General features: G+C 33.8%; 1 protein-coding gene, 2 long non-coding RNA genes and 1 other non-coding gene across 7 annotated transcripts; 3 read left to right on the top strand and 1 right to left on the bottom strand.

Annotated features, from left to right (window-relative positions):
- The first annotated feature begins 23,716 nt into the window (after nucleotides 1-23,716).
- On the top strand, nucleotides 23,717-23,799 carry TRNAL-UAA. The gene has a single exon. It is a non-coding gene; the product is annotated as a tRNA-Leu (tRNA).
- Nucleotides 23,800-30,312: 6,513 nt separating this feature from the next.
- Nucleotides 30,313-31,799, top strand: LOC109184549. Its single transcript, XR_002054811.1, has 4 exons — nucleotides 30,313-30,398; nucleotides 31,230-31,247; nucleotides 31,332-31,403; nucleotides 31,605-31,799. It is a non-coding gene; the product is annotated as an uncharacterized LOC109184549 (long non-coding RNA).
- Nucleotides 31,800-32,358: 559 nt separating this feature from the next.
- LOC109184548 lies at nucleotides 32,359-35,154 on the top strand. 2 transcript variants are annotated; one of them, XR_002054809.1, is made up of 9 exons: nucleotides 32,359-32,431; nucleotides 32,586-32,703; nucleotides 32,790-32,934; nucleotides 33,268-33,318; nucleotides 33,650-33,679; nucleotides 34,004-34,111; nucleotides 34,576-34,636; nucleotides 34,739-34,795; nucleotides 34,867-35,154. It is a non-coding gene; the product is annotated as an uncharacterized LOC109184548 (long non-coding RNA). The 2 variants fall into 2 exon arrangements; XR_002054810.1 differs by having other exon boundaries at nucleotides 32,851-32,934; nucleotides 34,867-35,148.
- Nucleotides 35,155-42,209: 7,055 nt separating this feature from the next.
- LOC109184547 (outer envelope pore protein 21B, chloroplastic-like) lies at nucleotides 42,210-71,067 on the bottom strand. Of its 3 annotated transcripts, XM_019334563.1 has the most exons (6): nucleotides 70,805-71,067; nucleotides 70,078-70,152; nucleotides 69,753-69,905; nucleotides 69,428-69,526; nucleotides 68,972-69,026; nucleotides 42,210-42,373 (listed from the first exon to the last, which is right to left on the bottom strand). In XM_019334563.1, exons 1-6 carry the CDS (start codon nucleotides 70,895-70,897, stop codon nucleotides 42,345-42,347), a joined length of 504 nt encoding a protein of 167 aa, XP_019190108.1. In that variant the 5' UTR covers nucleotides 70,898-71,067; the 3' UTR covers nucleotides 42,210-42,344. The 3 variants fall into 3 exon arrangements, with proteins under 3 accessions (XP_019190108.1, XP_019190109.1, XP_019190107.1); XM_019334564.1 differs by lacking the exons at nucleotides 42,210-42,373; nucleotides 68,972-69,026 and adding an exon at nucleotides 68,777-68,971; XM_019334562.1 differs by lacking the exon at nucleotides 42,210-42,373 and having other exon boundaries at nucleotides 68,777-69,026; nucleotides 70,805-71,066.
- Between the last annotated feature and the right edge of the window lie 1,022 nt (nucleotides 71,068-72,089).

The raw sequence follows: 72,089 nt of genomic DNA, 5'->3' as shown, positions 1-72,089 counted from the left end.
ATCATGTGACCTTGCTAGAGCTACTCGTCTTTCGGTAATTAATTCTCACTTTTTGACTAAGCTTGCCAAGAAGAAGAAAACCGAGAAAGGTGTTATGGTTGAAGCCACATCCGAAGTGCCCATAGGTGAATTTGATCCAAATGATATTCGCCGGGCAACCATTAATTCTTTAGAGGATAGCCGAAGAGGACCCGGAGAGGGATCTTTGGCACGGATTGATGATGGAAGCTTGCCGGAGATTGATCCGTATCTTGCTACTGTTGGGGATGAGAATTTGAGTTATGAGTCTTGTTTTCCACATCCCGCAACGGAGGTTACGGAGTCTATTCGTGAAGATGAAAATGCACCAAGTCAAGGGATTTCTTTAAACTTGGATGAGACAAGGAACTTGCCTACTTTGCCTCCTTCTTATGAGTTCTATGATCGAGATCATCCAAGAAACCGTTCTACATTGTTACTTTGCTACAACACTGAGGAAGCTGAACATAATCTTGTTGACACAATGATCACCACACCGCAAGATCATTTTGCACATCCATTGCCGATTCCAACACCACCCGTACAAAGTGAACCAATGTTCAATGCTCAAGCCTTAAGAGAAGAAATTGTTGGGGATGTTAAGGCTATTCTACAAGAATCTACGGGTGAATTGAACACTAAAATGGATGCAATGGATACCAAGCTTGATGGTTATCACAAGGAGATGGTGGACCGTGCTCAACAATTGTTTAATAGGCAAGGCCTATTGAAGAACGAAATTGACACGGCAAAGAATGAGATGAAGAATGATGTAATGAAGTTGTTCAATGAAATGGGAAAACATGGGGCCGAGACTACTTCAAGGCTCAAACTTTTGGAACAACAAGTGCAAGGATTACTTCAACAATCACGTATCAACATGGATCTTCTTGAAGGAGTTCGTGACAAGCAAGATTCTTCCACCAAAAGCTTTCAAAGATTCGTGGATGCTGCCAAAAAGGGGGAAGGATTAGCACGTCATTTTGTGCCACAAGCTTATGCCTTTACACAGCCGAGAGCTCCAAGAGGACCACTAGTTGAACTTGTTCGACCGACGTCAACACCAAGAGGTCAAAGCCGAGGAAGCATGATGGACTATCTTAGAGGTACTTGTCCTAGCTCGAGTTCAACTTCTCATGGTGTGTTGCCACCTACGCCGATTGCACCAATGCCACCAATGCCGAAGCCAATTGCTACAAGGATACAAAAATTGCAAGAGCTTCAAACGGAGTTCGGACACCGAAGTGAGCAAATGAGAGATGGCCGAACACTTGATGAGTGCATCTTTTGGCATGAAGCTGGAGTGTTGAAAGGAGACAACATAAGAGAAGCTTATGGTAACTACATCACCGGACAAGTGACCGCCCCTTATCAACACAAAGGACTATAGAAGGACTTCAAGAAATTGAGAGAATTCATCAATGCCAAGTTGAAAGGGAGGTAACAAATTTGATTGAAAAACTCAATTTTTGGTGTATAATATATTTTAGCTAGCACATTACTCTTTGATATCATACCTATGCTAAGCTAAAATGGGTTGAAAATGCTTGACAATATTTCGTACCATACTAATGTGTCTTAGTTAATTTATTTTGTGTTTTTATGTCACAAGATTTTAATTTGGACTTAGAATTAATGTAACACGTATAAAATGAGAATATAAAATTTAGGGGGAAGAAAAATTCAAGCTAAAAAGAAATATGGACACCCCACGATAAAAGTCTCATATATACGTCTAGGTTGTCCAAATTTTAAAATCTCTAAGTCACAATTTTTGTTAAACCCGTCAATTGGCTAGTCGAAATAAAAGCAATTAAAAAGAAATTATTTTTCAAAATTGACAAAGCCAAAATGACTTGGGTATAAGTTTCGGCATCATCAAAAAGGGGGAAATTGTTAGGAATATATTGTAAATTTTGATGAGCCGAATGTATTTTTGAAAAATCAAGTAGTCCCCATTTTTGTTCTATTTAAGTCAGTTTAAGTCTACGGAGTATGGTGCACCCATATCATGCAACCCATGTACAAGTCTGGAAGATCATAATTTATTTGAAGAAGTTAAGCGGGATTATAGCTTAACACAATTAGGATGCGGATAAGTCACCAAGAACCATGCTAGAGGAGTTGGATGAAACGCGTGTAAGCTATGCCAAGTGATCCTAAGTTTGAACCTCAAGTGAAGCATTTATACCTTGCTTAGGAGACTAGCTCCACCGTATTGGAGACTAGCTAGCTTGGGAAACTAAGTAAATAAATTGGAGACTAACCAAAGTGAATGTACAAGTCTCACAAGAACCATGCACTAGATGGAGAAACACACCAAGTATGGTGGACCAAGCTTAAAATCGAAACAGTTCATCTCACCATGAACAAACTGTGAAGTTTTTACAGAGGTTCCAGTATATATTTACATCTGAACATCAAGTTTTTACGGACGCTCGAAGAAGGCTGATTCGCGGAGAAATTATTTTATACTCAAGCAAGAATCAGCAGATAAATTATTTGATCAACTTGACATGTCAGAGCATTTATGAAGGACAAGAAATATCAAGCTTGCCGCGCCGAACTTTTTCAAATTTTGGAGGCTACAAAATTCAAGACACGGCAACGGGCAAAATTATTCAAATCATCTGACAAAAGGAGAAATGACATCTAGCTAATGTTTCAGATCAAGTTGACAATATCTTTTGATCAACTACAATTCAAAATGGACGATCGAGATTGAAAGTTGATCAACGGGCGAATAGCTTTCATTGGCTATAAATTGTCTAAGTAGACTTGAAGACAAGTAGAGAAGAAAAGAGCGACTAGAACCCCGATTTAAGCAGTTCAACGACTTGAACAACGGCTAAGACATACAAGCAAAAGATACAAAGCTATTTTTTTTAGCCGAAAAGGGGGAAACAGAGCTTCATAGAATTACATTCAAGTCTGAGTGAGAGAGAAATTTTATCTCTTTGTAGATTTCTCTACTGAGTGTACAAAGAGGGCGGAGTAACTAGAGAGAGTGAAAAACCCTGGTTGAGTGTAGCTTTGTGCGTAGCACTCGTTGTAAAGGGCAGAGTAACAAGAGGAGCTTGTGAAAACCCTGTGTGGACGTAGCTTTGTGCGTAGTTCTCGTGGTGTAGGAGTACAGCTTGGTGCGAAGTACTCGGGGATGCGGAGTAACAAGAGGAGCTTGCGAAAAACCTTGGAGGAGTGTAGCTTTGTGCGAAGCACTCGGAGAAGTGTCGGTGGACACTTATTCACTATTGTATCTGGGTGATCGAAGAATAGTGAATTTCCTCCTTGAAGTGAAAGGAGAAGAGTGGACTAGGAGGATTACACCACCTCTGAACCACTATAAATCTCTCTCTCTCTATTTACATACTGCCCATATATTTTGTGCATGCTTATTCTAACTGCGAACTAACCCGATTACGATTTATCGCATATCTTTATCTGTCTGGGTTTGATAGTTCTCACGTTTGCATGCAAGCCAATTTTTGTGTACATCATCCTTGAACCATATCAAGTGTTTCTAACGTGTTGCATGTTTAGAATCTCTCTTTGAGCACCGCACTAATTAAGCATAACACTTTACCGCTACCTATTTCGCTGCACACTCTAAGTTGTTTATCTTGTTAATGCTTGTTACTTAGAGTTGAAATTACGTATGTGTTATCTGCCTTGTGTGTTTTCGAAGAAAGTTAAAAAGTTAGAGAAATCTATTCACCCCCCCCCCCCCCCCTCCCCCCTCTAGACTTCTCGCCACCCTTTCGGGACCAACAGTAAGTATGATGAAATTAATTTATATGCATTGTATTTATAAATCAATGAAAATTTATGTACTCTTTTAATATATTATTTTATTAAAAATTTTATTACATATAAATCTCTCCCCTTTAAAAAATGGTCTAACTTTTTCATCATCTAATTTGCAAATCAATTACTATTCACATTACATCCTTGCAAATTCAATCAACTTATTATATCACTTTGAAAAATTAATATCTTTCTCTCAATAAATATTATTTTCTCTGCAACATTATTAATTTATATTAATATATAAAATACATTTAAATATTAAAAATTTTAAAAATGAAAATTCAAAAACATAATTTTGTTATAAATTACTTTTTTTTTTTTGGAAAACTAGGAGGAACTTAATTGTTGCTAACTATTTTATTTTTTTCTTTAATTTGACGATAATACCCTTAAATTTAACACTCGTCACTTAACATAAAAATTAACGGATGATTATTTGTGGTAAAAAAACGAAAGTTGAGGTATGTGTTTTGGTCAAACTGAAAGTCGATGACTAAAAGGAGTACTACCCCAATAGTCAGATGACCATTTATGGTATTAACTCTTTTTTTTGAGTACGACAAAAATGAATTTGAATTTGAAAAAAAAAAAAACAATAATTTTCAAGATCTGTATATTAATAACTTTGGTAAAAATTTTAAAGAAATGTTTACATTTGAAACTTTTGTACATATATGAGTATCTAATTTTACTATTCCACCTATAAGAAAAATGATCTAGCCTATTTTATAGAAATTAAATGAGTATCTAATTTTGCGGTACGGCTCGAAGAAATTAAGTGCTAATAAAATATGATTATAGACCCTGTTTGACAGAGCTTATTTAAGAGTTTATAACTTATTTTAAGTTACTAATAAGTTATAAGCTACTTCTCCAATATGTGGTTGTTATCAACGACTTTGTTGTCACTTAGATCATCAAGAACAAATAAGGAACTATGGTTCATGTTTACCTTGTTTAATATGGTTTGGCTAACTATCTTCTTTATTTTAGTTTTTGATTCTTGTGCCTTCCACGGGTGAGCTCCAGCGAACAAAGGCTTGAATAAACCGTGTTTGGAGTCGCTGTCGGAGCTCAGTTTCACCGCCGAACATACCCATAAATTTTTAGAGTGCTCCATTATATTTGTCCGACGGAATATGTGGTCAAAGACAAAATTCGAGTGCTACTACCGTGTGGTCATGGCTTCCATGTAGGGTGCGTTGATACGTGGCTAGTTTCTCACTCCTCTTGTCCATCTCGTCGCCGGCAAGTTCTCATTCCGGTTGAGAGCCAAGACTACAATGAACTGCTGATATAGTAGAGTTGATTGTATCCATTTTTGTTAGTACTTTTTATTTAACAAAATCAAAAAGTATTCTTGTTAAATAGTTAAATATTATTTCTATTACTAGTTATATATATACGGAATGGTTGTGGTGTGAAGAATGTGACTGGTGAAACATGTGGATAAATCTCAACCTTAGATCAAGTTCTCTTTAAAAACAAAATTTGCCATCTTTAACAATATACACCGGAAGGGCTTTGTAGACATAATAATATACACCGGAAAACAAAAAATGTGCACGGGGAGGCACACATATTTGAATGGAAGCAATCTATATATATATATATATATATATATATATATATATATATATATATATATATAGATTGCTTCCATTACAATGAGTTGATGCCTAAAATGAATTATAAGTCTTCATTTTACATTGGATCCCTCTTTTCCCTTGCAAATGACTATCTCATCACCGATTTATCAATTTAATCATTGTGGTTCAATAGCCGCTCAAACTAATATACATATTTCAAAGCATTAAAGGTAAAATTTCTCTTCTAACTATTTCTATCTCTGTGAAAAAATTAAAGTTACGGAGTATTATTTTTTCATTTACATTCTTTATTATGGATTTGTCCGGGTTGATGCCACTCCAGACCAGCTGTAGTTTCTCTGACTAAACCGATGCAAAAAGGTTTAATTTTTTTTAGAAAAGTATTTTTTTCGTAATATTTTTGTCTGTAATTGATATTCCATAGTTTTTAATTATTGTTTTGTTTTTGAAATTTTGTATTATATGTATTTTTTTCGTATTATTGCTTTGTTTAAAACAATAATTTTGTAATATTATTTATATATTTTATTTCCAGACATGGTTTTTGTTATTTGTGCGATGCAATAGTTACGGAGTCAGTAGGGGATACTACCCGAGTTCATTATTTTTTTGTCTATTTGTAGTTAAGAGAGAAACGAAAGCTGCGATCGAGACGGCCATCGCAAAAAAGCAGAAAAAGGATTCGATTCATCTTTAAAACAAGTTATAGAGAAGGAAAAAAAGAATTCGTTGGCAAGATTCAGTGGAAAGCGGTTCTTCTTCTTCTGATTCTAAGAAAGAATTGAAGGCCAATAGATTAAAATATCTTTGTATGTGCATGCTTGAAAGTACCATTTAGTGTTTTTTTGCTTTTATTATCCAAAACTTGATTTCCTGTAATTAAATTCTTATAAAAACCAATGTTCTTATATTTTTTTGTTTTTAGAGTATGGATTATATGTTTCATTCAATGTTCTTTTAAAATATAAAGTGGGTTGTGTTTTAAGTACTGAGTATCTGATGGTGTTTTTATTGTTCTCTTTGTGTTATGTAGGGAGAATTTTATTTTTTATTAATAGAATAGATTATCATATGATTAATATTATTAAAGTACAAAATTTATATATGACAAATTACTACATATAATTATGGTAACATTTATTTAAAATCTAATGAAATTAAAATTTTCTATATTCTTAACAAAATTAAAATTCTCCTAGGTAGTTTCCAGCCCAAACTTTTTATTAATAATATGGTTATTTTCCTTAAAAATGTGAAATGAAAAACAATCGGTAGTATCAAGAATTTATAAGGAATATTTTGTGAAAATAATAGAACCAAATTGAATATTAATATTTAATCGCTCAAATTTAATAATAATAAGTTTATTAAAATAATCAATAATTTATCCTATATATTAATCTAATATAGTGATGGTTAATACGGGTAAACCATATATAAGCATAATCTAATATAGAAAAATATTCATTAGTAACCGTATATAATTTAGGAAATAACTAAACTTATTGAAATTTAATTATTTATAATTTCACCTTTAATATAAATATATAGTTTTAATATCCGAAATTAATAATATTTTTCTTAATGTGGATCTTTATATTTTAAATAATACCTAATATATATATATATATATATATATATATATATATATATATATATATATATATATATATATATATATATAAACAAAATAATCCTATTTCATTTTTCCCCTCAAATTTTAGTAGTCAATTAATTAGACATTCTATTGGTAATATATACCGTGTAGAAAAGATATTAATTAGGTAATAACATAATAGCATAATTGGTAATAATATGTATGATATTTTATAATATAATTGGTAATAAGCATATTCAGTAAACTGCACGAATAAGCATATATATTTTATATTTTAAATTTTAAATTTCTGTCTTTTGTTTAAATGGAAAGATTTAATGGTTTTACATTACTTTGAATATTCATTTGTTTTTTTTCGTTTATCCATACCATCTTCATAGGTGAAATTATAGTATTTAAACGAATATTACAAAAATAATTATTAACTGAGAATAAAAATGGCACAGAATTTAAGCCAATTAAAATAGTAAATGACTATTACTAATTGACTAAAATTAAAAATGCTTCGAAACAGACTCAAATGCAAAATAAAAATAAAAAAAATGAAATGAATATTAATACTTGATTAAAAAATAAAAATGAAATGAATATTAATACTTGAATAATAATAAATTATTGGAAATATAAAAAATTTCATGGAAATTAGGCCAATTGAAAAAGGGAATGAATATTAATACTTTTTTTTGGATGCTACTAGCTCTATTACATTGTAGTATCTGTTCATATACTTTCTCGACCTACTGAATATTAATACTTGAATATTAAAAAGTTACTAAAAATATAAAAATTACTGGTATTAATGTATTAATGAAAATGTAAAATGAAGTTTGCATCTCAACTTTAAGCCGAGATGGAAAAAAATATTAATCTCAGTTATATATTTTATAAAATGTAAAGTTAGTGGAAATATTAAAAAAAAAAAAAAAACTTTTAGAAATTACTCCATAAATATAGAAATGCATTAAAAATAAACTAACTAAATATTAAAATTGTGGCATCGAGAAGAATCTACTAATCTATTTGTAGGACCGCTAGGTCCCTCCCTCTCACCAAAAAATAAAAAAAAAATTAAAATTAAAATTTTAAAGAAGAAATTTAATTTGAATTTGAAACGATTAAGTATTTTTCAAATTTTGATGATATAAATGAGTTTATTCCAAATTTGTTCACTCTATTATAGTGATATTTTAATTTTTTGACATTAGAGTATGATATTTTATATTTAATCGTCGACTTTTGAAAATGTTTCACTCAATTTTAGATTAAAATGTCATTTAATACATTACAGTGAGACTCGAAGAAATTAAATGCCATTATAGACTATTTATGAGCACTTATACTTTATTTTAAGCTACTGCTATAAGTTACTTCTTCAATATGTCGTGGTTGTCAAGTTTGTTGTCACTTGGATCATTAGGAACAAATATTGAAATATGGTTCATGTTTGCATTGTTTAATATGGTTTGGGTAATTATCTTCGTTGTTTTACTTTTTTCTTTTTGTGCCTTCCACCGGTGGATGTCCCGTCGAACTATAGATCCTCCAGTGAACAAAGGCTTGAATAAACAAGTTTTGGAGTCACTACCGAAGCTCAGTTTCACTGCCGAACATGCTCAGAAATTCTTAGAGTGCCCCATTTGTCTAATGGAATATATGGCCGGAGACAAAATTCGAGTGCTACTGCCGTGTGGTCATGGCTTCCATGTAGGGTGCGTTGATATGTGGCTAGTTTCTCACTCCTCTTGTCTCTTTTGCCGCCGGAAAGTCATTGTTCCAACCGGGAGTCAAGGCTACAAAGAGTTGCCAATATAGTAGAATTGATTATATCCTGTTTTGTGGTCAAGCGGGATGGCGATAGTCCTTGGTCAAGATGGATAGTTGTACGTGCTTTAATAGGTTGAAAAAGTATGCACGAAGAGATATTACATTGTAACACAGTCACTACTCAAAAAACAAAAAGATTATATCCTACTAAATTGTTAAACAAATTTGGTTATTTTTTATTTTTTTTTGTACATTGTCGATGCTGGTGCGCACAAGGGATTTGTCCATTTTAGGCATAATTCCCACATTGTCGCCGTTGAGGTTTAAACCTAAATTTGATGCTAGTGCGCACAAGGGATTTACTCATTTTGAGTATAATTCTTACACTGCCGCCGCTGAGGTTCAAACCTTGATCTCTCCTCCCAAATACTGTATATTGAACTATTGAGCTAAGCCCGTACGGGTTATTTTTAGGTATTTCTATTACTCTATTTGGAGTCATCAAACTGTATAAGAGTGATTTATTTAAAAAGTTTTTAATACAAATTACTTTATTTATAAATTTTAAATATAAGACCGTATGGAAAAATGAATTTGTTTCACTCAAATTGATTTATTTTTTCTTTTTGAAAGCGTAAATAAATTATTAAATTAAATTAAAGAGAGAATCGCCATATCCAAGCACTCAATATACCTCAAATTTTTTTAAAATTTTTACTATACAAACTGAACTTCCTATACTATATGATATATTTATGCATAAAACGTTTCATCTTATGTGAAAAGTAACTTGTTTAATGAAAAGGTTCATATATACTCAATTATGTATCGAAAAGGTCTTTATAGTATATGATTTTGTATAATTTAATCAAGGGGAACGGCGCTTTTGACCCCTCAATTGTTTTACTTTTGAAAATTTAGTCCCTCTCAATTGATTTGAATAAATCTAGTCCCTTAATTGTTAATAATGTACCACATTTAGTCCCTCATATTATATAATTAGAAATTCCTTTTTTTAATAATTTTTTTCATGAGGTTATAATTGTCCATTCCTTTCAACTATTTAACTTTCTTCTCTTTCCTTTTAATGTATGCCTTACCATTTGTAGATGAGATTGCATTGGAGATTTCATAGATCAAAAACAATAAAATAAAATAAAATAAAAAGCATAAATAAGTTGCAAAAATAACAAATAAGCTACATATTATACTGTCGACCTCCCTAATATAAAACTAATCTCCCTAAACTAAGTATAGCATAAATAACGAACAACAAAATAATGAATAGTAATATCATTTGCTTCCTTGTCATTTCAAGTTCAATACTAGTATTTTTACAAAAAATAACTTAGCAAATAACAACCATCTACTATATTAAGCAAAAATAGCCGTCATTTAATTTGACATACCAGAATTCAATCTTATATGACCCCCTAAAGCAAAAAATATATCCTGACAGAATAGACAAAAAGTTACAAAATAACAACCATAGTGACTAGTGAGCCTTTTTTCAAACCAAAAGTTAATAGGTTAAAGAAATTTACAGTTATAACCTTTTGAAAAAATTATTTAAAAAAAGAATTTCTAATTATATAATATGAGGGACTAAATGTGGTACATTATTAACAATTAAGGGACTAGATTTATTCAAATCAATTGAGAGGGACTAAATTTCCAAAAGTAAAACAATTGAGGGGCCAAAAGTGTTGTTTCCCCTTTAATCAATTTAATTGGAATTATAAAATTAAGAGTAAATTTTAAAGGTTAACTATGTTGATGTGTATATTTTTTTAATACTCATTACTCTATTTGTTCATAATATCACCACCACTGTGGCTTGAACCCACAAGACACACAATTTTTTTTCTCATAGGGAAGATGCTGGCTATGGGGTTCGAACCCATGCGCACTTTTGTGCAGAAGATCTTAAGTCTTCCCCCTTAACCTCCCGGGCAAACCAGCAATTGTTGAAAAGTTGTGTTTGTTAAATTCTAAACTTTAAAAAGTTGTTTCCGCTAATGAGATATGCACTAGAGTTCAATGCGTTCCGAAACAGTTCTTTTTAGATCCGTTAAAATGAACTTCGCCTGCTGAACTAGTCCGTCCCATCCTACAAAAAGGATGAGGTGTGCTTTGATTTTTATGGCACGCATAATCGGCGAGCCAACGATGACTCACCTAGTATGTGTATGTTGTTACTAATATTAGTGTGTGTGTATATATATGCTTTTTCAAACTAAAGGTCTAGTATGCTTAAAAGAAGAGTTAATTACTAAAATGGTCCCTTGACTATAGCGAAATTACCAATTTGGTCCTTGACTGTTTTTTTTTAACCAATTAAGTCCCTCAACTTTAAAAATTTTAACCAATTTGGTCCTCTGTTTGATTGACCGTTAGTCAACCGTTAACTTGGGACCAAATTGGTAATTTCGCTATAGTCAAGGGATCATTTTGGTAATTAATTTTAAGGTTGGGCAATTCGGTTTAGTTTTCTCGAATCGAACCGAACCGAACTAGTTTGGTTCGGTAATATACCGAACAACCGAACGGTATTGGATTCTTGTATATCGAACGGTTCGATAAAAAGCCGATCTGAATTGTTCGGTAAAAAATTGAACTGAACCGAATACCGTTTGATTTTTAAAAAATATATTCAATAATAATAATAAATAAATAAATAAATAAAAAGTAAATCCAAGTCTCTTGCTCCGTTCAACTCATATTCTCACGGGTATCTCTCGTAAATGTTTTATTTGATTCCTTTATGGTTTGTTATCAAAAGTTCTATATTATGTGTTATGGTGTTTACATAGTCCATATCCAAAGTCTAATATATAACAAAATAGCAATCCAAAGTTCAAACGGTATTCTGTTCGATTCAGTTTTTACCGAACAATTCAATTTGGTTCGAGATTTTACCGAACCGTTCGGTATACAAGAATCTATTACCGTTCGGTTGTTCGGTATACTACCGAATCTAACTAGTTTGGTACGGTTTGGTTCGAGAAAATTAAACCGAATTGCCCACCCCTAAAGTTAATTATCAAAATGGTCCCTTGACTATAGCAAAATTACCAATTTAGTCCCAAGTTAACAGTTGACTAACGGTCAAACAAACGGAAGACCAAATTGGTTAAGATTTTTAAAGTTGAGGGACTTAATTGGTTAAAAAAATAGTCAAGGACCAAATTAGTAATTTCACTATAGTCAAGGGACTATTTCGGTAATTAACTCTTAAAAGAATTATGGTTATGGAGTAGGTGGAAAATGATCAGTAAACATCAGTCTAATCTAGATGGAAAAAGTGGGAAATTCTTGAATAGAGTGGAAAGTTTAGACCAAAATGTGATAGAAATTCCAAATGCAGATTGATTTTACTAAGGAAAAACTTGATGTAGTAGGCAAAGTGAATGGAAATGCAATTTTCTACCTATTAAGTCAACTTAGATACCAATTATACCATGGAAAAGAAAAGGTGCTAAAAGAGTGCTAAATAAAACCATCTCAAAGATTAAATATACCTTCTCAAAGGCTTCTTAACCAATTTTGATTCTTAGGTCTTGGTCATTAATAAAGTTCAAGATGTCCCAAACAAACTCAGCTACCCCGGCTCACTTGAGATTCAAAAATAGAGGAAATAGCAAAAAGAACCACTTGAGTGAATAACAACACGTTTACTGAGTACTAGACCTCTTTAATTCCAAAGTAATCCATTCACACTATGCAAGCATTGACAAGATTACTACTCTATACATGCAATAATATCAACATGAATTGATCACATGAAATACATTCAAGCAAAATTAATCATCACCAAACCGTTGCATTCATTCATCTATACTCAACGACAAGAATTGCATACATAAAAACATGTTAATCTCACTAAAAAGGACGCCAATATATAAATAAGTACACCAAAAATAAGTAAATATGAAATTTATATCCAAAATTGAATGAATAAAAATTATTCTGAATTTGAAATAATAGTAAATAATTTTTCTAAATCTTTATATTAATAAGTTTACTCATTGAAATTTAAAATGGCAATTTTATGAAAGTCAATTAAGTAGGTAGTTCGACAAAATATCCACATTTGAAACTTCCCAAAAAAAATTTCAATTTTACTATTTTATGGACTAAATTTTTAATATATCATATATTGTACATTTTTATATTTTAATTTGGTATGAAATTTCAAAATTTAAAAGGTATGTAGACAAAAATTTAAAAATTTTATATAAATTAGAAAGGCATTAATCATGTTCTCAAAAAAAAAAAAAGAAAGGCATTAATCATAAAGTAACTAAATACTAAAATTTTAAAGGAATATCCAAAAACGAATGATTAAAAATAATAATTTTTGTGTTTCCAAAATCCCTCTAAAATTAATAATATAAATTAAATCTGAAGAAGTTTGAGTTGGCATCATCCTCTTGCTGGTATTTTGCAGCCTTTCCGACATGCTGTCATCAATATTAGATTCATCGAAATTTAATGGTATCAAACTAGCGATCTTGTTCGCTTTGGTTGTTGTATGGGCAATTATCATCTCCGTTTTATACGTTGCTTTTTATGCTTTTTATGAGTGGTTGTTTCGCCGGATCAAAGGTTTGAATAGAAAGACTTTGAAATCATTGCCAGAGCTTACTTTCGCAGGTGAATAAAACAAGACATTTTCGTTATGCGCTATTTGTCTGACGGAATATGTGGTCGGAGACAAAATTCGAGTGCTACTGCCGTGTGGTCATGGGTTCAATGTAGGGTGCGTTGATATGTGACTTGTTTCTCACTCCACTTGTCCGTATTGCCGGCAAGTCATTGTTCCAACTTCCAACCCGGAGCCAAGGCTACAAAGAGTTGCGGATATAGTATAAATGTTTTGTGGTCAAACAACACAATTGTGGCCCTTGATTCTTTATGCTTCAATAGTTTGAAAAAAGTATGTATGGAGAAATATATACTATATTGTAAAAGAATCGATAGTACTCTAATTTGTAAATTAAACAAATCTGTTTATTTTTAATTTTATGGATAGATATTTGATACATTGTCGTTATATAATTGTTTACTACATTCTTTATTTTTAGGTATTTTTTCTTTTCCTAAAAGGTTGAATCTCTAACACCAAGGGATCCCACACCTCAAAGAACATTTTTGTTTATTTTTTATTTTATGCATAGATGGATAGATATTTGATACATTGTTGTTATATAATTGTTTACTACATTATTTCTTTTTAGGTATTTTTTCTTTTCCAAAAAGGTTGAATCCCTATCCCCAATGGGTGCCACACCTCAAAGAGCATTTTTGTTTTTTTTTGTTTTTTTGTTTTTTTTTTTTTTAATTTTATGGATAAATATTTGATACATTGTTTACTACATTCTTTTTTTTAGGTATTTATTTTTCTCTCAAAAGATTGAATCTCCAACCAATCATTATCCCGTGCACCAGGGCGCACATAGCAATGTGCGCCCCGCGCCTCCCAAAACTACGTCGTTGTGTTAATTTCAGGTATAAAATTTTGTGCATTCTATTATATAATTGTGTACATTCGAAACATGAAAATTTTCAGTTATAAAATTCTATGTTTCCAGATATAAAATTCTGTGTTTTCAGGTATAAAATTCTGTGCATTCTATTATATAATTCTGGACATTTGAAACATTGATTTTTTTTAAAGAGTTAAGAGTTATGTGTATTATGTTAAGAGTTTATGTATATTATGTATTATATTAGATTATGTGTATTATCTTTTCAAAAAAGATTATGTGTATTCAGTTATAAAATTCTGTGTATTCAGGTATAAAATTCTGTGTATTCTATTATACAATTCTGTACATTTGAAACATGAATTTTTTTTTTTTAATGAGTTAACAGCAAACACATGAAAAGGTACAAAACTACGCCGTTTTGGGCCAGGGCGTACAATGCATTGTGCGCCCTGGTGCACGGTATAATTTGCCATCTCCAACCCCAAGGGTCCCCGACCCACACCCTGACCTGACAGAGCATTTGGGAGGATGTAAATCACGGTGACTAAATGACTTAACAGACAAGGCCAAATGCCGGTGCGCACAAGGGATTTGTCTATTTTAGACATAATCCCCACACTGCCACCCCTGAGGTTCAAATCTTGGTATCTTTTTTCAAATATTGATATTGATTATTGAACCATTGAACTAAGCTTGTGCAAATTATTTTTAGGTATTTCTATTACTCTACTTGGAGTCAAATTGTATGAGTGATTTATTTAAAAACTTTTTAATACAAATTACTTTATTTATAAGTTTTTAAGTATAAGACCGTATGGAAAAATGAATTTGTTTCACACAAAATTATTTATTTATTATTTATTACCCATATCCAAGCACCCAATAGACCTCAAACTTCTTTTTTAATTTTTACTACACAAACTGAACTTCATATACTATATGATATATTTATCCATAAAACATTTCATCTTAGGTAAAAAGTAACTTGTTTAATGAAAAGGTCCATACTCAATTATGTATCGGAAAGGTCTTTATACTATATGATTTTGTTTAATTTAATCAATTTAATTTGAATTATAATATTAAGAGTAAATACTAATGTTGTTTTTTTGGTAAGACCACGAGGTGTTCTGACTTCTAAGCAAGTCATAAGTGTAGGAGACACCTTTAAGCTCGTATCGTACTAAGACAAATCCTCATTCTCGCCGAGCCAGCCCAATTGAGGGGCAAAGTGCTGTCCAGGTTGGTTTTTCCATACGAGATGGGGTTCAAACTCCCGATCTCTCTTAAGGGACAAAAGTAAATACTAAGGCTATCCTTATCCGAGTATATTCCTCTCACTTTCTAAAATGGATCTCACTTCCACATCATCAAATTTGTAAATTCTCTACTATTTTTTCTACATCTCTGCAATATTCTCTCACTTTCTAAAGTGGTCCCACTTTTATATTATATTATAAATATAATAACAAAATAATATAATAAATAACTAATAAGAAATTTAAAAAAAAAAAGTACACAAAGACTGCCACTCAATTTTAGAAAGCTTGCTGCAGTTGCAAGCTTTCTATACAACATGGTAAAAAAAAAAAATTTACTTATGAAAATTCACATTATTTAGAAAGGCGATTAGCCTAATATTATTAATTTTAAAGATTAACTATGGTGATGTGTATATTAATATTAATATAACACCATCATATATAAATGATTATATTGTGTTTGCATTTTTAAAAAACCAAACCTTATACTTATTTTCTCACAGGAAAAAGCTAGCTATGGGGTTCAAACACATGCGCACTTCTGTGCAAAAGATCTTAAGTCTTCTCACAACTTCTCAAGCAAACAAACAATTATTTCTAAGTTGTGTTTGTTAAATTCTAAAATTTAAAAAGTTCTTTCAGCTAATGAGAAGCGCACTGGAGTTCAATGTGTTCCGTAACAGTTCTTTTTAGAGCCGTTAAAATAAACTTAGCCTGTAAAATTAGTCCGTCCCATCCTACAAAAAAGACGAGGTGGGCTTTGATTTTTATGGCACGCAAAATAGCGGGCCAACGATGACCCACCCAGTATGTGTATGTTACTAATATTAATTAGTGTGTGTGTAATATATATATATATATGGGCGATCAAGTGCAGCCATGTTGTTAGGTGTGGTCATATGATTACAGGCCATTAGATTAGATAGATCCAATGAATCACATTAATCAAGATTCTTCCAGTATTTTCGCGCACGTTCTCTTACCCAGCGAACTGTAAGGGTATACTCGTCATACGGCACCGGAATAAGGGAAATCACATTGTTGTGTGTTTTGTTTGTGTAATTCGTACATAATTAGCCTTACTCTGGTGTATTTGTAGATTCCCATTGGTCCCAAGTTCAGGTGCTATTTTTATTATTATTATTATTATTATTATTATTATTATTATTATTATTATTATTATTATTATTATTATTATCAAATTCGTCAAAATTTTAACGAATTCGTCATTTTAACAATTTATCTTTAATCAAAATATCAAAAATATTATTTAATAACTCAATAATTTGCTCAAAACTGCTAAAAACTAAAACAACACATACATTTTAGGTTAATCTTTCCCAACCCCCACTAATAATAAATAAATAATAAATAATAAATTAAAAAAAAAAAAAACTAAAATAAGAAGACAACGATAAGGTTTCTTAAATAAGAATCTTTTGACTTCTCAATACTTGCCACATGGACAAATAATTATGTTTGTACCTCTTATATAGATTGAGCTCCCACAACAACAGTAATAGTAATCTTAACAAAACTATATACAAAATAAAATTAAAATTAACAAAAAAAATAAAGAAGAAGAAGACAAAGGGAGTCACGGGCTCCCTTTTGTCTTCTTCTTATTTTTAATTTTAATTTTATTTTATATATCGTTTTGTTTGGATTATTATTATTGTTATTATCATTGTAATTTTTTTTTTTGAAAGCCACCAATGAAGGTGATTATATTATAGATATGCTGAAATAAAGTCAGGTGGGATAATAATAATAACTAAAATAAGAAGACAAAGTTAAGGCTTCTTAAATAAGAACCTTTTGACTTCTCAATACTTTTTTTCAACTTTCACCTCAATACTTGCCCACATTGATATGCAAAAAATTATGTTTGTAAGAGGGTCATTACTTCTCTTATATAGAGGAGCTCTCTATTTTTAAACATTTTGAATGTGGGATCAAAATGATCCAACATCATTTACAAAGGGAGCCCGTAACTCCCATTTGTCTTTTTTTTTTTTTTTTTTTTAAAAATTAATTTTATTTTGTATATAGTTTTGTTTGGATTATTATTATTATTATTATTATTATTATTATTATTATTATTATTATTATTATTATTATTGTTGTTGTTGTTGTTGTTGTTGTTGTTGGTGTTGTTGTTATTGTAATTTGATTATTTGGCAAATTCGCCAAAATTTTAAGAAATTCGTCTGTTTAACATTTTATATTTAATCAAAACACCAAAAATATTATTTAATAACTTAACAATTTGCTCCAAACTCCTAAAAACTAAAACAACTCATATACATTTTTGGGTTAATCTTTCTCAAACCCCCTAATACATTTAAAAAAAAAAAAACTAAAATAATAAGTCATTAAGATAAGGTTTCTTAAATAAAAGCCTTTTGACGGCTTCAATAGGTTGAGAAAGTTTACATGTAACAGGGTCAATCGAATAGTTATGTTGTTGAACCGTGTCCATCTTGCAAGGTGTACTCCCTTCTATATTCATAATTACTGAACTATATGTTCATTATTATAAAGTTATATATTCATAATCTTTGAACTTAATATTCATAATTATTGAACTCTATATTCATAATTACAGAACTTTATGTTCATAGTTACCGAACTATATGTTCATAATTATAAAGATATATATTCATAATTTTTGAACTTCATATTCACAATTATTGAATCTCTATATTCATAATTACATAACTATATGTTCATAATTATGTTCACAACACTATGTTCATAATTATAGAACTATATGTTCATAATTTTTTTAACTATATATTCATAATTATGAACACTTTTTGAACCATATCTACCTTGCAAGGTGGACACATTTCCACAGCATAATTTGTCGGGTCAATAGTACTAAAAAAAAAAAAAAAAAAAAAAAAAAAAAAAGCCTTTGGACTTCTCAATACTTGCCCACATTGATGGGCAGGCAATACTTGAGCTCCTCTTTCGAAACATTTTCAATGTGGGATCAAAATGATCCCATATCATTTATAAAGGAGAGCCACCTTTGTCTTCTTCTTATCTTTTTAATTTTAATTTTATTTTGTATATAGTTTTGTTTGGATTATTATTATTGTTGTTGTTGTTGTTGTTATTTTAATTTTATGTTCATTTTATTATTATTACATTATTACATAGGGTTTTTATTATACTTGAAGAATAATAGTATCAATTATATTATAGAATATATTACCATACATAATATTACCAATTATGTAATATTACGAATTAGTAGATTTTATTTAATTTCCATTTGAGATTCACTTACCAAATAAGCTTTACTACAAAAGTTTGGCCGGGAAATGAAATAGGATGATTTTGTTTTTATATATAATAATAATAATAATAAATAATAATAATAATAATAATAATAATAATAATAATAATAATAATAAATATAATATATAATATATATACATTAATTATTAGCCTAATATCTAATTTATAATTCTGACTTTAAAATTCTTCTTATTATTATTAACATTAACATTTGATTAGTTTTATAAATTAGGTGTAATTTATATATGCACTATGCATAAATTCCAAATTTCCTAGTATATTAATATTATTAGTTGTATATATATCTATATATATATAAATGATGGATGATATTACAGAAATGCCTCAAATTTTGGGGAGAAAATTTGGCTAGGATGATTTTACTTTTAATTATATATAGATAGATTGATTCTATTTCATTTTTTAAGCAAAATTTTTCTTAAAGATTAATAGTAAAATAAAGCTAACTTATTAATAACCGATTCTATTACATTTTTTTACGCAGAATTTTTCTTAAAAATTAATAGTAAAATAATGCTAAATTATTAATAAACAATTCTATTCTATTTTTTTATCCAAAATCTTTAATTAATAGTAAATGTCTTAATGATTCTTTTCCTTATACTGCTTATTGATTCTTTTCCATTTTGTAGAGTGTAGAAAAAATTCACATGGCTAACATTTCCTTCCATTCATTTCCATTTTTCCATATTATTATTAATTTCCTTCTCAATATTATTCTATATTGTTTTGGCGTACGGCTTCCTTCCATTCATTTCCATTTTTTCATATTATTACTAATTGTTTAGGCGGGAACTTGTAGAGGGGGATATTATTTTTATTAATTAATATAGAATATAGATTACCAATTAAAATTAAAAATTTTATTATACTTAAACAATAATATTACCAATTATTATTTGAAAATTTTGTAAAATAATAAGTAATATTGTATACGGATAGGAAAATATATGTACTTTAATTTTAATTTATATTATTAATAATTAATTTTATTTTTTTTTTTTAACAAAATCTTCCTTAAAGATTAATTGTAAAACAAAGCTAAATTATTAATAACCGATTCTATTACATTTTTTTACGCAGAATTTTTCTTAAAGATTAATAGTAAAATAAAGCTAAATTATTAATAACCGATTCTATTACATTTTTTAACGCAGAATTTTTCTTACAGATTAATAGTAAAATAAGACTAAATTATTAATAACTAATTCTATTCTATTTTTTATGCAAAATCTTCCATAAAAGATTAATAGTAAAATATTCTAATGATTCTTTTCCTTATACTGCTTATTGATTCTTTTCCATTTTTCAGAGTGTAGAAAACATTCACATGGCTAACATTTCCTTCCATTATTTTCCATATTTCCATATTATTATTAATTTTCTTCCCAATATTATTATTAATTGTTTGGGCGTACGGCTTCCTTCCATTCTTTTTCATTTTTTCATATTATTATTAATTGTTTAGGTGAGAACTTGTAAAGGAGGATTTGTTTTTATTAATTAATATAGAATATAAATATAGATTAATATAGAATATAGATTACCAATTAAAATTTGTTTTTTTTATATTATATTTGAACAATAATATTACCAATTATTGAGCACGGATTTCATAACTGCCAAAACCGGCACCATGAGAATAAAATAACTTAACAAATCAGAACTTCAGAAGTCCGATTACTTCAATAATCAACGCCAAAAACTAAGAAGAATATAATAATAGTCAATTGGTGTATTAAAGACGATTCTTGCTATATCTTGTCGTGTATATTACAACAGAAACTTAACCACTCCCATTCTCCAATCACCCGTGAGTCACACATTTTATCGTGTGGCACTTTAAATTCTTGACCAATGAAAATATAGCAAAAAAATGAAGAGAGAGATTAGAGGAGTCAGCACTCAGCATCCCTTTAAACGGGCAAGATAGGCACCACTCAAAGCGAGATTCACATGAGGCTGCCTTTCATCAATGATAATGAAATTTCAATAGAAGCAAAAAATCAATATATGAAATGGACTTGGAGTAACCGTAGAAATATTCAGAATAAATCATAATCTAGGTATATGATATGAATAGCTTTTCGCTGAAAAAAAGCATTAAATTTGGACAATACAACCATGAAAAACGTATTGTATCTAATCCAATCAAACTACTTGGATGCTAAACCTATCGTTAATTCCGAAACGCGGCTAAACTGAATGATCAAGGTTGAAGACCTAGTGGGAAAAAAGGGATGCAATATAAAATGAAGACTTATAATTTTTGTAGTCATCAACTCATTGTATTTATAGGTGAAAAATATGATAATTATAAATTTGTAAAATTTTTCAAAAAGAAAATGTATTTATTTATTTAAGGTATTGCCCTAATCAATTCATTATATTGATATTCCTAATCAATTAATTATATTAATATTCCTAATTAATCTTATTCCTAATTAATTCATAATATTGAATTACTAAATTTCCATTTTTTATTTACTTACCAAATAAGCATTATTAAGTATTTGACCAATAAAATATAAAATATTAAATTAATTTGACTACAAAAGTTTGGGCGGGAAAATGAAATAGGAGGATTTTACTTTTATATATATATAGATATAGATATAGATATAGATATATAGATATATAGTTGTTTAGGTGGGAACTTGTAAAGGAGGATTTGTTTTTATTAATTAATATAGAATATAAATATAGATTAATATAGAATATAGATTACCAATTAAAATTAGTTTTTTTTTAATATTATATTTGAACAATAATATTACCAATTATTGAGCATGGATTTCATAACTGCCAAAACCGGCACCATGAGAATAAAATAACTTAACAAATCAGAACTTCAGAAGTCCGATTACTTCAATAATCAACGCCAAAAACTAAGAAGAATATAATAATAGTCAATTGGTGTATTAAAGACGATTCTTGCTATATCTTGTCGTGTATATTACAACAGAAACTTAACCACTCCCATTCTCCAATCACCCGTGAGTCACACATTTTATCGTGTGGCACTTTAAATTCTTGACCAATGACAATATAGCAAAAAAATGAAGAGAGAGATTAGAGGAGTCAGCACTCAGCATCCCTTTAAACGGGCAAGAGTAGGCACCACTCAAAGCGAGATTCACATGAGGCTGCCTTTCATCAATGATAATGAAATTTCAATAGAAGCAAAAAATCAATATATGAAATGGACTTGGAGTAACCGTAGAAATATTCAGAATAAATCATAATCTAGGTATATGATATGAATAGCTTTTCGCTGAAAAAAAGCATTAAATTTGGACAATACAACCATGAAAAACGTATTGTATCTAATCCAATCTAACTACTTGGATGCTAAACCTACCGTTAATTCCGAAACGCGGCTAAACTGAATGATCAAGGTTGAAGACCTAGTGGGAAAAAAGGGATGCAATATAAAATGAAGACTTATAATTTTTGTAGTCATCAACTCATTGTATTTATAGGTGAAAAATATGATAATTATAAATTTGTAAAATTTTTCAAAAAGAAAATATATTTATTTATTTAAGGTATTGCCCTAATCAATTCATTATATTGATATTCCTAATCAATTAATTATATTAATATTCCTAATTAATCTTATTCCTAATTAATTCATAATATTGATATTACTAAATTTCCATTTTTTATTTGCTTACCAAATAAGCATTATTAAGTATTTGACCAATAAAATATGTAAAATATTTAATTAATTTGACTACAAAAGTTTGGGCGGGAAAATGAAATAGGAGGATTTTACTTTTATATATATATAGATATAGATATAGATTTTGGATATAAATTTCATATTTACTTATTTCTATATTGGCGTCCTTTTTAGTGAGATTAACATGTTTTTATGTATGCAATTCTTGTCGTTGAGTATAGATGAATGAATGCATCGGTTTGGTGATGATTAATTTTGCTTGAATGAATATCATGTGATCAATTCATGTTGGTATTATTGTATGTATAGAGTAGTAATCTTGTCAATGCTTGCATAGTGTGAATGGATTACTTCGAAATTAAAGAGGTCTAGTACTCTAGTAAACGTGTTGTTATTCACTCAACTGGTTCTTTTTGCCTATTTCCTCTATTTTTGAATCTCAAGTGGGCCGGGGCAGCTGAGTTTGTTTGTGACATCTTGAACTTTATTAATGACAAAGACCTAAGAATCAAAATTGGTTACGAAGCCTTTGAGAAGGTACATTTAATCTTTGAGATGGTCTTATTTAGCACTCTTTTAGCACCTTTTCTTTTCCATGGTATGATTGGTATCTCTGCTGAAAGTTGACTTAATAGGTATAAAATTGCATTTCCATTCACTTCGCCTACTACATCAAGTTTTTCCTTAGTAAAATCAATCTGCATTTGGAATTTCTATCACATTATAACTTTTGGTCTAAACTTTCCACTCTATTCAAGAATTTCCCACTTTTCCCATCTAGATTACACTGATGTTTACTGATCATTTTCCACCTACTCCATAACCATAATTCTTTTAAGCATACTAGAGCATTAGTTTGAAAAAGCATATATATACACACACACTAATATTAGTAACAACATACACATACTAGGTGGGTCATCGTTGGCTCGCCGATTTTGCGTGCCATAAAAATCAAAGCACACCTCATCTTTTTTGTAGGATGGGACGAACTAGTTCGGCAGGCTAAGTTCATTTTAACGGATCTAAAAAGAACTGTTATGGAACGCATTGAACTCTAGTGCCTATCTCATTAGCGGAAACAACTTTTTTAAAGTTTAGAATTTAACAAACACAAATTATGAACAATTGCTGGTTTGCCCGAGAGGTTAAGGGGGAAGACTTAAGATCTTCTGCACAAAAGTGCGCATGGGTTCGAACCCCATAGCTAGCATCTTCTGTATGAGAAAAAAATTGTGTGTGTGTTGTGGGTTTAAGCCACAGTGGATGCGATATTATGAACATATATTACATTGTAATATAGACATGAGTATTAAAAAAAATATACACATCAACATAGTTAACCTTTAAAATTAACAACATTAGAATTTACTCTTAATTTTATAATTCAAATTAAACAAAATCATATATTATAAAGACCTTTTCGATACATAATTGAGTATGAACCTTTTCATTAAACAAGTTACTTTCACATAAGATGAAATGTTTTATGCATAAACATATCAAGTGGCAAATGAGCTTTCTTTGTGGGGGAGAATTTCGAGATAACCCGGGTTCGATTCCCAGAAGTGATGATCCCCTTTGGGCCAGCTTCTGTGCCTCTCGGAGCGAACCGGATGGATCTGGATCGGACCGTTAAACGGACAGAGAAAGACCCGAACCACAATGTGTGGTTGTCACCAAAAAAAAAAAATCATATAGTATAGGAAGTTCAGTTTGTGTAGTAAAAATTTAAAAAAAGTTTGAGGTATATTCAGTGCTTGATATGGATTCTCTCTTTAATTTAATTTAATAATTTATTTACCCTTTCAAAAAGAATAAATAAATCAATTTCAGTAAAACAAATTCATTTTTCCATACGGTCTTATATTTAAAATTTATAAATAAAGTAATTTGTATAAAAAAACTTTTTAAATAAATCACTCTTATACAATTTGACTCCAAATAGAGTAACAAAAATACCTAAATATTACTCGTACGAGCTTAACTCAATAGTTCAGTAGACAGTATTTGGGAGGTGAGATCAAGGTTTGAACCTCAGCGGCGGCAGTGTGAGAATTATACTCAAAATGAGTAAATCCCTTGTGCGCACCAGCATCAAATTTAGGTTTGAACCTCAACGGCGACAGTGTGGGAATTATGCCTAAAATGGCCAAATCCCTTGTGCGCACCAGCATCGACAATGTATCAAAAAATACAAACTAACCAAATTTGTTTAACAATTTAGTAGGATATAATCTTTTTTTTTTTTTTTGAGCAATGACTGTGTTACAATGTAATATCTCTTCGTACATACTTTTTCAACCTATTAAAGCACGTACAATTATCCAGCTTGACCAAGGACTATCGCCATCCCGCTTGACCACAAAACAGGATATAATCAATTGTACTATATCGGCAACTCTTTGTAGCCTTGACTCCCGGTTGGAACAATGACTTGCCGGCGGAAAAAGGGACAAGAGGAGTGAGAAACTAGCCACATATCAACGCACCCTACATGGAAGTCATGACCACACGGCAGTAGCACTCGGATTTTGTCTCCGACCACATATTCCGTCAGACAAATAACACATAATGAGAATGTTTTGTTTTGTTCACCTGCAAAACTAAGCTCCGGTAATGATTTTAAAGTCTTTCTACTCAAACCTTTGATTGCCGGAGTAGCTATCCGGCAAAACAACCACGCATAAAAAGCAGCGAATAAAACGTAGATAATAATTGCCCATACAGCAATCAAAGCAAACAAGATCGGTAGTTTGATACTATTAATTTTTGATGAATCTAATGTTGATGACAACATGTCGGAAAGGTTGCTAAAATTAAAAAATTTACCATATATGATTAGATTAAAAATTTACTTTCAAAAAAAAAAAAAAAGATTAAAAATTTACTCCATACAATAGTAAAATTGAATTAAAATTTTATGAAAGTTTCAAATGTGGAGATTTTGTCGAACTGCCTACTTGACTTTTAGAAAGTTGCCATTTTAAATTTAAATGAGTAAACTTATTAATATAAAGATTTTGAACAATTATTTACTATTTGAAATTCAGCATATAATTTTTACTCATTCAATTTTGGATATTTCGTTATAAATTTCATATTTGCTTATTTTATGTTTCCCGAAATTCTAATTAAGTTTCTAAATATGTAACTTAATATGGTCATTCATTAACATAAAATTAAGGGCAAATACCAATTTTGGTCCCACGAGTATTAACAAAATGACGGTTTTGGTCCACATGTTTAATTCCTACCAATTTTCATCTGCAATTATTGTTTTAGTACCAATTTTAATCCACAACTATTATTTTAGTACCAAAATTCATCACGTCAATCACCCATCTATTTAAGACATCCCGAAATCTAAAAATTTTAAGGGCACTTTCATCCTTTTCAACTTACGATTTCAATTTGAACATAAATAAATAAATTTATGCCCTAAGATTGATCCCAATTCGCAGTTCTCATCTTCATCCTACCTTAATTTGATGAGGAAAACTGCGAATTTGGATAGATCTTAGGGCTTAAATCCCTTTATTCATGCTCAAATAGGGATCCTAATTTGAAAGCACGAAACTATCTTTAATAATTTCATATTTCGGCATGTCTTAAACGAAGGGGTGACCAGCGTGATGAATTTTGGCACTAAAATAATTGTTGTGGATAAAAATTGATACTAAAACAATAGTCGTGGATGAAAATTGGTAGGAATTAAACATGTGGACCAAAACGTTCATTTTATTAACACTCGTGGGTCCAAAATTGGTATTTGCTCTAAAATTAATTAATGTAAAATGCTAACTTTTAAATATATATTTTAACCTCGGCCTCGCCCCGGTGACGCGGTCAAACTATAACCGCTACCGTCTTTGCATGGGGCGGTTACTGGAGAGTTTTTGGTATAAAAACTGTCGTTTGTCATGTTATTACATAATCTTCTTAACTTGAAATTACATATCTTGTACTCTCACGAATCATTAATACAAAACTTTTTCTCTTTAAGCCATGGTTGAAAAAATCTTTAGGCGCTCCTCGGACGCTTGGGGGCGCCTAAGCGTCCATGTATTTTTTATTTTTTAAAAATTTGTTTAAATTATTTTAATTTTTTAAGACTTGATAATTATAAACTACTCTCTATGTCCCATATTGTCTGTCATGTTTACTATTCATTGGTCAAATAAATTCTTTCTTTATTGTTTATTTTTTTTTAGTAATTTTTAATTATTTTTAAATTTGATTTGTTGTGTTTTATAGTAATTTTAATGTATTTTCTAAATATATAAAGTTTATATACTAATACTAAATGTATTTTCTGAACGGAGAAGCCATTGCTTATTTGTCAACCATGGCAGCTTGTTGTTGTTTGCCTCTTTTTTTTTCTTTTTTTTTCTTTTTTAAGATTTGAACCGAGAAGTCATCGAGTTTCTCCGTCCAAACTGAACGGAGAAGCCCACCGGCTTCTCCGTCAACCATGGCAGCTTGGCAAAGCTGCCATGGCGTTACTGATTGCTTTTTTCTTTTTAAAAAAAAAAAATTGAAGGGAGAAGTCAGCGGGTTTCTCGGTCCAAACTGAACGGAGAAGCCCACCGGCTTCTCTGTCAACCATGGCAGCTTGCCTTTTTTTTTTTTTTTTTTTTTTTTAAAGATTTGATCGGAGAAGTCAGCTTGCATCAATCTTAGACTTCATTTGCAGCTCTATAGGCACCTCCTTCGCCGGACACCCGTTTCCTGTGACGGCGACATCGCTCGCTAGCGTCAGAGCAACAGGACATTCACTTGTTGCCGCTCGTCAGAGCAACAGGACCCTTATCCCTTTACTTATTTATGGTGTACTTATTTCTATATTGGCGTCTTTTTTAGTGAGATTAACATGTTTTTATGTATGCAATTCTTGTCGTTGAGTATAGATGAATGAATGCATCGGTTTGGTGATGATTAATTTTGCTTGAATGAATATCATGTGATCAATTCATGTTGGTATTATTGTATGTATAGAGTAGTAATCTTGTCAATGCTTGCATAGTGTGAATGGATTACTTCGAAATTAAAGAGGTCTAGTACTCTAGTAAACGTGTTGTTATTCACTCAACTGGTTCTTTTTGCCTATTTCCTCTATTTTTGAAGCTCAAGTGGGCCAGGGGCAGCTGAGTTTGTTTGTGACATCTTGAACTTTATTAATGACCAAGACCTAAGAATCAAAATGGTTACGAAGCCTTTGAGAAGGTACATTTAATCTTTGAGATGGTCTTATTTAGCACCTTTTCTTTTCCATGGTATGATTGGTATCTCTGCTGAAAGTTGACTTAATAAGTAGAAAATTGCATTGTCATTCACTTTCCACTATTATAACTTTTGGTCTAAACTTTACACTCTATTCAAGAATTTCCCACTTTTCCCATCCATGTTATGAAATGCACAGAAAAAAACATACACAAATTAGGTGCGCATCACAAAAAACGCGCCATTAGATATGAATAAATATACCATACAATGTTCGGGAATACACTATTGGTGTGTTTCACTATGGTGTGTTTTATTACACTATTGGTGCATGTTGTCAACACTGTTGGTATATTCTAGAACCCGGCCGCTATAAATGGCCACTGTAATTACCATAACACCCCCACTTACCAAAACGCGCGAAAATCCTAAAATCCTCAGAATTAGCCACTGCCGTTAGATTAAACTGATTCAACGACACAGATACGACCACACCGCCACACCTAATGACATGACCACATATGAGCGCTCTTAAGCTTATATATATATATATATATATATATATATATATATATATATATATATATATATGTGTGTGTGTGTGTGTGTGTGTGTGTGTGTGTGTGTGTGTGTGTGTGTGTGTGTGTGTGTGTGTGTGTGTGTGTGTGTGTGTGTGTGTGTGTGTGTGTGTGTGTGTGTGTGAGGACAAATCATATCCATACAATCATAGAGATTTAATTGATGAGATCGTTCTACATAGTAGTATAATTCACGCCTAAAATAATTAACAAAGGGCAAATAAGAGATTTCAGAGCATGTTTAATTACAAAAGGAATGCAATCCCGTAAAATATAAGTGGAGGAGTTGTAATACAGAAGGGAATCAAACACTAATTACGATCGTGGGATGTTCATCAGCGAATGAGGAATACAGACGAGGTGGGAGAAGTTCTTCTATCCGCAGCCATGGACGCAAGCGAAACCAGTGGTAATGGAACATCCATGAACGACAAGCAACGACTACATATTTTCGGAGACAACAATTGATGAGGAAGACGATGAAGGGCAGGCGGACGAGAGTATGAAACCGGAATAACAACCCGGATGAGAATTTTACGTTTCGGTATAATGAATTGAAAACTGTGTGCACTTAAGCATAAAAATGAAAGCCAATATTTACTATGTTGTGTGCCCCTATTGTGCACGGCATATTGCAGTAAATATAGCCTAGAATGAACGTTGAACGACTTGGAAATCAGAAGAGTGGGCTAACAATCTGAAATGTGTGCAGGTACGAACTGGTATTTGTGCCATTCACCAGGATAGACAACCACAAAAAGTGCTAACTTTTGGAGCGGGTCTTATAGTAAAGGAAGATATATCATCTTATGTGTCGCTCCTAGATGCTTTTAAACGATGTATGGGACACACACCAACTTGTATCATGACAGACCAAGACGATTTGTGGCTCTTATATTGCATTTCTCTGTTCGTCACTTGTGTTTTTTTGGAAACGGTGTGTGCATAAGCCAATAACAACGTGTGCAATATATTACTCATTCTTGCACTATATTTTTTTCTTAGTTTTGGTAGTGTGTGTATTTTAGCATCACAATGTTGTTTTTTTAGTGTCTGCATAGTTTTTTTTTTTTTTTTTGCTCACACATGCGCATTTGTGGCTGCACACATGCCCATCTTTATATATTTGTGTGCACGATTATGTGTAGTTGTGTGCTTTATATTCTTCGAAGTTTTGCGGTATACTTAGTGGTGTGTGCTACGTGTATATGTTGTCTAGTTTCCTAGTATTTTTGTGATTCCATATATTCATGTGCTTTGATGAGTTCATGATTTTTTTAGTTCTTTTCGTTGATCATAAATGTTTGTTTTCTTCTTGTTCTTTTTTTTTTTTGGTGGATTTGTCCTCGTACTGATTTTTTTCCCCATTCTTTGTCGTGATCACAATTACTATTAGCTAAGATTTCAGTTCAAAACTGCAATTGTATCTGACAGCATATTATGCATTATCCCAGAATAATTACACACTTCGTTAAAAAAAAAAAAAAAAAAAAAACTGCCCGAGCCCCTATACTCCATTCCAATGATTTTAAACTGTATGTACTCTCAAAATATTACGAATTCAAGGCCGCATCTGCGAAAGAATAGTGATCACGCCTATATACACTAGTACAAAATTGAACATAGAAAATTGAACATAGAAGATTGACCATAGGCCACCATTGTTAAAAGAATAGTTGCCTAATCTTAATCCAAATATTCACTTTTTTATTTATTTAAAGAAAAATTAATTTATAATAAGCAACCGTTTCTAATAAAAATGGTTGCCTTAAAAGCAATTGTTTTATAATAGACAACCATTTCTATTAAAAATGGTTACCTAATATTAACCCTAGTTCTCAAAAATGGAACGCATCTCAGATCTAAAACAATCTTCATCCACAGGTCGATCGCTGCTCCCTGCTCTATACCACCACAACCATCGTCCCAACCCCGCCGCGCCGACCACCGATCGATGTCTCCCCGAGTCGCCGACACAATGACACAACGACCGCCACCACCGCCGAATCAGGTTCGCCTTCTTGCTCCCTTAATCCCTTTTTAGTTTTGGAAGCTATGCCCCTTCAGGTCTTGCACAATATTAGTGTGTCTCTCTTTTAGGGCTTTTCCATTTTCCACGGTAAATCCTTGATTAAAATGCTTTAGAGGAATCTCCCCTTGCTTAGTCGTAGGATGCTGTTAGCGAGTTTCTTTATGCCCTTACATTTTTCTTATAAGTGAATGTTTCACTTTAAAGTGACTTTTCACTTGATCGAAGCTGCCAAATGGCTTCAGGTATACTGTAAGAGATTTTGTTCACCCACTTTTGCATTGCAATTTAAGACAGGATTTTTGAACTATGGGAGCTACTAGTTTAGACTAGAAGATGAACTGGTCAGGCTAAGTTGAGCAACTCTTTAGCTTTTGCATCCGTGTTTAGGATTGTTCAAGACCGCCCCTAAACTCACCCTATTTGGCTTCTACTTCTTGCTTGCTTTTGTCGGCGCCACTAGTAAATTCCTTATCTCTTTCCCTCTTCCTCGAATTGAATTGCATTGAATTTAATTTAATTGAATTTCTTCTAGCTATATATCCTTTTTTTTTCCTGAAATTTTATAAAATTAAGGTGATATTCATTTTGGTAGTAAGATTTACGGAGTAATAGATTGCTAGCGACTTTAATTTCTGCAGCTAGTTTCATCTATGCTGTATTTCGACTTGAAATAGTTGAAAATATTAATTGTATTTATCATGCTGTAATTTTTATTATTATTTTTTCATTTTATTCTGCCTTTAGCATTATGTTAACTGTAAAACTGATCTTTACTTGTGGTTCTTTCAATGCTTCAACTGTGCCATACAGTTCCAGCAGGCATTTATGGTAATTTCCTCCCACTTTATAGAAAACTTGCTATATTATGTCTTCATTTTGAAAATTCTAATAGTCTGTCATTTGACAATGCAGGTCTTTTGCCTTGTTGCTTTGGAGAAGCCTATTTCTCTTAAACCTGAGCACATACGAGATGAGAAAGTGAAGGTGCGTATCTAAGAATTTTCTAGATGTATTGTCAATGCACTAACAGGGACCTAACATTTTGCTGGATGATACCCTTTCAAGTGAAGTTGACAAGAGCTTATTAAATGATGTTAAGGATTCTGTTGTAGCCTAAACTATTTCCTCTTCATATTTCATGATTTGGGCCCTTACCTCGAAATGGGACTAAATTCTTTTTAACAGGTTTCAGTGGGGTGCTCGAGAAGGACCCCTTTGTGATGAGCCCATCAGAGGTGTCAAATTCAAAATAGTTGATGCAAAGATTGCACCTTGGAACAGGCCAGATCATCCCAACCGCAAGACAGGTGGCTTACTCATCCTTCCTTATGGCTACCCCAAGGCTTATGGAACCTATATATTATGTGGAGTAGACCAAAACTACAAGTTTGATGTTGCATAGGAACAAGCTGAATATTTAATGACTTTATTTCCTAGATTTGTTTGCTTAGCCATTGTATTTGCCAATGGAATAGCTTGTTATTTGCATGCCAGTCCATGTAAACCTTCTCATTATCTACTTCTAGATTATGAGCCTATGTTGTGCTCTTAGTATAATCTACCATCTACCATAGCTTTGTGGTAGAAGTGCCTAACAGTCACAATATAATACACTTGTCATTTGTTTGTTTTACTTACTAGCTTATGTGATAACTTTGCTTACTTTACCAAAATCGGTAAAATCTCTCCATGATATATAAACCATCTTATTGTATAGAGACTGAAGTTTTGAAATCATGGACTTGAATGTTGAAACTAAGATCTAATATTTTCTTTTGTAGCTTTCAATTAATTTTAATTTAGAATTGTAAATATGTAATTGTACATGGTGCTTTTCTGTCTTTCTCTTATTGGTTAGTTAGCGGATTTCTGCATCTGTTTCTTAACATTTGAATCATTAGAAATAGAATATTTTATGAACACATTTCTGACTTTGGTGCAGGTATGCTAGTGCACTAGAGCGAAATCCAGAAGATTACGATGCACTCTACAACTGGGCACTAGTTCTTCAGGTATAGTTATTTTCATTTAGGGTTTTTTCCTTAAGCTTCTCTTCCTGACATTTTTCTTTTTTACCTCCCTGCTTTAAACTTTCACTAACAAAGCAGTGATTCTGTAAATTTGAATTAATTTGTCTCTAAACCATATATTTTTTCCCTCCTGCAGGAAAGTACGTGCTGACAATGTTGGTCCAGATTCTGGTACACCTTCAAAAGATGCTTTGCTTGAAGAGGCATGTAAAAGGTATGAGGAGGCAACTCGGCTTTGCCCTAGACTAAATGATGTAAGCATATAGACCTTCATTTGGAGTGCCATTTTTGACAACTACTACATTAACTCACTCCAGAAAGTTCACAATTCAATATGTAGATGACTGCTGTTAGAGTTTGAGGTGTAATCATTACCTGAAATGTGTTCATTGAGAGTGGAGGCTTATTATAATTGGGCTATAGCCATCTCAGATAGAGCAAAAATGTGGGGTCGTACAAAAGAAGCAGAAGAACTTTGGAAATAGGTAAATTTTTAGCTGTATTATGGAACCATACTGTATGCTTAGTCATTTGTCAAATATCTTCCTCCTTTTATCCACATTTGAGTCAAATGTATTCCTTAAAAAAATTATATACACTATGATAATGAAAATTTTCACTTTGACTCAGTTCTTTACTAGTGAATTTTATATGCAAATTTATTCAACAGTAATGAGTGAACAATTTGTGGTGCAAACCTTGTTACTCTTCTTTCTGCCTTTGTTTTGTTCTCGGTTAACATTATGATTAATTTTAATCAACAGAAAATCTTTAAATGTTTTCCAGCTATTTTTAACCCTTGCCCTTGCAATTTTCAGGCAACTAAAAACTATGAAAAAGTCGTTCAGCTCAATAGGAACAGTCCTCAGGTAACCTCTAACTCAGCCCAACTTACCCATGTTAAAACACTTTTTTTTTTGCTTTCCAAATTCTATTTGTAGGTTCTATCTACCCAGGGATACCTCATCTTTATATCATAATTTCCCATGCCCTTATATCTTTTTTGTTGTCAGTTCTTTGTTACTTTCTTTTTATAGCTTGCAAAATTGTTGTCTCATTATTCTGATGCAACTATATTTTTGAAAGTTTCTGAACATCTCTTGATCTGAGTCATCATGCAAGCCTTGTTAGCTGGCTAATGCTGCCTTTTAATTTTTATTTCAAAGTATTTCCCTTCTCTTACTTAAATTTTTAATCCAGGCACTCAACAACTGGGGACTGGCTCTAAAGGTATCCCTACTTAGTCATTGCTTAATATTCTTTAATATGTTAGAATCTTACCATATGTTTTATATTTTTCTTGTGAAGGAACTTAGTGCAATTGTCCCTGCTCGATAAAAGCAAACAATTGTTAAAACTGCATCGTTGTCTTTGTACTTGCAAATTTTATTCCCAGAATTTGGGATGCATTCCATCCGAATCCCCAACTCATTCCCCATATGTGTTTTTTAAAGTTAATCTACGAAATTAGTTATATCTGTTCAAATTAGATTAGATATGGAGTAAATATTTGTGTTATTACTTATTAATTTAATTTAATTTTGGTGAAATTAGGTATTCGGGATTGTGTAGAATGACACGGAAGTGGGTGAATATACTGAAGCAAATAGACGCAAGAGATCCGTTTCGTATTGAAATGACCGATGCCCTTCTCGAAAAGCTGTAAGCTTTTTAATGCTTCGCTGCTTAATTGCTTTTCTTTGTCATTTGGTTTTTTATTAGCTCCCCATAATTAGTTTGTCAAAGAGAATGCCATTTAAGCTCAAACAGTGTTGGGGAACTTAAGAAAAACATAAATGAAAGATTCAGTGCAGACATTTCAGATGAATAGAAAAGAGAGAAAGGGGTATACTTTCTGCATACTATGGGTTCAGGCTTAAGTATACTTTAGTGTGATGGTATATATTAACATATGCATCGCTTTTGTTTCTAGTCATGAAGTTAGGGACCCAGTGGTTTAACTGGGATTCAATTTTGTAGCAAATTCAGAAGATGAATGAAATTTAAAATGGATAAGTAATAAGGGCTTCTTTTCTGCCCAAACCTTCTGTTTATCCGGTCTTTATATTTTGTATTTCATGTCATTGAATGCAATGTCTTAATATATGCTCCTCTTTGCTTTACAGGTATAACATGGGTGCGATATCAGAACGGAAAAGTTTAGCTATCAGTGTCATCCTTCTGTAGGTAAGTAAATATTTAGATGTCCTATTGCAAACATGATTTATGTACATTATATATCTGGAACTAAGCTTAACATGATTTATTTACGTCCTACCATGTTTTTAGGCTGCCGATGTACTCGCTCAGATAGAAAAGGCCAACAAGAAAAGGCTGGGAATTGAGGTATAACATAATATTTTGTACATAATCTGTGTGCTTGGAGCAACAGCTAACAATGCACTTTATTTATGCAGTGGGGAAAGGCAGAAGAGGAAAGTTTCAAGGCAAAAATTGAAGAGAAATATGACAGAGACTCAGAGAGGGTGATCCGTATTACTCTACATCAAGACTTTGGGATGACGGTGTAATTGATCCAGCCGACACGAGAAATGTCTTAGGCATTTGAGAGCGATAGTCCGTATTCTATCGACGACATAAATGAGCTTCGAGAGCATTGGTCAAAGTACTTCTTTTCAGAATGCTTATAACTTTTATTTTATTGATAAAAAGTATTTTGTTTTGATGATAATATTGAGTTGGACATGTTTTGATGATATTATTGTATTGAAGTACTTCTCTTATTACTGCATTTTTTGAATATAAATATATATTTATTAGCCACAAGTACACACATTAGGGAACCGAAGCACATATATACCTAGAGTTGAGCACGCGAAAAGAATTGAGGGCCGCATCTGCGAAAGAATAGTGATCACGCCAAGATATTTATTAGCCACAAGTACACACAACTTAGGGAACCGGGGCACAGATATACCTAGAGTTGAGCACGCGAAAACAAAAAAAAAAAAAAAAACAAAACAAAACAAAACAAAACAAAACAAAAAACTGGAACAAACATATTGAAAACGGCCCAGCGACCGGCGGAAGATTAAAACTACGACCACTAGGCTGCATCTAGCAAAGATTACTGATGGCACCGACGAACTATTTAACACCATTGCACACAATTTAGGGAACCGAGGCACAGATGAACTGTGAGCTTAGCACACAAGAAAAAAAATTGCCAACACATTAAACACGACGTAGCAATTTGGAAAATGACTTCACAAGCACACGAACTAGACAAAGAAGCACATAAAAATACCAACAACTAAAAGCCAAAATTGCAGGACAAAAACATATTAATATTCCAAAAAACCCGGCAACTAAGTTATACACAAAGTTTACGGGTGAAAGCAGAACATTAAAGCATACACAAATCGTGACAATGCCCAATATACTAAAACCCAGAAGCTACCAAAAAAACTAGTCAAGCACCAAAAACCCCATATAACTACCTAAACTATGGTCCTACTCCCTCCCGAAAGATAGCGCATCACATTTGCTACATTACTCGTACGGTTGGCATTGATATCTACAGTGCAAATCTCCTGCATGTACTGAAAGCGTAAGCGCTCAAGAGCCACTATGTCTGTAACACCTCGTGTTACAACATTTAATCCTGGACTAATCATTTAATCAATCTCGTTAATAATAATTAAAAAGGGTTTAAAATTAGTTAGGATTCCCTTCAATTAATTAGTGTGGTCCACAATGGACCATGGACCCTTATCCTTAAACAAAATCCTTAAATCCTATAAGAAATAGGATAAGTGGACCCTTACGATTCAGACCCTAGTTGGGACTCCTAAATCTATATATAGGGACTTAGGAAGCATTTAGAAACCCTACCACAGTTAATTCTACCACACACCTACAAAGGGATCCCCTGCCACCAAACGTAGAGGAATCCACTGGAGGGAAATCTTAGAAAGAAGAACCTTAGTAGCCACGGATATCGATTAGGGCTATAAGAGGTAACCCATGTCTCGACAAAACCTATTTTCCTTGCTATATCTTATTTATTGGCTCCTTTGATAATCGTATGTCTAATGCTGTGATTGAGTCTTGATAGAGCCTTGCTTAGGGTTTATGTTGTGTTTATGTGATAATCTTGATGTTCTTGATACTATGATTGATTAAAAGAATGATCTTGTATTTTGATTATGTCTAGAGCCCTAGGGTTATATCTTGAATTTCGTATTATGATGTCCTTGGTATATTTGGGTGAGATTATGCATGATCGGGTGTTGAGTCTAGCCTAGGATTTGTGTTTAGGACTTTGCATACAGATTTCTTGATGTTCTTGTGGTTCCGGATGCTCCTGGGCCATTATATGATTTATGTTGGGTCTTGGTATGTATAGGAATCGTATTAGGACGCATTTGGTGTGATTCTTGGTTTAATTCCGTTAATTGAATACGTGGTGTTGTCATTATGTGTTTGAATGTGTTTGGACATGGTTTTGGGTTCCACGAGAGATCCCGGGACCGAAAGTTACCTGTGTATAAGTGGGGGGACTGACCACCCGCCACCTACCCACTGCCCGTGCCACTGTTCCAGCAGGCAGCCGGCGGGCGGTGGTCTGCCCGCCGGCCACTCGCTGGAATGGTGAGTAACCGCCGGCGGGTGGTCACCTACCCGCTGGAAATCGGTCGGGGTTCGTGATGTTTTCCCTCGTTTGTTGTTTCCCCGTGTTCCGTTGTACCCCGTTTGTCATGTATGAGTCTCGTTTGGTGTTTTAGTTATCGTTCTAGGAATTTATGAGTAATACATGTCGTTGTTGTCATGTCTTGATTGTTATTTGATTATGTATTGATTGATTGAATGGTGATGAGTATCGTGGTCATTGCGCAATGGCCGGTGTGATTGATGATGATGATGATGATGAGATTGTGATTGTTGGAAATGAATTATTCGCGGTTGACACCACTTGTGCCCAGTCATTGTACTAAAGGTACAGGCCATAGCAGTGACTGGGCTAAAGGCACACACCCACCTTCGACAAGCTTGCCGTTGAGCATGGGTCAGGTTATAAGTGATGCGGTGTCATGTTAGAGCTATATGCGCTAACCCCTTGATAGTGGCACTAGAGGTGCGGATCATTGAATGGCACTGCGACACCATCTTGATATGTTGGTGGTTGATAGGTGGTTTGTTGGTGGGGGCATGTAGTTGCCCAGAGGCATAAGGGGTGGTGATATAAGGGTGGCCTGGAGGTATATGTTGGAACTGATATAAGGACGGAGGGGAGCTACAAGGTTGGAACTTGGTATAAGGTTGGAGGATGAATTGTGTGCTTTGATGACTACTCGCTAATTGATTGTATTGAATGCCCTCGTTGCCTCTACTTGTTATTTGTATGCTTATCTGCCTGTCGTGTCTTGTATTGCGTACTTAGGATGCCTGTTAGTTTTTATGATTATTTTATAATGTTGACTCTGTTAACGTGTCTTGAGTCTTGATCTTGGATTTAAATTAGAGTCTCGTAAGTATATATGTATTCCAGTTTCAAAATGAGTTTCTTATATCTACCTATATTGTACTTAACGCGTTGGAGTGGGTTACCAGCATTATTCGCTGACGGTTGTTATACCGAATGTTTTTCAGGTGATGAGTATTAGCTTTGGAGCGCGCTAGTCAGAGCCTTGGGCTTAGTTTAATTATCCTTAGCTCAGTAGTTGGCCTGCGTGCCTTGGGATTGTATTTGAATATTGAATTAAGGTTTTATTATTCTTAGTTAACTTAGCCTGTGACCTAGGTTCTCAAACCTAGGTGTGGCATAGCACCCTGAAACTTATGGTTAGCTCTATGCTCTGTTTGGGATTCAATCAATGGATTTGCCTTTATTTTATAAGTTTTAAATATCTCAGAATTTAGGGGTGTTACAATGTCGCCCTTAACTAGACCACACTCCCATCTCGCCACCCTTGTCCAACATAAGTTTTCATATGGTGCATAGCATAAACCCCATTGTCGACTTTGTTCCTCGAGTCCTGCCACTTCATCGGCATCCTCTTGAGCTCTAAATCAAGACACAGACCATCTTATATCCCTCACTAGCGGCTTTGAAAAACTCGAACAACAATAATTGCTACAAAAGACAAAGTACCATCATCATCTACCAACCCAAAAGCAACATACACACACACACACACACACACAAACAAAGAAGGAAAAAAAAAAAGAAAAAAAAAAGAAGAACCGTTACATAATGTACCAAATGAACAAAAGTGTCACCATACTTCTTCGAAGTGGCCTCCGTCGAAGCAGAACTATCAATAATGTCAATGCGTTCATTCACAAAGTCCACTTAGGCGAAATAGAAATGATTGCTTTGCTTAATCGGGAAGAACACCTGCGAAATAGTAGACGAGACATAATCAAATATTACCCGAAAGTAACAACTGAACGAGTAAGAAATATAGGCACACAAGTACCGTGCAAGAGGCACACAACCACTAACTGAAGTACACACTGCTCATGACTACCTCCCCAATTCAGAATTAAGAGAAACAAAAGTGTTTAGAAATTTTAACCAGATTAACTTGCCCCATTTCTTATAAGGGGTGATGGCGCAGTATAGGCACACAAAAATCATGCAAGAGGCACACAACCACTAACTGCAGTGCACACTGCCCATGACTACCTCCCTAATTCACAATTAAGATAAACGACATTGATAAAAAATACTAACCAGATTGACCTCCCCCCATTGCTTGTGCTTATACTGTCCTGCAGGATACATCAGCTGGCCTCTCAAAAACATATCTCATGTTGGCATTAACATGGTTGAGCATTCGTGTTTTTCACTTTTGGTTTCGCGACTTGATTGACCCTTTCAGTTCTGCAATTTAACACACTAAGATTTTAACTATAAAGAATTTCCAAAAAAAAAAAAAGATTTTAACTATAAAAAACTCTTTTTATTAGGAAGCAGTGAAGTAGTTATTCCTTTTCTGGTCCTGTCCCACCCCAACTCCAATCAGAAATGAATTGTATCATATATCATCTACTCTTTTTTTTTTTCCTTTTTTTTTCCAAGTGGGATCTCATGAGTCACAAATATATGATGATTACAATATGAATTATGAAAACCCTCACTAAACAAGTTTTCAAAATTTTTTCTTGCATTCTTTCCATCAAAGAATGCTATTCAATTCAAGAGAGACAACACAAAAAAATCACAAATATCGAATATTGGCATGATTCAATTGAGATAATGCCTTAAAGAATATGCATGCGCTACTTTCAGGAAAAAAAATGTTAAATTTCAATATAGTTATGTTTTTGCTTTTGAACTGAGTTGCAATTACAAGAAATAACACACACGGATGGAAAAAAAAAACGAGAAAAAAAAAACAAAAGAAAAACTAGGGTTTAATAAACATACCTGGGCTACCCGCCGCGGGAGATAATGCGGCCTTCCGCTTCGACAGACAAGAGCCACCGCCTTCCGCTTCGACCATCGACGACCACCAACGTCGGCCATTACTACGACCGCCGACTGCAACAAGAGGAGTAAATCGCACCGTGCTCGGAAAATAGAAAACAATTGGGGAAAGTTCAAAGTGGAGAGAAAGTCCGTGCGCGTAGGAATCAAACTCTATCCGACCAAAAAAGGTTGCAACCAAAAAAAACAATTATTGAATTACCCCCTACAATTAAAAAAAAAAAAACACGCATCACATTAAAACTTTCCATTTAATCAAAATAATCTCCCTTAATCTACACCACCCATCATTACAATCCAATGCATCATATTAGTCATCACAGTCCTCTATAATATCCAAATCCTCTATATATATATGCTTATTTATTTATATTAAAAAAGTGTATTATAATTAGAGTTAATGTCATATGAATTCCTTTAAATATAGTGATTTTGTCACGTTTAGTCCTAAATTTTAAAATTCACCACCCGTGATCTTTTGACTTTCAAATTGTTATCACATATGGTCCTTCCATTACTTTGCTCCATTTGGACCGTATAAATGAAGTGTCATTCCATGTTGTTTATTAGGAACAGATGTATTTAGATTTTGATGATACCAAACTTACTAGGGATGTAGATCCCTCGTTTACTCTCGTTGTTTTGCATCTTTCCTATTATGTGAAAGTAGTCAAAACTCACCTTGTGATTTGTGTTTAGTTGCACATTTACACGAATCAGAGTTGTATTTAGTCAATTAGGTCTACTTGAAGAAGAGAAGATTAGGAGAAGATCAAGAGAATGCCGAGAGAACAACTTAGACTGAAACATGGAAGGGTCTAACTCTCGTGTAAACGTCAAATGATAAGAAAGATCACTTGACTGGAAGGGAAAACGGGAGATAAGGACAATCTTTTGTTTAATAGATCCCGAGACTAAAAAGTCAAAGTTAGACTTGAATAGACCACTTCAACATATGAACAAGAAGAATGTTTGTCTATGTCTCACTACTGGGCAATCATCATAGACAAAAGGAATCCTAGGAATGATATTCACAAAAACCAAGAAGCATTAAATGATTAGTACCTTTGTTAGTGAAAATGGACAAAAGGACAAACCACTTTTGCAACCAACGGCTACACAGTACAGCCGCATTAAATGTTTCATGCCCAGTGGTTATTACACACTGGTTAATAGGTTTGAATTTTCATCTTCCTCCAACGGATGAATTTTTACTCACCTATAAATACATTTCTTCACCACTGAAGAAGGTGTTGGTTTTTCACTCAATCATTATCTACAAAAGCTTTGTTATCAAGTGTCATCCAAAAGCTTTCAAAACCAGTGTGTTGTTGAGAAGTTTCCTTTTAAGAGATCATCTAGACTTCAAGCTTTCACAACACAAGGAAATCTCGCAACTTATATTTGAAGATTCAAGCATCATCAAGTCAAGATTTCACGAGTTGGAGAACATCATCAATTCTTTCCAAGCCCCAACTCTGAAGAAGACGTTGATAGAGGCGGAATAAACTCGAGAAGTTGAAAAACCTACACAAGTAGCTGTCCGGCTTAGTGATCAAGGAAGCTAGCTTGTTTAGTTTGTACTAGGAGTGATAGTGCAAACCCTTTCATGAGATGTGAAAGAAGAGTGGAGTAGGCTTTGTTAATAGCCGAACCACTATAAAAATCTCTCTCTCGCCCTCTCTTTACTTTCAATTATCTATCTATCTGGCATTGCATTCATACCGACCAAACCCTAAGATTTTCCATAACGAAACCGTGCAAAGATTATCCTAAAACAAACTCACATTTTTTCGCTGTGCATTTCCGAAAAGAGTCGTTTTTAAAATTCGAGTAGAGTCTATTCACCCCCCTACCCCCCCCCCCCCCCCCACTAGACTCTCTTTCGACCCTATTGGGACCAACATTGTTCTTTCATTTTTAAGTCAAAATATAACAATTTCTACTTAGCTTGTTCTTCTTTCTCCAAGAAACCCAATCTCAATTTCTTACCCTAACTCATTTTCCCCAACAAAATTCATCAGCATAGTACAATTGATTATATATATTTTTGTTAGTATTTTTAATACGGAGTAGTAGAATTCAAACAGTAATTCTACTAAATCGTTATACAAATTTTATTTTTATATTATTTTGTACGCAAAGTATATTTTATATTGTACCACGTTTTCAATATTAAGACAATATACTTGAATTTTTCTGTGCTCACATGTGTATTTTTATTGATTTGCAATCTTATTGTGTTTAAAGAAAAATGAACCAAGCAAGAGTAAGAACTGAATTGAAGAATTATTTCTTAAAAAACAATAAAACCATAGAATCAAAAACCATCCAAACTCTGATGTACATGCATAATCGCTGAAATAATGGACCTTATATGTATCTCTCACAATTTACTGTCAATTTTCTGCAACTGGGATATCTCATTTCGACTGCAACTCAATAGGTAAACTTGACATTCCATCTACCTGAAAGGTCAGCATTTAATGTCCATATGGATTCAAGATAGTCATTTCGCTTTTTCAAACAAAAGAATTATGGTTATGGAGTAGGTGGAAAATGCTCAGTAAACATCAGTCTAATCTAGATGGGAAATGTGGGAAATTCTTGAATAGAGTGGAAAGTTTAGACCAAAAGTTATAATGTGATAGAAATGTCAAATGCAGATTGATTTTACTAAGGAAAACTTGATGTAGTGAATGAAAATGCAATTTTCTACATATTAAGTCAACTTTCAGCAGAGATGCCATGGAAAAAAAAAAAAAAAAGTGCTAAAAGAGTGCTAAATAAGACCATCTCAAAGATTAACTGAAGATGATGTGCTGAAAATGTATCATACTATATTACGCATTCTAATGTTTCAATGTTATAAATGTATGATTCAAGAAATTACGCATTCAAAAGCTACATACTATATTACTATTTCAAATGTTATTATTGAAGAATTAGTAATTTATTGGAAAATGCATTGGATTCATACCAGTTTTTTTAACTTTTTTTAATCTTAGGCTCTTTAACATATCCATAACAATTGTGAATAGTAGTACTTAATCTAATCAGTTTCAACATCAACTGAGAATTCTGCAGGTATGTTTGTACATCTCCTATCATATTTCTATAATATTATTTGTATAAATAAATTGCCGCTGCAATATGCCAATATGCCGATCGAATTGCCAGCACCCCCTCAAACTCAACATTTTGCCAAAATCCCCTCAAACTATATAAGTATATATTTAATATCTTATGCCCTAATTTTTATTTGCTCGCCCTTAAGTCCCGTATTTGATTTTAACCATACATATACAATTATTTTATTGTTAATTATAATCAATATTGACTATATTATCTTGCATTTGTAAACTTAAAATTACCTGTTTAAATATGCAAATTCAATATTCAATTATCTTTGCATGAACAACTCCAATATATATAATCGTACATTAATATACTTTAAAGTACTTATTTTAGCGCGGGAAGCACATAGAGATGAAGAGGAGAAAGAAAACGGTTACTGGATTTGGCTCATTGAGTGAATGAAGAAGCTTACAACAGAAAGGAAAACTGCCACCTTTATATACTAAGCATGGCAGTTGTTACACGGTTACAATAAACCTTGAGAATCAAGCTAGATTACCCTTTTTGCCCTCTTCCCCTAATACCCCCACCCCCCCCCCCCCCCCACCCCGGTAAGCTGGAGTGTGTATGTCTTGGACACCCAGCTTAGATACAAAGGTTTTAAACATGGAAGAGGTTAGGGGCTTAGTAAAGCCATCCGCTATCTAGTTGAGGGATGATACAGACAGGAGTTTTATCATGCCTCTAGCAACCCTTTCTCTTACGACGTGGCAATCGATCTCGATATGCTTCGTCCTTTCGTGGAATACATGGTTCTCCGCTATTGCTATGGCGGACTTACTGTCACATAAGACAACTGCAGGTTTAGTGGAGGCAACATGCAGGTCTTGAAGAAGGGAGCTTAGCCATTGTATTTCGCATGTGGTTGTAGCCAAAGCCCGGTATTCAGCCTCGGAAGAGGATTTGGAGACGGTGGCTTGTTTTTTTGCTCGCCATGATACGAGAGATGAGCCTAAGAATATGCAGAATCCCGTGACAGACTTGCGTGTCTCAGTACAAGCTGCCCAATCCGAGTCTGTAAAGGCTTTTAATTTGAGGATGGAATTTGCCGGATAAAACAGACCTTGACCTGGAGAGCCTTTGATGTATCTTAGGATGCGGTGAGCAGCTGCCATATGTTTGTCTGTGGGGGAGCTGACAAACTGACTAAGTTGGTGCACATAGTATGTGATGTCGGGTCTAGTTGCAGTTAAGTATAGCAACCTCCCTATGAGTCTTCGATAGCTACTTGGATCAGGCAGAGGCGTACCATCCACATGTGATAGAGAGGTACCTGGTACCATTGGTGTGCAAACTGGCTTACTGTTTAAGAACCCTGCATCATCAAGAATGTCAAGGGCATACTTGCGTTGGCATAAGTTTAACCCTGCACTGCTAATCTCAGCCTTGATGCCTAAGAAATAACCAAGCACGCCTAGGTCCTTGATTTTAAAAGCTGCATGCAGCAGATCCTTTAGTTCTTTAATGAGAGTTAACTTACTGCTGGCCACCAGTTTATCGTCTACATAGATCAGGATGGCAACAAATTCTTCACCAGTGCCTCTTCTGAATAATGAAGGATCCCCACTAGACTGCTTGAAACCAACATGAGACAGGGCAGTGGTTAATTTGGCGTTCCATTGGCCACTAGCTTGCTTTAAGCCATAGAGGGATCTCATCAATTTACAAACTTGATTCTTCTTTTCTGTCTTAAAATCGGGAGGAAGAGTCATATACACCTCTTCCTCTAGATCACCATGGAAAAAAGCGTTGTTAATGTCCATTTGGTGGATGTTCCAGCCCCTTGAGATAGCCACAGCCAAGAACATACGAATGGTTGAATAGAACAAGCAATATGGTCAGTAGCCCCAGAGTCTAAAATCCATGTATTGTTGCATAAAGAAATAGAATTAATATGTGAGTTAGAGGACTTGCCTTCATTCTGTTCTTCATTAAACTTTGGGATGAGGGAGATAGTCGCTGCTGTGTTTGAGCTAGATGGCTGCCCCATCTGATTTTGAAGAGCTGCCATGAGTTTTTGGAATTGTTCTGCAGAAATTCCTATGTCATTCATATTGCAGATTACTGGTGCTGCATTCTGTTGCTTTGCCTTGGCCTTGTAACCGGGTACCCATCCCGGAGGGTACCCGTGCTTCTTATAGCACTTGTCGATGGTGTGTCCGGTCATGCCACAAAAGACACATTTAGGTTTGTTCATTCCATTGTTTGCATATTTCTTGGCATTGTGTGAGTTAATGGCGGCCGCCATCTCTTCTGCAGGTACCTGAGCATTCTGGACAACATTAATGTGGTTAATTTCATGGTTGCCTGCAAACAAATTAGCCATGTTGAGCTGCCTCTCTGTCTTCTCTGCCATCACATAGACTTTGTAGACTTCTGGTAGAGGTTCAAGAACCAGAACATTGGCTTTCAAGGCACTGTAATCATCGCTCAATCCTTGAAGAAAATGGATCACATGATCCACCTCACGCTCTTCTTTGATCTTGTTAATAAGATCGCACGAGCACCTTGGGATGCATTTGCACATCGGTAATGGACTCAAAGTGTTCATCTCCTCCCACATTACTCTACATCTTGTGTAGTAACCACTTACTGACAAATTACCTTGTTTCAAATTGTAAATGTCGTTTTGTAAGGCTGAGATCCTCTGAGCGTCGCACTGTGCGAACCTTCTCCTGAGATCATTCCATACGTCACTAGCTGTATCCAAGTGCATGATGCTCTGCGCAATTGAAGAGTGCACCGATCGGAAGATCCACAAACACACCATGAGATTGCACCTTCTCCAGATCGAAAACTGGTTGCTGTCTCCGCTCGGTGCCACAAGACTACCGTCAACTATACACCACTTACTCTTCACCTCCAGGGCTATTTTCATGGAGATGCACCACGATTTGTAGTTGGAGCTGCCTGCTAATGGTGGATTCACGAGAACAAGGCTGGTGTTGTCATTCGAATTGAAGAGGAACAGATTTTCCAGGTCCTCTCCATTGTAATTTCTCTGGTTTTGCCGAGGTAAGTTCTGCTGCGGAATCACCTCGGGAGCTTGCGGAATCGTCAAATTGCTGTTTGGTGATTGATCGTGATCGATCAGTGCTTCGACGCGTCCTCCTTGATTGATCTCGCCGGCGCCTGAGACGGCGGCGGCATAAGAGTTGTACTGTAGCTCTGATACCATAACGCGGGAAGCACAGAGAGATGAAGAGAAGAAAGAAAACGGTTACTGGATTTGGTTCATTGAGTGAATGAAAAAGCTTACAACAGAAAGGAAAACTGCCACCTTTATATACTAAGCATGGCAGTTTTTACACGGTTACAATAAACCTTGAGAATCAATCTAGATTACCCGTTTTGCCCTCTTCCTCTAATATATTTGAAAATAAACATTGGGCATTATACCAATTGAGCAATGCGTGTGAAAAACTAGTTATAGATATAATCCATTATTTTTTATACTTGATAATTAAATATATTTTTTTTTTTGAATTCATAGATTAGACTTAATTGTGTTAGCTATAGTAATATTTTTAGATTGTCACGTTATATTATATTGTTTATTAGTCTCTGTAATAGTTTAGTCTTCTGTGGCTTGCCTATTAGATAGGACTTATTTGCGTAGAACTATTCATCTATTTGTATTGTATTCCTATCCTATTGGAACTGAATCAATTATCTGTTATCTCATCTGGTATCAGCTAGACCGGGTTTGTGTTTCCCTCTCCATCACCGATTCTCATTCCTTTTCGTTTTTTTTCCCGTCGACGATTCACCATGTCTGCCTCCTCTGAGCGCACGATGTCCGACGGACATCCATCCTCTTCCCCAGCCCAAAACCCCCTAAACACTGCTCACCATTTCGTTTCCATGAAACTCACTTACCGTAATTTTTTATTCTGGCGAACCCAGCTTGTGCGATTTTTGAATGGTCAAGAACTCATGGGATATGTAACCGGTGAATTCCCGTGTCCCCCGGCGATGATCAATTCCTCCTCGGCGACTGGTGAATCCACCACCTCGACAACCACCATGATCCCGAACCCGGCTCATAAGGCGTGGGTTAAGCAGGATCAAACTCTGCTCTCTCTTCTCATCTCATCCCTCTCGGATGAGGTGATGCACCTTGCGGTCGGGCAGACTACGTCAAAAGCTGTTTGGGACTCCATTAACACTGCCCTTGCGAGCTCCACCCGTGCGAGATGCCTAGGACTGCTCGGGCAATTTCATGCCCTTCGGCAAGGTGGCAGCAGCACTGCCGAATATTTAGGGCGTGCGCAATTGCTGGTTGAGGACCTTGCGCATGCTGGCCGCCCGATCAGCCTCGACGAGCAGAATATGTTTGTTCTCAGGGGGCTACGACAGGAGTACCGAGCCATGGCGTCGTCTTTAACCGCTGCCGGCACTCCAGTAACAATTCCGCAAATCGCGGACTACCTCCGGGCACAGGAGTTCTTGCTTGCGGAGGATTATCCAGTGGCGTCCGATCTTCATTCCGCTGCTCCGGCTGCTTTTTATGCAGGGCGTGGCCGAAACTCCGGGCGCAACTCAGGCGGGCAAAATGCAGGCCGCGGCAGTTCCGGCAATCCGGGTCGCGGCAGAGGAGGTGGAGGTGGCCGTGGTCGCAATGGTGGCCGTGGTCCACGGTGTCAAATATGCCGGGCGCAGGGGCATACAGCGCTGTATTGTTTCAAGCGTTATGCTCCACAGCTTGCACCTCAGGCCAATATTGCCGTTCCAGGAGATGAATCTGCCACAGGTTCGAATGCCGCAGGTTGGTTCCCGGATACGGGGGCCACGGCGCATGCCACACCCGATGCGTCTATGCTATCGCAGTCGGATGAATATAATGGTGGGGATGTCCTGCGTGTTGGTAATGGCGCAAGTTTGACAATCTCACGAATTGGTCATGCCTCTATAGCATCTATGTCCAAAGTTTCGAAAACACTAAATCTGTCTAATGTTTTATGTGTTCCCCAGTTATCTGTCCCGTTATTGTCTGTTTATCGTTTAACAAATGATAATCCTGTTTATTTTGAATTTCACAAGGACTGTTTCATTGTGAAGGATTCACTCACTCGGGCAGTTCTGCTTAAAGGCCCTACGGAAGGCGGGTTGTACAAGCTTCCTGTTCCTTCGTCTCATTATGCCTTTCTCACATCCCGCACCACTCCAGTCATTTGGCACCGCAGGTTGGGGCATCCACATGCACATGTCCAAAATCAAGTGTTAAAGTCGTGCCCAGTTTCACCTAATAATACGAAGTCAGCTGAATTATGTACATCATGCCAACTCGGCAAATCCTCTAGATTTCCTATAAATAGAGTTACATCTTCTAGTGCGAATGTGTTAGATTTAATTTACACGGACATATGGGGTCCGGCACATGTAATCTCTACTAGTGGGTTCCGTTACTTTCTGCTCTTTGTAGACGATTATTCGCGCTTTACTTGGTTTTATCCCTTACGGGTAAAATCTGATATATATAACTGTTTTGAGTCGTTTCGAGTCATGGTAGAACGCCAATTTTCGCGTTCTATCAAGTGTGTTCAGTCTGATTTAGGCGGGGAATACCGCAAACTGCATCTCATCTTTGAAAAATTGGGCATTGTGCATCGTCAATCATGTGCGTACACGCACGAACAAAATGGCCGCGTTGAACGCAAAAACCGTCACATAGTTGAAACAGGTCTATCCTTACTAGCCGGAGGCTCTGTTCCCCAAAAATATTGGGACTACGCCTTTGAAACAGCCACAACATTAATCAACTACTTACCCACTACTGTCCTAAACAATGAAAGTCCATACAGTCGTCTCTACAAAACTACACCACCATACACTTTCCTTCGAGTCTTCGAGTGTCGGTGTTTTCCTTATCTTAGGCCATACAATCGGCATAAGATGGATTATCGCTCGACACCCTGTGTCTTCCTAGGGTATCCCTCGTCCTTTAGGGGCTATAGATGCATGGATCCAACGAGTGGGAAAGTCTATATCTGCCGTCATGTACGTTTTGACGAAACTGTGTTTCCTTTTGCAGACTTGTTAGAACAGGACAACCCAGTATCTATGTTACCTGCCTTACCGTGGGCATCTAGCCCAGTGGTAACTCAAGTGGAGTCCACGGCTGTTGTCGATCCGGTTGTACAGCATTCTACGAGTCCCATACCGTTGGCCCAAGAACCCGCTCCTTTAACTATTGAAGGCCCGGTTAGGGCGGTTACTCGGCGAAAGCGGGTCACGCGCACTGAGCCTCGGGACCGAGGCCATGTCATGAGACTACGACATATGACTCGGGGTACGGGTGAAGAGTTACAAGCACTCACTGTGACTACTGATCCCACTTGTTACTCACAAGCAGTGGGTCACCCAGAATGGCGTGACGCTATGGACCAAGAGTTCAATGCGTTGTTACACAATAATACTTGGATTCTTGTGCCTCCGAAACCTGATATGAACATTATTGGTTGCAAGTGGGTCTTCCGCACCAAGCGGACTGCTGATGGTTCTGTTGAACGATACAAAGCTCGACTGGTTGCGAAGGGGTTCAACCAGGTAGAGGGCGAAGACTTCTTTGATACTTTTAGCCCTGTTTTCTCTGGCTATCTCACGTAATTGGACTTTAAGGCAACTTGATGTCCATAATGCCTTCCTAAATGGACATCTGGCAGAGACGGTGTATATGAAACAACCTCCGGGGTATGAAGACCCGACTCATCCAGATCATGTTTGTCACTTACAGCGGTCATTATATGGCCTTAAACAAGCCCCCCGGGCATGGTTTAAAAGACTACATGATTATTTACTGTCTGCAGGGTTCTCGTCTTCGAAAACAGACGTCTCGCTTTTTCACTACTCCGCTGCTGATTCCCGAGTATACCTTCTCGTATACGTTGACGACATAATTATGATGGGTAATGACCCCACGCTCATTACCACATTACTACAGCGTCTGTCCACGACTTTTAAGATACGGGACCTTGGTTCACCTGGTTTTTTTCTCGGCATTGAGACCATACGCACTCCCGACGGTCTCATGATGTCTCAGCGCAGGTACATGAATGACATTCTTACTCGAGCAGGCATGGTGGACTGCAAGCCGTTGGCCACTCCAGCCGCAGTAACACAGCCTGTATCCTCTACTATCACTCCACATGACAACCCGACACAATACCGTCGCATAGTTGGAGCTCTACAGTATCTGACTATCACCAGACCGGATCTCTCCTATGCTGTGAATCGGTTGTGCCAGTTTATGCACTCACCGACTACTGACCACTGGGCCTTGGCAAAAAGGGTATTGCGTTACATTAAGGGTACTCTACACTATGGTCTCCGCATTATGGTTTCAGATTCTGCAGCGGTCCACGCCTTTTCTGACTCTGATTGGGCAGGATGCCCGCTTGATAGGAAGAGCACTGGTGGGTATGCAGTGTTCTTAGGCAAGAATCTGATCTCGTGGCTATCCAGGAAACAGCGGACAGTTGCACGGTCCTCGACTGAAGCTGAGTACAAGGCCCTCGCAGATGTGGCTGCGGAGGTAACCTGGGTTATTTCTTTGCTTAAGGAGCTTGGACTACATACTGGCGAGCCTCCGACTCTATGGTGTGATAATTTGGGGGCGACGTATCTGTGTGCGAATCCAGTTTTTCATGTCCGGACCAAACATGTCGAGATTGATTTTCACTTTGTGCAGGACAAAGTCGCGTCAGGGGACTTATTGGTCAATTTCGTGTCAACTAAAGATCAACTCGCGGATATTTTCACAAAACCACTGCCAGGTCCGCGGTTTTCAGCTCTACGGGACAAGCTCAATGTTGTTGCTTACCACCCTTGAGCTTGAGGGGGTGTGTTAGCTATAGTAATATTTTTAGATTGTCACGTTATATTATATTGTTTATTAGTCTATGTAATAGTTTAGTCTTCTGTGGCTTGCCTATTAGATAGGACTTATTTGCGTAGAACTATTCATCTATTTGTATTGTATTCCTATCCTATTGGAACTGAATCAATTATCTGTTATCTCATCAATTGTAATTGAAAACAAAATTAGAATGAATTGACTTCAAAATTTTGGTGAATAATTTCGTATTTAAATATGAACGGAAAATGACACTTTTAAATTCACTTTTGAATTGTATTTTTTCTTTGTTAAATTTTTATGCATTATATTTGGACAAAAAATTTTAATTACATTTTTATTTTTATTATAGAATACAATAACTTGGAGTTAAAATAGACTTAAATTCAAAAGTGAATTTCATTTTTAGTCCTACTATTATAGGGGTCATTCCAATTTTAGTCCACCATAATTATTTTTGCCACATTACGTCCACTATTATTAAAAGTGTCCAATTTAATCCACGAAAAATCTAAAAATAGACTAAAATTAAAACACTTTTAATAATAGTGGACGCAATGTGACAAAAATAATTATAATGGACTAAAATTGAAAAAGCCCATATAATAGTAGGACCAAAAATGGAGTTCACTCTAAATTCAATTACCCCACTTTAAAAACAATGAAAATCTAAATTAATCTATTAATCAGGGCTCCTATTTTCAATGAAATGGTCCTGATTGTAGCATTCTTCCTCTTATTAAAGAGAAAGTATTAGATAATGACCGTCATTTTTTGTAGTAAAGTATTTCAAGCATAAATATGATTTTCGATACCAAACTAGCTAACGGGACAAGTTTTAAACGACACGGCACAGATTCCATTAAAAGAAACCGATCAAAAAACACAAACTAAAAATAGAAACTAATAGTACCCAACAACAATCCAACATCCTCAGATCAAACGACACTAACAAAAGTCTTTAACAGATTTATTTATGTCCGATGATGATTCTCCTTTCAGCAACATGGCCCAGACGGCGGCACGGGTACATTCTTCGGCAACACCATCGTACCATAAGGAGATCTCCGATGATGATTCTCCGACGACATTCTCACTGTCATCCTTTCGCCGTTTGCCAGCCCACCAAACAACCCAAAAACGAGCAGCAAAACAAGTAGAAGCTTTGAAACATTAGCTTCTTGCAAAGACATTTTTACGAGCAAGAAATGAATAAGCTTAATGGGGCATATGTTCTTTGTTAATTTTGAGATTGAGAAAAAACATTATCGTAAAGGAAGGTGTTTTATAGTGCAATTTGGAATTGGATACAACACCAACCCTTCGAATTCTTTACAAAAAAACATGCAAAATTTAAATGGGTAGTTTTTTCAGTATATTAATTAATTGTCTTTTTAGCTATCCTAGAAGAGATTGTTGAAAGTACACGAAGGACAAGAAGCCACCATAAGCCTATCCTTATCCCATGCAAATCTCTCCCATTTTCAAAAATGGTCTAACTTTCATATAATCTAATTTACAAATCAATTACTATTCACATTATATCCGTAATTGCAAATTCAATCAATTTTAAAAAATTAATGTCTTGTTCTCAATAAATATTATTTTCTTTTCAACATTATTAATTTATATTAATATATAAAATACATTTAAATATTAAAAATAACAAAAATAAAAATTCAAAAACATAATTTTTTTATAAATTACTTTTAAATATTAAAAATAGCAATACTGAAAATCTAAAGAAAGGTAGTTTAAATGGACTTGTTGTTAACTATTTTATTTTTTTCTTTGATTTGACGATAATACCCTTAAATTTAACGCTCACATAACATAAAAACTAACGGATGACTATTTGAAATCAAAAATGAAAGTTGAGGTATGTGTTTTGGTCGAATTGAAATTCGATGGCTAAAATGAGTACTACCCTAATAGTCATAGAACTATTTGTGGTATTAACTCTTTATTTGAGTACAACAAAAATGCATTTGAATTTGAAAAAAAAAAATCAATAATTTTTAAGATCTGTATATTAATAAGTTTGGTAACATTTTTAAAGAAATGTTTACATTTGAAACTTCTGTACATATATAAAGTGTCTAATTTTACTATTCCACCTATAAGAAAAATGATCTAGCGTATTTTATAAATTTATTTATTGGATTCGCTAAAATTATACAAAATTTTCAAATTTAGTATAACTTTTAAACTATTTTCAACGAGTTAATACCCAAAATCGTTCTCGACTATAGTGGTTTTTCTCAATTTCGTCCTAAACGACTTTGGTGACCTAATATCGTCCCAGACTTTTGTGTTTCGCTCAATTTAGTCCTCCATTTGTTTTTCCGTCAAATTGGTGTTAAATAAAGGGACAATTCAGTAATGTCAATATTGATCTCTCTTTACTTTCAACTTGTGAAGTGCGAAATTCCTCTTTCTTGTACGAATTACACCCAGAATTACTCCCGGACCTGCAAATCAAATTTTATATTCGCAGTTTTAGGAGTAATTCTGGGAGTAATTCGTAAAAAAAAAAAAAGATTTCGCAGTTCACATGTCTATGAGTAAAGATATGTCAATATTAAAATTACTGAATTGTCTATTTATTTAACACAAAATGGACAGAATAACAAATGAGGGACTAAATTGAGCAAAAACACAAAAGTCTGGGACTAAATTGAGCGAAACACAAAAGTCTGGGACGATATTAGGTCACCAAAGTCGTTTAGGACGAAATTGAGAAAAACCACTATAGTCGAGGATGATTTTGGGTATTAACTCTATTTTCAACCAATAAATGTTTTTATATATTTAGAAATTATTACTCCATAAATATAGAAATGCATTAAACCTTAAGTCACTAAATATTAAAATTCATCTCATCGAGAAGAATCTACTAATCTATTTCTGGGACCGCTAGATCCCTCCCTCTCACCCACAAAAAAAAAAAAAAAAAAAAAAAAAAAAAAAAAAAAAAAAACTAAATATTAAAATGTTAAAGAAACATCCAAAAATGAATTAACGAAATTTAATTTGAATTTGAAACAATTAAGTATTTTTCAAATTTTGATGATATAAATGAGTTTATTCCAAATTTGTTCACTCTATTATAGTGATATTTTAATTTGTTGACATTAGACTTTGATTTATTTTATATTTAATCGTCAACTTTTGAAAATGTTTCACTCAATTTTAGTTTAAAATGCCATTCAATACATTACGGTGAGATTCGAAGAAATTAAATGTTAATAAAATATCATTATAGACTATTTATGAGCACTTATACCTTATTTTAAGCTACTGCTATAACTATATAAGTTACTTCTTCAATATGTCGTGGTTGTCAAGTTTGTTGTCACTTGGATCATTAGAAACAAATATTGAAATATGGTTCATGTTTGCATTGTTTAATATGGTTTGGGTAATTATTTTCCTTGTTTTAGTTTTTGCTTTTTGTGCCTTCCACCCGTGGAGTCCTGCCGGACTATAGATCCTCCGGTGAACAAAGGCTTGAATAAACAGGCTTTGGAGTCATTGCCGGAGCTCAGCTTCACCGCCCAACATGCCCAGAAATTCTTAGAGTGCCCCATTTGTCTAATGGAATATATGGCCGGAGACAAAATTCGAGTGCTAATGCCGTGTGGTCATGGCTTCCATGTAGGGTGCGTTGATATGTGGTTAGTTTCTCACTCCTCTTGGCCATCTTGTCGCCGGCAAGTCATCATTCCGGTGGAGAGCCAAGACTACAATGAACCAATATAGTAGAGTTATATTATATCCATTTATGTTTGTATTTTTAATTTAACAAAATCAAATAGTAATCTTATTAAATCGTTATTTTTCTTTGTTATTTTTATTACTAGTTATAAGTATGCACAATGCACGATAAAAATGACAAATGAATACAAATAATTTTGAAACAAATAAATTTGAAATTATATAACCAAAATAAATATATTTTTTATATAACCTCTATATATATATATATATATATATATATATATATATATATATATATATATATATATATATATATATATATATATTGTGACTGATAGATTAAATTAATTTGGATGGCTCGAATCAAATAACCCAATAATTAAAGGAATACGATAAGGATAAAATGTAGAGCTTAAAGTAGTGTTGCAAAAATCCCGCCTAGGCACCTGTTAGGAATATAGCGGAGTAATGCGGAAGCGAAGAATCGAAAATTGAGAATTATAGAAGTTAAATAATAGGGAAAGTATATAAATGACAGAAAAATTAATAAGGATGGGAAAATATAAATATATATATATTAATCTCTATAAAAGAATAAGAAAGAAAATATATATATATATATATATATATATATATATATATATATATAGGTTACGTGAGGAATGCAAAAGAATGAAGTAAAATAATTCAATTCCAATATGAATTGATGTATGAATGAGTACATTGAAAACAAAGAAAGTAAGGCTATTTATACATTGAAAGAAGAGAAAATAGCGCATGCAAAAAAGGGGAAATGGAAGAACATGTCATGATGTGCGCAGTTCGTGAACACTGGAGTGCAACGTCGTGAGAGCTGCATGCAACGTTGAAGCTAGGTGAAAGACTCATTCTTATGGATTTGAGGCACCATATTATTATTTCCTAACAATCTCCACCTTGGATTAAATCCATTGTGAGATTAATAACTGGAACAATGCTTGAACTTAGCAATAGAAAAAGCTTCAGAATAGCAGGATGGAATACCATCAACTTCCTATGGGACTGAAAGAGCATAAGCAACCATGTTGGTTTCATCATCACTAGCATACCTAGCAGGTTTTTTAATTGTCCTCCTAGGACGATCCATAGCAATGGAATACTCTCGTTGTGGCTCGATGAGAGGTGCGGTGCTAGTAGATGCATCAGACTTTGATGAGGATACCGCAACTGAACCTGTCACAGTACTGCCATGCAAGACGTACAAGCTTCCAGAACGAGAAGCTTTCATGAGAACAAAAGAGCCTTTGATGACCTTTAGAACTCCACCTTCAGCTGTGTACTTGCACCCCGGAGATTCCAAGGTGCCCAATGATATCAGATTGCGTTTCAAATCAGGAATATACCGGACATTGGTAAGAGTCCTGACAACGTTATCATGAGTTTTAATCTGAACACTTCCAATTCCACTAACCTTGCATTGGGTATCATTACCCAACAAGACAACTCCACCATCAACCGGTTCCAGAGAAATGAACCAATCTTTGTGGGGACACATGTGGAATGTACAACCAGAGTCCAAAATCCACTCGGTTTCACTCCGTTTCTCACCGGAGCTAACAGATAACAACACATCACCATCTGAATCACTTTCAACAACACTAGCTTCAGCGGACTTCTTTTCTCTCTCTTGCTTGTTTTTCAGCTTGAAGCATTCAGTCACATCATGACCATGCTTCTTGCAGTACTTACAGGATTTGTTGGACTTGGATCTAGATTTTTTATTGCTACTCTCTGTTTCAAGTGAATGACCTCTTACAGTCAAGCCTTCACCTTTGCCCTCAGACTTAATTTCAAAGTCAAACTTTTCTTTGGACAATAGGTTTGACTTAACATTGTCGAAAGTAAGGGTATCACTACTATTACCATACAGCATAATTTCTTTGAAATGCTTGTATGATTTAGGGAGAGAGACAAGCAATAAAACAGCATGATCCTCATCGTCAATTATGACATCAATATTTTCCAAGTCCAATAAAACAGAATTGAATTCATCTAAGTGAGACTTAATAGAAGTACCTTCTGTCATACGGATTGTGTACAGACGCTCCTTCAAACGCAGCGTGTTCGCCAGAGTTTTGGCTATGTAAAGCGTATCCAGCTTGGACCATAAATCTGACGCAGTCGTCTCACTTACTACCTCACGTAGAACCTCTTTAGACAAGCACAAAAGAATGGTTGAACGTGCCTTGTCATCCAAATCTTCCCAACTTTCATCTGTCATTGTAGCCGGTTTCTTCTTCTTCCCAGCTAGCGCTTTATTCAAACCGTTCTGGGTTAGAACGGTTTCCATCTGAACCTTCCAGATAGAAAAGCTAATTTTCCCGTCGAACTTCTCGATATCGAACTTTGTAACAGTTGACATCTTTGAAAATAATTCTCAAATAAACCGCTCTGATACCACTTGTTAGGAATATAGTGGAGTAATGCGGAAGCGAAGAATCGAAAATTGAGAATTATAGAAGTTAAATAATAGGGAAAGTATATAAATGACAGAAAAATTAATAAGGATGGGAAAATATAAATATATATATTAATCTCTATAAAAGAATAAGAAAGAAAATATATATATATATATATATATATATATATATATATATATATATATATATATAGGTTACGTGAGGAATGCAAAAGAATGAAGTAAAATAATTCAATTCCAATATGAATTGATGTATGAATGAGTACATTGAAAACAAAGAAAGTAAGGCTATTTATACATTGAAAGAAGAGAAAATAGCGCATGCAAAAAAGGGAAAATGAAAGAACATGTCATGATGTGCGCAGTTCGTGAACACTGGAGTGCAACGTGGTGAGAGCTGCATGCAACGTTGAAGCTAGGTGAAAGACTCATTCTTATGGATTTGAGGCACCATATTATTATTTCCTAACAGCACCTATTAATCGGCACCTAAGCGCTAGTTAGGCGCCGCCCGCCCGCCTAGTGTATCACCATAATCGGTGGTCTAGGCGGCTGACTAGGCTGCCTAAGCCCGTCTAGGCGCTAATCGCCTAAGCCTCCTAGGCACCGACTAGTCGACCAATTAGCTATTGTTCCCTTTTTTTAAAAATGAGTTATTTCACACAAAACGACATCGTTTTGAGTCAAAGAATCCTGAAATTGTTCAAACTCTAGATTTTTTTAGATTAATATTTAATATTTTAGTATTAACTATTAAAGTTTTAAGTACTCCCTCCATCTCTTTTTTTTTTTGTTTGATTCGGTTAATGAGGCTTGACTAAAATTATTTTTAATTCAATTTTTCATAATATTAAGTTTATTATTAATATATAAAATTTATATATTTAGAAAATACATTAAAATTACTATTAAACACAACAAATCAAATTTTAAAATAATTAAAAATTACTAAAGAAAATAAACAATAAAGAAAAATTGATTTGACCAATGAATAGTAAACATGACAGACAATATGGGACGTAGAGAGTAGTTTATAATTATCATGTATTAAAAAATTAAAAAAATTTAAACAAATTTTTAAAAAATAAAAAATATCCGGGCGCTTAGGCGACCTTGAGCGTCTGAGGAGCGCCTAAAGATTTTTTCAACCATGGCTTAAAGAGACAAAGTTTTGTATTAATGATTCGTGAGAGTACAAGATATGTAATGTCAAGTCAAGAAGATTATTTAATAACATGACAAACGATAGTATTTATAATTTATACCAAAAACTCACATGTAACCTCCCCATGCGAAGACGGTGGCAGTTACAGTTTGACCGCGTCACCGGGGCGAGGCCGAGGTTAAAATATATATATATTTAAAAGTTAGCATTTTGCGTTAATTAATTTTATGTTAATGAATGACCATATTAATTTACATATTTAGAAACTTAATTAGAATTCCGGGAAACATAAAATAAGCAAATATGAAATTTATAACGAAATATCCAAAATTGAATGAGTAAAAATTATGCTGAATTTCAAATAGTAAATAATTGTTCAAAATCTTTCTTTGTTTTTTTTTTTTTGGTGTCAACCACACATTGTGGTCCAAGTTTCTCTCTGTCCGTATAACGGTTCAAGTTCACCCGGTTCACTCTGAGTGGCACAGAAACTAGCACAAAGGGAATCGTCACTTGTAGAAATCAAATCCGAATTATCCCAAAATTCTCCCCCACAAAGAGAGCTCATTTGCCACTTAAGCTACCCTATTGAGTTTGTTCAAAATCTCTATATTAATAAGTATAATCATTTAAATTTAAAATGACAACTTTCTAAAAGTCAAGTAGGCAGTTCGACGAAATCTCCACATTTGAAACTTTCATAAAATTTTAATTCAATTTTACTATTTTATGGAGTAAATTTTTAATCTATCATATATGGTACATTTTTAAATTTTAATTTGGTATGAAATTTCCAATTTTAAAAGGTATGTAGACAAAAATTTAAAATTTTTATATAAATTAGAAAGGCATTAATCATAAAGTTATTAAATATTAAAATTTTAAAGGAATATCCAAAAATGAATGATTAAAAATAATTTGAATATAAAACAATAGTTTTTTTTTTTTTGGGAAAATGGCACTTTTTACCCCTGAGTTATATACTTATAGCACTTTTTCCCCCTCAATTATTTAGGTAAGCACATTAGCCCCCTCAATTATTCTAAAAGTGGTGTTTTTTTCCCTGATATATTAAATTGACATTTATACCCTTAAAGTAAACATTTTATTTATTTTACTACTCCAACAAATTATTGCGTATACGTAGGGATGACCACAGTTCGGTTTGAATTGAACCGGATACTAAAGCAATCGAATTAATAGTTTCCGGTTATAATTCAGATCTAGAACCCAATATTTAAATGTCAATTTATTAAAATTATGTATCAAAAAAGTTGAATCTTGAACCGTGAACCGGCGGTTCTGGATCCGATTTGCGATTTTGAACCGTCTTTATTTTATAATTTAATTTTTTATTTTACAATAGTCTAAATTCAACAATAAATGTATTTTATTTTTTCAGTTCGGAACATGAACCGTCCGTTCCTGTTCACGATTTTAATAAACTCTAAATATCGAATTTCGATTCTAAATTGTAATTGGAATATTTCGGTTTGGTTGCTATAGTGTTTGTTTAGTTTGAACTAAATTATAGTCATAATTTGTTGGAGAAAAAAAATAAATTAAATATTTAGTTTAAGGGTAAATATGTCCATTTAATATTTCAGGGGGAAAAACAGCCACTTCAATAATTTAGGGGGAAAATATTCTATAGGTATATAACTCAGGGAGAAAAAGTGTCATTTTTTCATTTTTTTTTTTTTCAAAATCCCTCTAAAATTAATAATATAAATTAAAGGTGAAGAAGCTTCAGTTGGCGTCATCCTTCCTCTTGCTGGTATTTAGCAGCCTTTCCGACATGTTGTCATCAACATTAGATTCATCAAAAATTAATAGTATCAAACTACCGATCTTGTTCGCTTTGATTGTTGCGTGGGCAATTATCATTTACGTTTTATTCGCTGCTTTTTATGCTTTTTATGGGTGGTTGTTTCGCCGGATAGTTACTTGAGCGATCAAAGATTTGAGTAGAAAGACTTTAAAGTTATTGCCCGAGCTTAGTTTTGCATGTCAACAAAACAAAATATTCTCATTATGTGCTATTTGTCTAACGGAATATGTGGTCGATGACAAAATCCGAGTGCTACTGCCGTGTGGTCATGACTTCCATATAGGGTGCGTTGATATGTGGCTAGTTTCTTACTCCTCTTGTCCCTTTTGCCGCCTGCAAGTCATTGTTCCAACCGGGAGTCAAGGCTACAAAGAGTTGCCGATATAGTACAATTGATTATATCTTGTTTTGTGGTCAAGCGGGATAGCGATTGTTCTTGGTCAAGCTGGATAGTTGTACGTGCTTTTAATAGGTTGAAAAAATATGTACGAAGAGATATTATATTATAACACAGTAAGTACTCAAAAAAACAAAAAGATTATATCCTACTAAATTGTTAAACAAATTAATTTGTTTATATTTTTTATTTTTTGATACATTGTCGATGCTGGTGCGTACCATTTTAGGCATAATTCTCACACTGCCGCCGTTGAGGTTTAAATCTAAATTTGATGCTGGTGTGCACAAGGGATTTGCTTATTTTGGGCATAATTTCCACACTGCCACCGCAGAGGTTCAAACCTTGGTCTTTCCTCACAAATAATGTCTACTAAACTATTGAGTTAAACCCGTGCGAGTTATTTTTAGGTATTTTCTGTTACTCTATTTGGAGTCAAATTGTATAAGAGTTATTTATTTAAAGAGTTTTGGAATTCCTTTTTGTAGGAACCAATCCAGGAGTCATATTCACATCATCCAGGACAAAGCATCTAGACACCTAGAGACCTTCTGGCAGAATCACAAAATCAATATGCAAAGAAGAATATTTCAAGATTCATACACAAGTTAATACCTGATGTAATAGTTTAGTAAAATGAAATGATTGTTTACAATACTTGAGTTATGCAAAATAGTTTAGTAATAGCTTATGTACCCCTGGTCCAAAAAAAAAAAAAAAAAAAAAAGATTATGTACTCAATCTTCTAATCAATTGACGCTCTAACTAATCATGCACATCAATATTCATCACATAAATGTAAGACTTGAGCAATAAATAATTGGAAAGTGTTAAGTCAATTACCAATTGAATAATGGAAGCTGAATTAATTCTTACGTTAATGGTCAGTTTTTACAACGATTTTCTGATTGATTAATGATAAGCGTCAAAATGTGCCAGTTTTTATGGGTTATTTGAGAGTCATATTTTTTTTAATTAGAAATTTTTAGGCCTATTATGTGCTTAGAATAGCTTAATTTCAATAAATAAAGACTAGTTTTGGTTACATTTGTTGTAAATAGCAAAATATTGATAATTTTAGCTCATTTTGGCGATAGTTTGGAAGAATAATTCTCATATCTGGAGCTAGGAGTGTCCGATCAAGGTGATTCAGGTGGCCATGAATCGGCGTCGAAAAGATCTACAACTTTCGTGAAGACGACAAAGGCTAGTTCGGACACCTAGGTCGTCAAAATCAATGAAGAAAGCATCAGGAGACCCATTCACGCGAGCTGTCACGCAGTAATGATGGACTAAATGGGAAATAATGTTATTTCCCATTTACGCACCGCGTCATGCTGTGAGGCGCGCGTAAATAGGAAATAATGGGCTGAAGGCAGTTTTAAAAGGCGAAAATTTCCAGATTTATATAGACAATTCATTATTCACTTTGCAACTTTCTAACTCTAGGTTTTTAGGTTAGATTAGCTTAGTTTTTTCTCTCCCTTCTCTCTAGATTAGGATTTTACATTTCCTACTAGATATATGAAGAATTCCACATAGTTTTGTAAAGAAGATATGCTATTGGAGGCTTCTAGTTGCTCGTATTGAAGGATCTATACTTGGATTCCAAGATTTACCTTCCTTTACTTAGTAGAAGTTTTCTTCCCCTTATCTCTTTTCCTTTGCAATGTGCTTTACACTTATGTTTTTGTGTTCTTTATGCTATTAAATCATGTGTAGTTAGTTTATGGACTTGATTTATGGTTGTATTATCTATCTTGATGCTTAGTTTGTGATTATTGTATAATGGGTAGAACTCTAACCTAGGGTTCATGTGTTTATGAGGGTGTTGTGTTTATATCTTGATAATGTTTGATATTATCACGTTTTTGGAGGATTCCTTGCCTCAATGAGAGTTGAGTGATGAATCCAAGCCACCCCTTGCATAGATCCGATTTCTTCTTATGAAAATAAGGGAAATTGGGGGCTTTAGATGCTTTGTGTGCTTGATACACTTGGAATTAATACGTCACGAAAGTGGGGCAATTCCTTATTCTAATCCTTGTTTATTAATCACGAGAATGGTTCGTAGACTAGGATACCTACGTGCATTCCCGCTTGATTCCTTGGTTACTTGTTCTCCCTAATCCCATTGGTTGTTGAAACATCTAGATGATAAAACTCCCTAACTTGAGTTCTATTTCTTTATTTTGTGTTACCTCTTTTTCATATGTGTTTTTGTTATTTTGTTTAGTTACCGTAGCTTCAACCTCGTTATAATTTGCTTAACTTCTTGTTGATCTTCTTATGTTAGTGCATAGTTGCTTGTGATTGCATATTCGCCTAACTAAGAAAGGAAAACGGTGCACGTGTGTGGGTGTATATATGTCACACACACACGCACGCGCACACACGCGCGCACACACACGCGCACACACATAATGAAAAAATATTAAAAAGGCCGAGCCGACAGGGTTAACTTTTAGCTAACTCGACTGAAATGGACGAGTTAACTCAGCCGAGTTAGGCGCTAAGCGGGCGCCTAGGAGAAAAATCGCCACGATCCAGGGACGCCTAGCGCCTAAGCGGGCGCCTAAACCGATTTTTGCAACAGTGTTCCCAATAACATTGTTTTTTGACCCTGGTTTGGATGTTGAGCATTTGTGCCCTGTGGCACACTTGATATGAAGTATGAAGGCTTGGTAATTACATTGTATATACTTTATTTATAAGTTTTAAATATAAGACCGTATGGAAAAAGTGAATTGGTTTCACTCAAAATGATTTATTTATTCTTTTTGAAAGGGTAAATAAATTATTAAATTAAATTAAAGAGAGAATCCATATCCAAGCACTCAATATACCTCAAACTTTTTTTAAAAATTTTTAATACACAAACCGAACTTCTTATACTATATGAAATATTTATGCATAAAACATTTCATCTTATGTAAAAAGTAACTTGTTTAATGAAAAGGTTCATACCCAATTATGTATCGAAAAGGTCTTTATACTATATGATTTTGTTTAATTTAATCAATTTAATTTGAATTATAAAATTAAGTGTAAATTCCAATGTTGTTAATTTTAAAGGTTAACTATGTTGATGTGTATATTATTTTTTTTAATAAAACACTATTACAATGTAGTATCTGTTCATAATATTGTCTTCACTGTGACTCAAACCCAAAACTCACACACAAACTTGTCTTTTTTTCTCACAGTGAAATTGTTGGCTATGGGGTTTGAACCCATGCGCACTTTTGTGCAGAGGATCTTAAGTCTTCCCCCTTAACCTCTCAGGCAAACCAACAATTGTTCATAAGTTGTACTGTGTTTGTTAAATTCTAAACTTTAAAAAGTTGTTTCCGCTAATGAGATAGGCACTAGAGTTCAATGTGTTCCGTAACAGTTCTTTTTAAATCCGTTAAAATGAACTTAGCCTGCCGAATTAGTCTGTCCCACCCTACAAAAAAAGACGAGGTGTGCATTTATTTTTATGGCACGTAAAATCGGCAATCCAACGATGACCCACCTAGTATGTGTATGTTGTTACTAATATTAGTGTGTGACTAGGAGGCTGACTAGGCTGCCTAATCCCGTCTAGGCGCTAGCTAATTGCCTAAGCCTCCTAGGCACCGACTAGGTCGCCTAGTCGACCAATTAGCTATTATTCCTTTTTTTTTTAAAAAAATGAGTTATTACACTCAAAACGACATCGTTTTGAATCAAATAACCCTTAAATTATTCAAACTCTAGATTTTTTTAGGTTAATGTTTAATATTTTATTATTAACTATTAAAGTATTAAATACTCCCTCTGTCTCATTTTTTTTTGTCTGATTCGGTTAACGAGGCTTGACTAAAATTATTTTTAATTTAATTTTTCATAATATTAAGTTTAGCATTAGTATATAAACTTTATATATTTAGAAAATACATTAAAATTACAATTAAATACAACAAATCAAATTTAAAAATAATTAAAAATTACTAAAGAAAATAAACAATAAAGAAAGAATTGATTTGACCAATGAATAGTAAACATGACAGACAATATGGGACATAGAGAGTAGTTTATAATTATCAAGTCTTAAAAAATTAAAAAAAAAAAAATTAAACAAATTTTTTTTTTTTGAAAAAATTAAACAAATTTTTAAAAAATAAAAAATACACGGGCGCTTAGGCGCCCTCAAGTGTCCGAGGAGCGCCTAAAGATTTTTTCAACCATTGCTTAAAGAGACAGTTCTTTATTAATAATTCGTGAGAGTACAAGCTAAGATATGTAATGTCAAGTCAAAAAGATTATGTAATAACATGACAAACGACAATATTTATACCAAAAACTCTCTCGTAACCGCCCCATGTGAAGACAGTGGCGGTTACAGTTTGACCGCGTCACCGGGGCGAGGCCGAGAGCCAAGGCCGAGGTTAAAATATATATTTAAAAGTTAGCATTTTACATTAATTAATTTTATGTTAATGAATGACCATATTAATTTACATATTTAGAAACTTAATTAGAATTTCAGGAAACATAAAATAAGCAAATATGAACTTATAACGAAATATCCAAAATTGAATGAGTAAAAATTATGCTGAATTTCAAATAGTAAATAATTGTTCAAAATCTTTATATTAATAAGTTTACTCATTATTTAAATTTAAAATGGCAACTTTCTAAAAGTCAAGTAGGCAGTTCGACAAAATCTCCACATTTGAAACTTTCATAAAATTGTTATTCAATTTTACTATTTTATGGAGTAAATTTTTAATCTATCATATATGGTAATTTTTAAATTTTAATTTGGTATGAAATTTCCAAATTTAAAAGGTATGTAGACAAAAATTTAAAATTTTTTATAAATTAGAAAGGCATTAATCATAAAGTTATTAAATATTAAAATTTTAAAGGAATATCCAAAAATGAATGATTAAAAATAATTTGAATTTGAAACAATAGTTTTTTTTGTTCAAAATCCCTCTAAAATTAATAATATAAATTAAAGCTGAAGAAGCTTCAGTTGGCGTCATCCTTCCTCTTGCTGGTATTTAGCAGCCTTTCCGACATGTTCTCATCAACATTAGATTCATCAAAAATTAATGGTATCAAACTACCGATCTTGTTCGCTTTGATTGTTGTATGGGCAATTATGATCATCTACGTTTTATTCGCTGCTTTTTATGCTTTTTATGCGTGGTTGTTTTGTCGGATAACTACTCCGGCGATCAAAGGTTTGAGTAAAAAAACTTTAAAATCATTGCCGGAGTTTAGTTTTGCAGGTGAACAAAACAAAATATTCTCATTATGTGCTATTTGTCTGACGGAATATGTGGTCGGAGACAAAATCCGAGTGCTACAGCCGTGTGGTCATGGCTTCCATGTAGGGTGCATTGATATGTGGCTAGTTTCTCACTCCTCCTGTCCCTTTTGCCGCCGGCAAGTCATTGTTCCAACCGGGAGTCAAGGCTACAAAGAGTTGCCGATATAGTACAATCGATTATATCTTGTTTTGTGGTCAAGCGGGATAGCGATAGTCCTTGGTCAAGCTGGATAGTTGTATGTGCTTTAATAGGTTGAAAAAGTATGTACGAAGAGATATTACATTGTAACATAGTAAGTACTCAAAAAAAAACAAAAAGATTATATCCTACTAAATTGTTAAACAAATTTGTTATTTTTTATTTTTTGATACACTGTCGATGCTGGTGCGCACAAGGAATTTTCCCATTTTAGGCATAATTCTCACACTACAGTCGTTGAGGTTCAAACTTAAATTTGATGCTGGTGCACACAAGGAATGGTGTGCACAAGAAATTTGTTCATTTTGGGCATAATTTCCACACTGCCGTCGCTGAGGTTCAAACTTAAATTTGATGCTGGTGTGCATATGGGATTTGCTCATTTTAGGCATAATTTCCACATTGCCGCTGCTGAGATTCAAACCTTCGTCTCTCGTCCAAAATACTGTCTACCGAACTATTGAGCTAAGCCCGTACGAGTTATTTTTAGGTTTTTCTGTTACTCTATTTGGAGTCAAATTGTATAAGAGTGATTTATTTAAAAAGTTTTTAATACAAATTACTTTATTTATAAATTTTAAATATAAGACCATATGGAAAAAATGAATGTGTTTCACTCAAATTGATTTATTTATTCTTTTTGAAAGGGTAAATAAATTATTAAATTAAATTAAAGAGAGAATCCATATCCAAGCACTCAATATACCTCAAACTTTTTTTTAAATTTTTACTACACAAACTGAACTTCCTATACTATATGATATATTTATGCATAAACATTTCATCTTATGTAAAAAGTAACTTGCGCACTCAATATACCTCAAACCTTTTTTTAAATTTTTACTACACAAACTGAACTTCCTATACTATATGATATATTTATGCATAAACATTTCATCTTATGTAAAAAGTAACTTGTTTAATGAAAAGGTTCATACTCAATTATGTATCGAAAAGGTCTTTATAGTATATGATTTTGTTTAATTTAATCAATTTAATTTGAATTATAAAATTAAGAGTAAATTCCAATGTTGTTAATTTTAAAGGTTTACCATGTTGATGTGTATATAGTTTTTAATACTCATGACTCTATTACAATGTAATATATGTTCATAATATTGTCTCCACTATGACTTGAACCCACAACACACACACAATTTATTTTTTCTCATAAGAGAAAGATGCTGGCTATGGGGTTCGAACCCATGCACACTTTTGTGCAGAAGATCTTAAGTCTTCCCCCTTAACCTCTCGGGCAAACCAACAATTGTTCATAAGTTGTGTTTGTTAAATTCTAAACTTTAAAAAGTTGTTTCCGCTAATGAGATAGGCATTAGAGTTCAATGCGTTCTGTAAGAGTTCTTTTTAGATCCGTTAAAATGAACTTAGCCTGCCGAACTAGTCTGTCCCATCCTACAAAAAAGATGAGGTGTGCTTTGATTTTTATGGCACGCAAAATCGGCGAGACAACGATGACCCACCTAATATGTGTATGTCATTCAGTATACAAGAATCTATTACCGTTCGGTTGTCGGTATATTACCGAATCTAACTAGTTTGCTATGGTTCGGTTCGACAAAAATGAACCGAATTGCCCACCCTTAAAGTTAATTACCAAAATGGTCCCTTGACTATAGCGAATTACCAATTTGGTCCCAAGTTAACAATTGACTAACGGTCAAACAAACGGATGACCAAATTGGTTAAAATTTTTAAAGTTGAGAGATTTAATTGGTCAAAAAAAAAAATCAATGACCAAATTGTTAATTTCGCTATAGTCAATGGATCATTTCGATAATTAACTCTAACAATTACTACTTTTAGCTTGTTCTTCTTTCTCCAAGAAACCCAATCTCAATTTCTTCTTCTCCAAACCCTAACTCATTTTCCCCAACAAAATATATCAGTTATTCAGTATAGTACAAATGTACAATTGATTATATATATTTGGAATAAGGGTCAAATAAGTCACCTAACTGCACATCAAAGTGCAATTAGGTCATTGAACTCAAAAAGAATGCAATTGAGCCATTGAACAACACAAAAAAATACAATTTAGCCCAAAATGACTTGTTTACCTAGTGTAGCAAGTTACCGATTTTAAAATTAATTTTTTAAAATAATTTTTAATAAATAATTAATTAAAATATTTATTTAAAAAAAAAACAAACAAACAAACAAACAAACCAGTAATTGATCGTCTCCGGCCGGCTACGTCTCGGTCTCCAGCCATGGAGACAAAGCCCTTCGTCTCCCTGGCCATGGAGACGAAGGACGTCGTCTCCATGGTCGGAGACGAATTTGTCTCCATAGCCATGGAGACGAAGGTCTTTGTCTCCATGGCCGGAGACGAGTTTTTCTGTTTTTTTTTTTAATATTTTTATTATGTATTTATTAAAAATTATTTTAAAAAATTAATTTTAAAATTGGTACTTTGTTACTCTAGGTAAACAAGTCATTTTGGGCTAAATTGTATGTTTTTGTGTTGTTCAATGGCTTAATTGCATTCTTTTTGAGTTCAATGGCTTAATTGCATTCTTTTTTAGTTCAATGGCTTAATTGCATTCTTTTTGAGTTCAATGGTCTAATTGCACTTTGGCGTGCAGTTGAGTGGCCTATTTGACCCTTATTCCTATATATTTTTGTTAGTATTTTTAATAGTAGAAAATTCATCAGTATTGTACGCAAAGTATATTTCATATTGTACCACATTTTCATTAATACTTGAATTTTTCTGTGTTCACAGGTGTATTTTTATTGATTTGCAATTTGATTGTGTCAAAAGAAAAATGAACCAAGCAAGAGTAAGAACTGAAGTATTGTTTCTTAAAATACAATAAAACCATGGAGTCAAAAACCATCCGAACTCTGATGTACATGCATAATCACTGAAATAATGGACCTTATATGTATCTCTCACAATTTACTGTCAATTTTCTGCAACTGGGATATCTCATTTCGACTGCAACTCAATAGGTAAACCTGACGTTCCATCTACCTGAAAGGTCAGCATTTAATGTCCAGTTGTTTTCTCTAATCTGCACATATGGAACCTGATACCGCAACAAAAGGGATAAAAGCAGGAATGGAGTCAAGATACTCATTTCGCTTTTTCAAACTAAAGGTCTAGTATGCTAAAGAGAATTATGGTTATGGAGTAGGTGGAAAATGCTCAGTAAACATCAGTGTAATCTAGATGGGAAAAGTGGGAAATTCTTTAATAGAGTGGAAAGTTTAGACCAAAAGTTATAATGTTATATATAGAAATGCCAAATGCAGATTGATTTTACTAAAGGGAAAACTTGATGTAGTAGGCAAAGTGAATGGAAATGCAATTTCTACATATTAAGTCAACTTTCAGCAGAGATACCATGGGGAAAAAAAAAAGGTGCTAAAAGAGTGCTAAATAAGACCATCTCAAAGATTAACTGAAGATGATGTAGTGAAAATGTACCTTCTCAAAGGCTTCGTAGCCAATTTTGATTCTTAGGTCTTGGTCTTTATTAAAGTTCAAGATGTCCCAGACAAACTCAGCTGCCCCACTTGATTTCCTCTGTCAAGGTTTGAGATTCAAAAATACAGGAAATTGGCAAAAAGAACCAGTTGAGTCACTTTAGTGAATATCAACATGTTTACTAGAGTACTAGACCTCTTTCAAAGTAATCCATTCACACTATGCAAGCATTGACAAGATTACTACTCTATAAATACAATAATACCAACCAAGTGAACCAACACAGACTCTTACACATAAATTATATTTTCATTTAAGTACCAACCTGTTGAAATTCTTGATCTACATCACATCTCCCCTTGATTTGAAAGTTAGAGTGCCTATCACGGCTGATACAAAAAGATTTTTTTCCACGTACAGTGTATCGAAGCTTCTCCTTCCTATCATATTGCAAACCAACACCAAGTGTTGAAGATATCTACAAAAAATTTCCAGTCATTGAACTTCAGTAAGCAGTAGCAAATAATTTATTAGTTATACTGTTCTAATTTGATTCTTCTTAATCTTTTTTCCCTTCAGCAGGATAGTCAGAAACCGTTACAGCTTTGTCCAGTCCACGAAAGATAAAAAGCAAGAATAGGAGCATATACATTTTGATAAAAGTGTCTTATCATTGCACTTAAGTGACTCGGAGCTCCGGTCGTTGTGTCTAGCTCCCCATGAAGCTGCCAATCATTTAGGAATCACACGGAAGAAGAAAATATCAGTAAGCTGACACATACTAACTCTGCAAAGGAATGTGACAATCAAATAACCTCAAGACCAACTGAAGTATACCCTTAAATAAGGTCTCACGTTAGAACCTAGTGAGTTGAGCAACAAGTTTGGGAAGAACGCCCATCGAAACGGGGTCTAATAGCAACTCAACACTAGATTAATCAAAGCCCAATATGACTATAGGGATTAGGATACCGGTGGCCATGGTACTGAATCTGGTTTTCACAGCATCATACCCTACTACAGTGGTTGATGCTCAAATTACCAAGACTCAATTCACATCTCAACATGAATTGATCACATGATATTCATTCAAGCAAAATTAAGCATCACCAAACCGATGCGTTCATTCATCTATACTCAACGACAAGAATTGCATACATAAAAACATGTTAATCTCACTAAAAAGGACGCGAACATGGAAATAAGTACACCAGAAAATAAATTTATTTTGATTCAATAGCAATAGAAATTCAAGGTTCCTGGAAACAAAAGAGTAAGAAACCAAGCAAATGTATCAAACACCTGAATCTCAATACAGAAATTTCCAAAGAAAAAATGCAAGAGAATAAAAATTAAGAACAGTAGCAATGACATTACCTGCAAATGAGTGAAGGAGTCGAGAGGGAGTTTCTCCTTGGCATGAAGTTTCAGCGCCTTGGAATCTCCGTCGTACCTAAGCGAGGTCTCCATTTCTGCAGATAATATTTCCGCGAGCGATTTTGCTCTTCTTGGGAGAGATGAAGGTTTAGATAAGCCCTAAAAATGGCGGATAGTAAGAGGGAAACAGTAGGATAATACGCTCTCAGAAACTCCCCCCTCTTCTCCCTGTCTCCTTCACTGGCACCAATAAAGCACGTTTAATTCGGAGTATTTTATTTTTATTTTTTAAAAGATAAATTTATTATTTATAATTCATTTATCCTATTTATAAAAATATCACTTTGCCGTGGCTGAGCGAGTGAGTTGAATACGATTTTCGAAACAAAAGATTACAAGTTCTATTATTATTAACAATCTTTTGATTAAGTCTGTTATTCATATAACCTCTCATGTGGAAAAAAAATCATTTTCACTGTTTTTTTAAATATTTGATATTACGATGAGGATTGTATTATTGTATTATTTAATTAATCTATGTAATGGAACATTATGAATCTATTATAAAATAAATAAAAATGCATATGATGTATATTTTAGTTTAGTATTTACGTATATTAAGATTTACGCTTATGAACATATGGAATATAATACATGATATTGTTATTAAACATAATGCACTAATTGACACTATTATATTAAGATTTAGGTTTATGAATATATATATAGATAATACAGTCATACAGGATACAATCGTTATATCGTGCACTAGAGCGCACAATGCATTGTGTGCCCCGCTCTGCCCAAAACGACGTCGTTTTGTTAAAGTTGTGTGGGGAATTGACGCAACGGAGTTTAAGTGTATTATGTTATACAATTATGTACATTCTATTGTACAATTATGTATTATGTTAGATTATGTATATTATCCTTTCAAAAAAAGATTACCCTGTTTGGTAAAATAATTAACCTATAGACCAATTTTAGCTTATTTGACCAATATTAATTATTTGACTTGATTTAAAAATCAATATAAATGTTTGGTTAATTAGCTTTTTGTACTCTAAAATGCTAAAATTCAAAAAACTACTCAAAACAACTTTTTCAATTAACTTTTTGAGAAAAAGAAATTATACCAAACAACTATCAGCAAAAGCTAATTTACCAAACACCTTTCTACAGCTAATGCTATCAACTAGTTATACCCTCTAATTAATCCAATCAGCTAACAGCTATTCTGTTATACAATTATGTACATTCTATTATACAATTATGTACATTTGAA

Source organism: Ipomoea nil, unplaced genomic scaffold, assembly GCF_001879475.1.
Source record: "Ipomoea nil cultivar Tokyo-kokei standard unplaced genomic scaffold, Asagao_1.1 scaffold1262, whole genome shotgun sequence".
Lineage (NCBI taxonomy): Eukaryota > Viridiplantae > Streptophyta > Magnoliopsida > Solanales > Convolvulaceae > Ipomoea > Ipomoea nil.
The sequence above is the reverse complement of the archived record's forward strand: the minus strand, read 5'-3'. Positions and strand labels throughout refer to the sequence as shown.

What these genes read in the sequence shown, in the direction of transcription:
- LOC109184547 (XM_019334563.1), bottom strand. Translation starts at nt 70,897, where the DNA reads ATGGAGACCTCGCTTAGGTACGACGGAGATTCCAAGGCGCTGAAACTT. An exon ending in ACTCCTTCACTCATTTGCAG is followed by an intron (nt 70,153 to 70,804) that starts GTAATGTCATTG and finishes AATGATTGGCAG; the next exon opens with CTTCATGGGGAGCTAGACAC. An exon ending in ATTAAATGCTGACCTTTCAG is followed by an intron (nt 42,374 to 68,971) that starts GTAGATGGAACG and finishes CTGACCTTTCAG; the next exon opens with GTAGATGGAATGTCAAGTTT.